At 39.1% G+C, this 58,059-nt stretch overlaps 3 protein-coding genes across 10 annotated transcripts; all 3 read left to right on the top strand.

Annotated features, from left to right (window-relative positions):
• The first annotated feature begins 1,735 nt into the window (after positions 1 to 1,735).
• ZNF367 (zinc finger protein 367) lies at positions 1,736 to 9,181 on the top strand. The gene is made up of 5 exons (XM_021534718.3): positions 1,736 to 2,617; positions 3,542 to 3,692; positions 5,190 to 5,309; positions 5,680 to 5,818; positions 6,406 to 9,181. The coding sequence occupies exons 1-5, from the start codon at positions 2,258 to 2,260 to the stop codon at positions 6,644 to 6,646; spliced, it is 1,011 nt and encodes a 336-aa protein (XP_021390393.1). The 5' UTR covers positions 1,736 to 2,257; the 3' UTR covers positions 6,647 to 9,181.
• Positions 9,182 to 9,744: 563 nt separating this feature from the next.
• SLC35D2 (solute carrier family 35 member D2) lies at positions 9,745 to 33,132 on the top strand. 8 transcript variants are annotated; one of them, XM_085567324.1, is made up of 13 exons: positions 9,745 to 9,911; positions 11,933 to 12,013; positions 13,038 to 13,071; positions 14,648 to 14,734; positions 17,622 to 17,689; positions 20,091 to 20,162; positions 22,114 to 22,182; positions 23,206 to 23,308; positions 25,267 to 25,359; positions 27,681 to 27,748; positions 28,485 to 28,563; positions 30,322 to 30,404; positions 30,987 to 33,132. In XM_085567324.1, exons 1-13 carry the CDS (start codon positions 9,766 to 9,768, stop codon positions 31,087 to 31,089), a joined length of 1,086 nt encoding a protein of 361 aa, XP_085423450.1. In that variant the 5' UTR covers positions 9,745 to 9,765; the 3' UTR covers positions 31,090 to 33,132. The 8 variants fall into 8 exon arrangements, 7 of the variants coding, with proteins under 7 accessions (XP_085423450.1, XP_021390385.2, XP_085423451.1 ...); XM_085567328.1 differs by having other exon boundaries at positions 9,878 to 9,911; positions 12,120 to 13,071; XM_021534710.4 differs by lacking the exon at positions 11,933 to 12,013.
• A 141-nt stretch (positions 33,133 to 33,273) lies between these two features.
• HSD17B3 (hydroxysteroid 17-beta dehydrogenase 3) lies at positions 33,274 to 57,673 on the top strand. The gene is given in 8 exon segments (XM_085568037.1): positions 33,274 to 35,164; positions 36,561 to 36,624; positions 48,425 to 48,551; positions 49,015 to 49,081; positions 49,834 to 49,868; positions 51,923 to 51,959; positions 52,956 to 53,094; positions 55,037 to 57,673. Coding segments are annotated over 8 exon segments (819 nt in total). The 5' UTR covers positions 33,274 to 34,970; the 3' UTR covers positions 55,193 to 57,673.
• Positions 57,674 to 58,059: the final 386 nt, after the last annotated feature.

Raw genomic sequence — 58,059 nt, 5'->3', positions numbered from 1 at the left:
GGCAGCATGGGTTAAATATAGACATATTCAGTTGCTCACAATGCACTGCACCATTTCCAATATCTACAGTCCTGTATACCAGTTTACAATGTTAACTCCATCCATCACTGGAGTTCTTTAGCAGCTAAATGTACTATCTGAAGCATCAGGCTTCAGATTTAGAGATAGTTTGGGAAAGCTATGAAAAGTATTTGCAGTTTGGTTTTGGGTGCAATTATTTTAACATAAATAATTTTCCCCCTTTTTTCACATTTAAAAGTAGATTTTAACATTTTTCTTTATTACTACTCCTCTACAACATCATTGTATTTATTACCAGAACTATTTATTGTGGGCTATTTTTAGGACCAAAGGTTTTTAAGGGGGTCAGATCCAAGCATGTGGAAACCTATTTGCTCATTTTGGAAATAAATGCTATAATCTGCAGTATTTTCTTTCTGGCCTGGTAAGCAAAGCCTGACCTTGCATAGTAATGGTAGGATTTTGACATGTAACACTGACTTTGAGAAACTGGGATAGCACAACAACGAACAAGAATTTGCCTAAGCAAACATTTGAGGATTTTTAGTTAGTTGAAAAGATAGTCGAAGCAAACTCAACTGTAATTCATAATGAAAGGGCAGCTGATCTCAGGATGGATAAGGAATGCTGCAGCCCCGTATTATAGCCTCTGCATTACAAGAACTGGTAGGCTTTTCCCATTATCCAAAAGGGCATTAAGTAGTAGCCATATGCTGCAAATCTGCTCTTCCCTGCACTTTCCTGTCAGTTGTGATGTTGGTTACTGTTACAGGGCAGCAGTCTGCAGCATAGGAATTGTGAACAAAATAGACCTGGGAAAAAAAACTTCACCATTCTTACATCTCCGTGCCTTCTCTGTGCTCCTGGTACGGGCATCAAAATTTAGCTACTAATGTAATACATGCAAGTTATGTTCTCAGACTGGAGTAGCCTCATTTTGCGGAGAAACTCCTTACGTTTTACTTCTCTACCACACTCAAATGAATGAAGCTGTTCCTCATGCGGAGGTGAAGCTTCTTACGTTTCAGCTTAGGGCTACTGGTCCTCATGCTATCGCTGGGTACCACTGAATAATCTGGCACCATCCTCTGAAAATACCCCATGCCTTAAGAACCTCCTGAAATTACCGTGCCGCCTCCTGCATACTTCTCACAGCCCCGTCCCGGGGCTGTGAGAAGTATGCAGGAGGCGACACGGTAATTTCATGTAGCCGTGCAGCTGCCACGGGCACTGCCGCTAAACCGGGCGTGTCCCGGGCGGCCCCGCCGCCGCCATAACGGCCGCGCTGGCCCGACCCCGCCCGCCCCACGATGCCCGCGGAGGCGGCGGCTCGCACTGAGGAACCCTCCTCGCCCGCAAGCTCGCTCGCAGCTCTGTCCGCCCAGCAGGCGAAAGGAAAGAGCTTCCCCCCGCCCCACGAAAGGGAAAGGCAGCCACGACTGTCCCACCGCCAGCCGACCCCTTTAAGCCGCCGGGCGCGCCAACTCCGCTGCGCCGCCACGGGATTGGCCCGCGCAGCCCGCCCACAGCCGCAGCGCGCCAAACCTGCCCGGGCGCGCCACCCCTGCCTCCCCCCACCCCCGCCGCGGCGCGGCCAATCAGCGCCTCCTCCGCGCTCGTGGGCCCGGCTCCTGCCCAATAGAATGGCAGCAGCTGCACGGCCTCGCCCTCAGGCCCCGCCCGCAGAGGCGCGGCCGCCGCCTTTCCCGCCCAGCGGTTGGCCGGCGGGAACAGACTCCCCGTGACACTCGCGCCGGCCGGGTGATTGGCTGCGCTCGGGCGCGAAACGTAACGCGGGAAAACCTGGGGCTCGGCCCGGGCTGCGAGCGCGGAGCTACCGCGGCGGCAGCGCCGGCTCCTCCTCGGGCATCGCCGCGACCAGGGCTGCCAGCGGGGCCGGCTTCGCTTCGGAAAGGTGCGGGGACGCTGTGACTGCTTCGCTCCGGCCGCTGCCATGGCCGGGGGTCGCCGCTGACTTGGGGGATCCGCTCGGGGGTGGCCGCGGAGGCGGAGGGGTGCGGCGGGCGAGCCACCGAGACGCAGGGAGCCGCCGTCCTCAGTGATGAGCGGCTGAGGCGAGCCCGGGCGGCGACAGGTGGCGACGGCGGCGGGACCTCCGTGCAGCTGCACAGCCCATTCCGGGACACGGGCGCGGAGAGCGGGGCCGTGCCGCGGCGGAGCGCTCTCCTTTCCCTCTCTACGCGCTCCCTCCGCCGCTGCCCGCGAGGGTTCGGCGATGGCGGAGCGGCTCCCGCCGGGCCCTCCCCCGGTGATTTTTTGCCAGGACTCCCCGAAGCGCGTCCTGGTCTCCGTTATCAAAACCACCCCGATTAAACCCTCCTCGCGGGGGAGTGGAGGAGAGGAGCCGATGCCCGTCCCGCCCGTCCCCACCAGCCCGGGCTTCAGCGACTTCATGGTCTACCCCTGGCGCTGGGGCGAGAACGCGCACAACGTGACCCTCAGTCCCGGCGGCGGCGACAGCACCGCCGGCCCGTCAGCCCTGCCGCCGCCCCGCGGGGGAGCGGGCAGAGTCCCCGGCGGGGACGAGGAGAAGGCGGGGAGCCCGGGGAGCGGCGCCCGGCACCGGCACCTGAAGGTGAGGGCGCGGCGGGCGGGGGCGGGCGGGCCGCGCGCGCACGGGGTGACTCCGCGGCGCGCGCCCCGCCCGCGCTTCCGCCCGGGCATTTAAAGTGAAGTCACTTCCGGCAGCGGCGCGCGCGCCGCGGGGGGCGGAGCGGCTCGCTGTCCTCCCGCCTTCAGAGAGTAAAAAAATAAACCTAAAAATACCACCCTTGCCATCGGAGAAAAAAAACCGTTTGTCCCGTTCTGGGTTCCTCAGTACAAGAGAGACATGGAGCTCCCGGAGTGAGTCCAGTGTAGGACAACAAAGATTATTCAGGGACCGGAGCATTTATTTTATGAGGAAAGGCTGCGGGAGCTGGACCTGTTCACACTCCAGTAGAGACGACTGAGATGACTTTATTAATGGGTATGAGTATCTTACAAGGGTGCCAAGAGAATGGAGCCAGGATCTGCTTGTGACAAGCTGTAGGAAAAAAGGCAGTAGGCAAAAACTGATACACAGGAAGTTCCACCTCAATATGAGGAGGAATTTCTTTATATGTTGGTGACCAAGCACTGGCAGAGGTTGCCCAGGGCGGTTTTGGACTCTGTGTCACTGCAGATACTCAAGAACTGTCTGGACACAGTCTTGTGCCATGTGCTCTCTAATGACGGAGCAGGCAGGTTGGAGCAGATGCCCCACTGTGGTCCCTTTCACCCTGACCCATTCTGTGATCCTGTTGTCACTTTCTCCCCACACCCCTGAGTGGTGGTGCCTGTCATCTCCCCTCCTGCACCGGGCCCTTAGGAATGGGCAGGGCACAGTCTGGTGTGGCTCTCTGCTGTCACAGCACCGTCCTGGGTCATGCCATTGCTCCAGGGGATGCTGTGCCAGTCGGCCAAACTGCGGCGGGGGGAGGAAGTGCCTGAGTTTAGTTGCCTCGTTATTTACACCCAGGATGGAATAAGACGTGGCCGTCCAAGAGCAGACACTGTCCGAGACCTGATCAGTGAAGGAGAGCACTCTTCCAGCAGGATACGTTGCAATATTTGCAACAGGGTCTTCCCACGAGAGAAGTCACTGCAAGCCCATAAACGAACTCACACTGGTGAGTAAAACGAGTGTGTGAATAGCTGGGGAGAGCCAACTAGGAAGCACAAACAAAAGAATTAAATCCCCCCCCAAACAAACATGAAGTTATGAAAGAACTTGACCTGTAATGATTTTATTGTGACTGCTAAATTAACCATACTTTGCTCCCAGTGCTTTTTAGCCAATCAAAGGCTTTGTAAACATATTTGTTTTGGGGAAGTGTAGCAGCAATTTGGACTATAATAGTATAGTCACACTGTGTAAACATTTTATCTGTCGATGTCACAGACTCACTTTGTAAGAAAAAGAACAAGTCTTGGGCTTGGTGCTCTGTACTTCAGCTTTGCAGCACTTTCTATCCTGATTGCGTCTTCTCTGTGATTTGTTTCCTCTTTGCTGATGTATTTTTCACATCACAATTGAAGTTTTGCTGTAGAGGTTATAGTAACCGAGAAAGTGGCAACAGTGGATTGTCACATCCTTGGAAGTGTGCTTAAATATTGAGAAGAATGAGAGAAGAGTCCACATACTTAAAATCACCACCCAGTTGATTTTTCCCACCACCTAAAATTAATTTTTTAGTGTGCATTTACTGAATTGTATTTAGAAGGTGATTTTCAGTTAAGTTAAAATTTATGATGAACTCACTCAATACTCAGCTGAGCTTAAACTGAAGATGCTGTTTAAGATTTTAAAACAAAGCAAATACATTCTATTTCTTCAACAGAACACTGTGTTTGCCATAAAATATGAACAAATGTAGCTCATAATACAGACACAACCACCAGCACTTCCCCCAAACCAACCAAACAAAATCCCACAAAAGCCTTGGCTCTCACCATCTGCTTTTGCCTCTGGTCACTATGACTAATCTAGATAATACTAAACAGCAGCAGTGCTCATTTTTTGGTCAAAATAATGTTATTTCACTCAGTCCTACAATGTGTTGAACTTGTAAGAACTACTTAACTGAGTAGAGCTTACCCTGTCATTCCTCTGAATTAGTGAGCCAGACTCACCCTCATTTTGTTGCCTTCCTAAGGGTGGTGGTATTGGCATACCTTTGTGTAGTGTGTGCAGTTCAGATGTACTTGAGGAAGGAGACACCTGCTACCTTTGTTCTTCTGGTTGCAGTTTGCATGGAGAACTCTTCATTGATGATTGATTTAAGAAAACTTAAATCTGGAATAAGTTTCTCATGTAGTCTCCATCATTATAACTTTTCTACAACATGAGATATGAGACATTTGTATAATCTTGTAGTAATGTTGACCTCAGGTATTTCATCCCAGTTCAGGCTATGGTAAGGATAAAATTTTTCTTGTTACAACCTGAATTACATTACTTATCCAATTACTTGTCCATATTTCTTGGTCTATATCTGCAGTTTCACACAACTTAGGTAATGCTATCTAAGAGTCTTAAACCATAAAATACGATAAAGAAAAGTCACCACTGGATACTATGACACTCCTAGTCATCTTTCATAAATCTCTTCTGTTACTACTTTTAGGTGAAAGGCCTTATTTATGTGACTACCCAGATTGTGGGAAAGCCTTTGTACAGAGTGGGCAGCTCAAAACTCACCAGCGTCTCCATACAGGAGAGAAGCCTTTTGTCTGCTCAGAGAATGGTAAGTCATCAGAGAACGATTTGCAGCTTTCTGGGGTCAGACTGATATTGGGAATGTATGTGTGTTCACAAGGCAAAAGCTTTGGAGTTTAAATTTGGTGGAAATTTTAGGGAAGGGAAGAGCCATGCAGAATCTGCTTAATTCTGCAGGTATGTATGTAAGGATTGCATGCTTACATTCTCCGTGGATACTAATGTATAAAATTAATGCAGCATGTTACGAACTGAGAGCATTTGGTTTTCAACCAAACCTAGATTTTTGTGAATGGTAAAGGATGGATTCAGTGGCATTTCCATCCCACAGATGTTACACTTTCTTTGGTTGGGTGCTTTCTGCAACATGTTCTTCATTGTCACTCTGTTTTTTTAAGGCTGTTTAAGCAGATTCACACATGCAAACCGTCATTGTCCCAAACATCCCTACGCCAGACTGAAGAGGGAAGAGCTCACAGACAGGCTGAGTAAGAAGGAAACGGCCGACAATAAAGCTGTGGCCGAGTGGCTAGCGAAGTAAGTTCCCTCATGGTGTCATCTTTCTCAAAATACTTAAAAGAGTGGTCTGACACACCATTTATTTTTTGGAATAGTTAAACCCCAAGAAAGCAAAACTAGATGTTCTTCCAGTACACATCAGTACAGCCTTGCTTCTCCTTGAAGAATCATGAACTCCTGGTCAAGACAAAGTTACTTATGATACTTTTTTCTTACAGTTTTGTTTTGTTTTGTGTTTGGTCTCTGATTAAATACTTTTTTTAGCTTGATCAACACCTGCTAATACTTGATTAGATGGTGCTACAGTTTTACTGAATTTGCATTTGTATGAGGGTTACCATATGCCTAGGAAGAAATGCCTGCTGAGAACAGCATGGAGACAAGAAATCTGTCACAGATGTTCACTTGGGCACTTTACACTTAAAATACTGAATAAAGGTTTCTGACAGCTTAAATACTACCATATAAGGGCTGAAAGGTAAAGCCAAGTGCAGTGCCCAGTTGATTGTAAGCTAATACTTGGGAAGTTTTTGCCCGTTTTGAATTGTTGGTGTGCAAGTCAATTGTATGTATTTTACAAGTATTCCTCATGTTTGACGTTACAGGTACTGGGAGACTAGAGAGCAGCGTGCTCCTGCTTTGAAGACCAAAGCAATTCAGAAAACAGATCAGGAACAGCAGGACCCAATGGAGTATCTTCAGTCTGATGAAGAGGATGATGAAGAGAAAAACAGCGCTCATTCAGCTGCCCGTCACCATCGTCTCCAGGAGCAGCGTGAACGCATGCATGGCGCGCTGGCACTCATTGAGCTGGCAAACTTAGCTGTGGCACCCCTGCGACAGTAGATAGGAGCAGTCTCTGCCCATAAAAAATGTACTTTCTGGTGTTACTTAACCAGTTAGATCCCAAGCATAAGCTAAGCACCTTACTTGCTTATAATAGGCTGCTATTCTGTAGAATTTATGAAGAATGTTGTTGCCCCGTAACATGGGGTGAGAGAATTGCACTTTTGATAGAGTAGAAGACGGATGTAAAATTTCTAAGTATTTTGTAAATATGGGACTGCATAAGGCAGGGTTGACAAATTTATGTGTCATGGGAGGCTAGATTTTGCAAGGTTAACTCATTTATCTGAAGCAGATTTCACAGGAAACATTTTTCTGAACAAAGTGTTCGCGATTAGCAGGATGGTACATGTGGCCAAAGAAGGCTGACAAAAAAGTAGTTATCTGACTATCTAGCAAAGTGATGAGTCTGGGGATATTGTTAAACAGCAATGAAATCCTGTTTTTCTAATGTCTGTATGTCTTTACCTAGCATCTCCAAGGCAAAGGGCAGAGGTTAGTTATCTCAAGTTGTACAGGGAAAGAAAATGCTTCATGCAGGGAATATCTTCACTGTGACTGCCCAAGGTATGAGGCTTGACTTTGCTGCTTCACATTTTTTAAATTTGATTTCAGCAGAATCTCTTGGTAGCACTTGTTATTCCTAACATGTGTAGTTGGGAAGTTTTGCACATTGTTTTATCTGAAAATGATTAGTCTTGCAAAGTCTTCTAAAAGGTAAAGAACTGGTAATATTTTTTCAGGTGTTTTGGGCCCTGTAGTGATTTGGCACTTGATTTTGTTAGTAAAGGGGTTATTTACAGGGTGGTATGAGTTTGTAGTAAACTATTCTAGGTCTTCTATTAGCAAACACTAAGTTTTAAAGTATTGCTTTTATAATGATTAGCAAATAGAAGCCTCCATACTTACTGTGCATAAAGCCACCTTACTGCTTTACTCCAGCATAACATGCCAATTTTTTGTTTACTAACCATAGCACAGCTATAAAGTAAACACTGCTGAAAAGTATTCACTATACAATTAGAAAATAGGCTTCCAAAGGTAGTTACAAGTGTGTTAACAGTGTGATTTCATACATTTCCCAAATAAATGAAGTTGCAGAATGCTGCCTAGTACTCAGATGCTATAAATGATGATACAAAATGTTTAACAGGGTATCTTGTCACTTTGTGAATGTTATGTACTTTCAGTAGCATTGTCTCATGGTGATCTTTTACTATATTTTGCTTTGAAGGCAGCCAGAGATTCCTCATATGCTAACAAAACTTTGTTTTCAGATAGGACTTTTGTGTGTGGTTTTGTTGTTGGTTGTTGTTAAGCTACTGCTTAAGGGGATATTAATAATGTGTATTTACTGACCTGCTCGCTTTAACTTCTTCCTCTCATTGGAAGTCAGGAAATTCAGATGAGAAGGGGAGCCTCTTTCCCTCTCACTTGAACTGAAAAGGAAGAAAACATTTCGTCAATCACTTGATGTAGGCTGACCAGATGCATACAGCTGTACCAGAAAAGTAGAGTGCTTTTACGTCAGAAACTGCAGCTGTTGAAGTATGTTCTCTGATAACCTTTTGTGGTTGAAAATCTCATTAACCCAGTTTATTTAAATCCTGTGTTGATGCACTTAACTAAAAAGTAATTGAATAATTTAAAAAAATAAAGTGTCTTTCATAGTTTGTAAATAGTTTTGCACCAGTGATACGGTTTAACTTCTGCTTCAGCTTCTGAAAAAAATAGGGAACACTAGTCATACAAGGCTTCTTTGCCTACATAAAACTGGTAATTCATTAATATATGTAGGTTTTCGATTTCTAAAAAATATTAAGTGCTTCTGGACTGTTCATCTGGCTTCATGTGAATAGTCTGATCCCAAAATGAGCCCTGAATATACATCTTGTAATTCTGAATCATAACTCACAATTGCTCCTGAGTATTTCATAGGACAGAAGACTGTAATTACCAGCCACCTGCAGACTGGAATACTACTTCATCAGGATTGATTGTGGGTTTTTTGGTCGGGTTTTGGGGTTTTTTGTTTGGTTTTTTGTGTGTGGTTTTTTTGTTGGTTTGTTTTTTGGTGGTTGGTTGATTTGTTTGTTTGTTTGTGGTTTTTTGTGTGGGTTTTTTTGTTGTGTTTTTTTTTTGGTTTTTTTGGGTTTTTTTTGTTGTTGTTTTGGGGTTTTTTTTTGGGGGGGGGGGTTGGTTTTTTTTAGGTTAGAGGTTTTCAAATTTCTTTTTTCAGTCAGCCAGAATATTTCCTCAGGTCTTTGAAGTATGACAAGTACACTGGATTGTACTTTGCCAGACAAAATTCAGACAGCTGAAGCAGTTTTGGATCATGACAAGTTTTGGGTAAAATACCAAGTTAAAAAAAGCAAAGATGAGATGTGCTTTTCATTTTTGTAAGTGATTACATACAAGAAATCGTTTGGTGCTTTGAAAGATTGAAGGTGTTGTGTGGCATGAGTTAAAAGCAGAAGAGTTGATGTGCTGTCATTCTAATAGATGCTTTGAATAAAAGTTTGATTTTAATTTCCAGGTTTAATGTGTGCTGTTTGGTAATTATTACATACTCAGCCTCTTCCTCTTTTCTGACTCGTTGCAGTATAATAATGTGCATATTTATAAATCTGACACAAGTTAAACCACCCGAGGCAAATTGTTTAGTTCCGGGAACTTGTGAGAGTCCGTCGCCCCGCGCCAAGCCCAGGCCGAGCCCTGCGGGTGCTGAGGGCGGCTGCGGCGGTGTCCTGCCGCGGGGGAGGCCCCGGGCTGCCCCGGGCTGCCCCGGCCCGGTTGAACAGCTCGGCCGGGCTCTCTGGGACCGGGCTGCCGCCCGGGCGCTGCCGAGGCGGAGCCCTGTACCCCGAAATTGAGTTTACACCGGGCGCTGCCGCCGAGCCCCGCGGGCCGCGCGGCTGAGGCGCCGCGGCGGCGGCAGCGCCCCCCGCAGGCGAGGGGCTGCGCGGCGCCGCTCCGGGGCCGCCCGCGGGGCCGCCGCGCCCGGACCCGCGGGGAGGCGGAGGAGGAGGAGGAGGAGGAGGAGGAGGAGGAGGAGGAGGAGCAGCGGTGTCCCCACGGCCAGCCCGGGGCAGGCCCGCGGTGCGGCCCTGCTCGCCGCCATGAGCGCCGGGCTGGCCGCGGAGGAGGAGGAGGCGGACGCCGCCGCCGCGTCCCCGGCACTCGCCAGGGTGCTCTCGGCGCTCTTCTACGGGACGTGCTCCTTCCTCACCCTGCTGGTCAACAAGGCGCTGCTCAGCGCCTACAGGTGAGCGCCGGGGCAGAGCGGGCAGTCCCACCCGCAGGGTGCCGGGCGATGCCGGCTGTCCTGCCCGGCGGAGAACCCTTCCCTTCCCTTCCCTTCCCTTCCCTTCCCTTCCCTTCCCTTCCCTTCCCTTCCCTTCCCTTCCCTTCCCTTCCCTTCCCTTCCCTTCCCTTCCCTTCCCTTCCCTTCCCTTCCCTTCCCTTCCCTTCCCTTCCCTTCCCTGAACTTCCCTGAACTTCCCTGAACTTCCCTTCCCTGAACTTCCCTTCCCTGAACTTCCCTTCCCTGAACTTCCCTTCCCTTCCCTGAACTTCCCTTCCCTGAACTTCCCTTCCCTTCCCTGAACTTCCCTTCCCTGAACTTCCCTTCCCTGAACTTCCCTTCCCTTCCCTGAACTTCCCTTCCCTTCCCTGAACTTCCCTGAACTTCCCTTCCCTTCCCTGAACTTCCCTTCCCTGAACTTCCTTGAACTTCCCTTCCCTTCCCTTCCCTTCCCTTCCCTTCCCTTCCCTTCCCTTCCCTTCCCTTCCCTTCCCTTCCCTTCCCTTCCCTTCCCTTCCCTTCCCTTCCCACGGCCGCCCGCGTCCCCAGCTGCTGGGTGATGTGCTGCAGCCGGGGCCGCTTTTTCCCCTTTGAGACCCGCTTGTGCCCGGTGTGTGCCAGTTCTGCAGCACCGCCCGATGGGCAGGCACAGCTTGGAAAACACCCGTCGTTTCCTCCGGGTCTTTCTGCTGTTCTCAGAGGATCGCACTACCTCAGACACCCGTGAGGGAAACTGTGGCTTCCTTCCAGCATCTTTCTTTTCTGAGGTAGCCAGAAACGAAAAGTGAACCTCGTAAAATGGCTTGGTCATAAAAACACTGAGAGAGCCCGCCCTTGACCTAATGGTGCAAATTCCCATATGGAATCCTGGTGATAACTAGCATCTTCTACCACTGCGTAAAACAACAGCATTAACAGCATACCTCTTACACTTTGCATTTTACTCTTAATCTTGCACCTGTGGGAAATAGGAATTTAGGCATTCATCTCCAAGTCATACTTTTCCCATCTAGATTTCTACTTGTTGAACTTCGATCATCCTTGTGGGTCCCTTCTGACTCACGATATTCTATGATTGTCCTGTGACTGCCATTTTTCTCAGCATTAACATGTGTTACTTAAAATCTTTGCTCTGTTTTTGCTGTGGTTTAGCTCATCTTGAATGAAAATAAGAAAAGGAAAAACCAAAATGAAAAGAAAGCTAAAAAGCCAAAGTTGCTGTCATTTTTTAACATTCAGTCTATTTGAACATACAGCAGCTGTATTTAATATGTCTCATAAATTGTACATGGTGCAAGTTGAGATTTTATTTTATAGTGGTTTTTATCCTACAGACTGCAGCTCCCTGAAAGTGCCTGGCATACATCTAGCACATCTGTGTGAGATAATCAAGTACAGTATGTCCATCAGTAAGCCTCAGTTTTGTATTAATTCCTTACAGCATTGCTGGAAATATTTACGCCTCTGCAAATCACAAATGTCTGGGATTGAAATCTGTGTGGTACAGATGGGCAAACTCTCCATCTTTATATGGGGGAGCTGTAAATATTAAACAAAAAGCAGTTTAAGTGTCACATGATTATAAATGGAAGTCCTGTTATTTCTTATGTTTTCCCTGCCCCCAGTACTTCTGTTTCCCTGACCTCTTTTGCTGTCAGTCGCTCCTAACTCTGTGTCAAGACTGTGATGCTCTTATGGCCTTTTTGCTGTGAGTCAGTGTGTTGGTTTCTTTTGTCAATGCTTTTTCCCATCCCAATTATGTTACTGTTAGACGTGCATTTGTCACCACACTAAGTAGGAGAACAGCAGCTTCTGCAAATGAAGTTCAACAAGGCCAGGTACAAGTTCCTGCACCTGGATTGAGGCAATCCTAGGCACAAATATAGTCTGCACAGGGAATGGGTCGAGACTAGTCCTGGGGAGAAGGACTTGGGGTGTTTGTGGTAAAATACTGAATATGAACCAGCACCGTGTGCTTGCAGCTCAGAAACCCTACTACCTGGGCTGCATCAGAAGAGGTGTGACCAGCAGGTCAAGGAAGGGGATCCTGTACCCCTGCTCAGGTGAGACCCCACCTGTAATAATGCATCCAGGTCTTGGGCCTTCTAACTCAAAGAAGGCTAGAACTGGTCCAGAGGAAGACACTAATCACAGTGTCTCTGATCACAGGATGGGAGCACCTTTCCTGTGAAGACAGGCTGAGAGAGACAGGGTTGTTCAGCCTGGAGAAGATTCCCGGAAGATCTTATTCCAGGAAGACCAGGCTTTCCAGTACCTAAAAGGAAGAGCTCAAGAAGGACTTTTCAGAAGATCATGTAGTGACAGACAGGAGAAAGGGAAATGGATTTAGGCTGAAAGAGGGATGGTCTAGATTGAGATTACGAAGAAATTCTTTACTGTGAGGCACTGGAGTAAGTTGTCCAGACAGGTTGTGGACTCCCCATCCCTGGAGGTGCTCAAGACCAGTCTGGATGGGGTTTTAAGCAGCCTGGAGTAGTGGAGGGTGTCCCTGCCCATGGCAGAAGGTTTGGAGCTAGATGATCTTTAAGGTCCCTTCCAGCCTAAACCATTCTAGGACTCTATCCATGCTTTCAGCTAAAGCCAACTGAAGGGTTATAGTAGGAATTTAGCTGGTTTAGTAGACAATAGGTGTTTCTACAACATTTGCCTAAGAACTTGATCTTGACAAAAACTTACTGCTAGTGTGTTGGATTATATTGATAAGCTTTGATGTTAGAGCAAGTGCAAGATGTTTCAGTTACTCTCCCATCTCAGGATTCAAAATGTATATGTGGAGCATTAATATCAATAATAGCGCATTAAGAGGCCTCTAAATGTGTTACCTTCACTTACGAATATTTGCCAAACAACTAGCAATTCAGAACTGATCAACTGTACATGGGCTGTATCACTTGGGCTGCAGAAATGCAATATTTCTACCACAAGTGTAGTCCTGAGCTCCTCTTAAACACAGACCAGTCATCCTCATGTTTAATTGTTGACTTTGGTTTTAACTTTTAACTTTTTTATTTTTCCTAATTATTTGTTTTCATTCCTCAGTACTAAATATCTGTTCATGCTTTTCAGCTTCCCATCTCCAATGTTTCTTGGAATTGGACAGGTATGTTCACAAGTAAAGCATACTTAAAGTATTCATTATTTTAAACTAATGATAATAGAGGTAGATTTTAGGGGGCAAAATCACAGTTACAGTGAACTGCTTGTTTTCTGAATTAGATACACTATAAGGGACTGTAATTTGTTTAATTGAAAACAGATAACTTTGAACTTGAGTCAAAATTATTGCCTGGAGAGAGTAATGTAAAAGACTGGAATGCTATTTATTTCTCCTTGTAAAGTTCAATAATAAGGAATCTGGCCTTAAAAACCGTCCAGCTTTGTTCTAGCAAATGCATACATTCTATGAGGGTCCTTGAGCCTTTGTGGACTACATGCAAAGATATTGCCCCTCTTTGTAGCCAAACCACGTGTTTCCTCATAAATTTCTCCCAATTTCCCAGCAGTTTTCCAGTAGGACCAGTGCAAAATTTTGATTCTTTCTTGATTTATTTGCCCATGCATTATGGCCACAGAAATGTTTTTTTTATTGTTTTTGTTGTTAGGAGGCATCATGGTAAAACCAAAGTTCAAATGCTTGTGGGCTGGGTCCATAAAGAAGAACATATCGCTGCAGAGGGATCACTGATAAAGATTGAGCCTTGAAGCCAATGTTGTTTAGGCAAATACATTTTATATGGAATTTGCTTTCTGCCATGACTGCACAGCAGGGTGTAGTGGCGAAGTATTGAAAACAGGGTACCACAAGTCTGACATCTTTGCTCTTAGGTGCTAGAGATAGTAAAATGTCTTGTGAAGACTTTGTGATATGATAGAAAGTTTTACATGCCCAGACTGGTCAGGGAACCATGGACCATGTTTCAGTGAAAGGCTAGAAAATGTGGCAATACTTCATGTCTTGATGCAGGTTTTTTCTTTGCAGAAAAAAGAAAAAGAGTTTTTGCAGAATTAAAGACTTAATGGCATTTCCATTTTTTTGCTGACAGATCCTTTCAAGATTTTCCTGAACACTGTATAAAGTATATATGATACTGTATAATGCTTTAGTCTGCAGAACATGACTCCACCTTATACTCTAGATAGTTGACTGCTGTATTTTTGTATTAGGGAATTTTGATGCTTTGTTTTGACTCCTTGGGGCAGCATTAACATCTGTGATGTATGATTGCTCAGATATTATTCTTCATTCTGCCTGCCTGTATCTTTACTATTTCTTCCTCATTGTCAACAGACTGATCAATACCAAACCTCCATTTTGCATTACCAAAAAAAGTTTTGGGAGTGGTTCTGCAGACTAATAAATTCTCTGAGTAAAAATTTCATGGTTTATGTGGGATTGTGTCCTCCTTCTCAGTATGCATTGTTTCACAGAATGCCACTAATTTTCTTCAGGATAGTAAAGTATGTGTGTATTTTACTTTTAAATAAATAGCCAGCAAAATTGATAAGAGCAAAATTATTTCATTTTGTTAATTTCATTTTGTGCTGTTCTTTTAGAGAAATACGTAAAACGTAGCATTTATCAAATTCATATAAAGACTTTGTCTTTGAAGCAGTTTTTTCATTCATACATTACAATTTTGTTCTTACATAACTTCTCATTCTTTATTTTTGTTTAGATGGCAGCCACTATACTTATCTTGTATGTGTCAAAACTAAATAAGATTGTTCACTTCCCTGATTTTGACAAAAGTATACCTGTGAAGGTAAGGATCACATATGTCCTGGTAATAATATGAAAGAGTTACTTCTTATAGTAGCATTCTTTTTACAGGGGCAAGAAAAACATTTGCATTTCTTTTTCAAATTGAATTCTTTGTACCGTTGTTTCATTTAAAAATTGATTTGAAAATTTTAATTTCTCTGCAATATTCTAGTTTGGGCTATATATATAAACTCTGTTTTCAGAGAAATCTGTTGCCATTTAGTTATGCAGCACATGGGAAGGGTGCTTTACCTTTATACAGCAGGATGAAATCTTCCACGTTCCTGAAAGGTTTTTCTGGGTATGGCTCTCTGGGTGCTTTATCTTTATACAGCAGGATGAAATCTTCCACATTCCTGAAAGGTTTTTCTGGGTATGGTTCTCTGTGGGATCAATAGGAGATAGGTGTTTGTGAAAGACTTTTGAGCACAGCATGAAGAGAGAAAGGCTGCTTGGAAATATGAATGGAGCATGGGATAAAATAGTAGAAAAATAATGTGATAGATGAGAATCCAGAACAGCAACTGACTCCCAGAATAAGATTTATGTTCCATAGGAGGGGCTAAAATAATGACCTCTGAAAATGCTGTAGGAGGTGAATAACTGCAGCATACAGACCTTAAATGTATATGGTCTAAAGAGGCAGGACAGGACAAATGTGAGAGGACCTACTCTTACCTCAGTTTGGGAACTAGGATGTGAAATGACTACAGCAGTGATCCTCAAAGATTTTTGCATCTGTGCAATGTTGCTGGAATGTTTCTTTAGCCTGTGTGTTTATGTCTTGCTGCAGGTTATCAGTTGGGTTTGCTCTGGGACACAGGGAGTGTTCCCAGCCCTGCTGCTGGGGTCAGATAGTATAGCTTTTCAGGCCCACATCTTTACTGCAGAATCTTGTCTTCCTGTCAGTTTGCAATGGATGTCTCACAGATATGTTCATTCTTAATGCATGTTGAAATCATTGGCATTTCTACATGTACAAGTCTTGGGAGGAAAATCTATAGTATCATTCATAAAATGGACAATCCTTCTTTATTATTAACAAGAAAGAAGGTTTTCCAGTGGATAGCTTTGAGTTGCATGTATAAACAACTTATTGAGATCCTGAAAAGTTTCTTCCCTCCATCCCCCACAAGTCCTGCTGTGCTCCCTTTCTGCTGTTGTCCTCACTTTAACTTACATACAGAGGCATTAAGGAAATACAGTATGTATTTTCTTTACCCTAATCATATCTTTGTTTGGAAGACTTTGCTGGATAGGCTGGAAGCAGTTAGCATTTTAGCTTCCAGGACTTGTATATTGTTTGAAATGTTGGATTTGACTAGTCATAGTGAATCAGCTGGATTGCTTATTGTTGATTTCTCTACTTTTTAAGGAACCTTAGGCCAACTCCTTATCTTTTTGTCAACTTTTGCTTTGACACTAAGACAGTCATTACTTTTCACTCCTCAACTGGTTTTTGTCTTTAGTGCATTCAGCTGGGGTTTTAAAGCAGTTAAATGCTTATTTTAATGATGAAGCTTTGAAGTTCCTGACCCCTTTTAAGTAAATGATTCACTGATCTCTGCTGTTGTGCTGAATGTTGTAATTTTGTCTTTACAATGGAATAAATTTCAGAGGAAAGATAATATAATGTCTGCTCTGTTTTCAGCCTATAAATTAAATGAAACAAGATGTTCTAAATGAAAGACTGCAGATGAGACAGTGCTTTACAAAATTTTTACAAACTTAAGTTGACAGGCTGAATATTTATTGTTACTCATACTCCTGCTTTCTTTTTTTTTTTTTTCCTGTTTACTTTTACTGTGACTTTCACTTAAAAATTAACTTCAGTTGACTATCAGTTAACTTTTACTTCACTTTTTTTCTCTCTTGCTGTGAAAGAACCACAGGACTTTTAACACAGATTAAATACACCCCTCTGGTCTGTATGCTTTTCCAGCAGACAAAGTTTAAAGATGTACAGCCTTTGACTTTAGTGTCTTCCAAAGTGTCCCTGTGTAGAAACAAGAGCAACTGTTACACTTTAGGTTAGAGGATCTGTTATGTCTTTCTGCTGTTTCAGCCCCTCTTGACTGACCATGAGTGGGACCAAATGTACACGCTTCCTTCGTCCCCATTGATTATTTTGGTTCATTTAAATCTATTGTAAATTTCAACCTTACCCATTCTGTGATACTGTAATTTTTTCTGAAGCAGGAAAATTAATGTCTTTGAATTGCAGCTGATTATTGTCGGGATCTTTGTATTCTTGTACATTTTCTTAAGGCTCATAAGTTCCATTATTGTTTCTCTGTATTGTGTTATGGACCATAGATTTCTGTGCAAATCAGTCTCTTTGCTAGAAGTAAAGTTTAATTTACTTATAATTACTTTCCTTTCTAGTATCTTACATAGCATAATTTTCTGGGTTAATCTAAAATGCTGCAACTTCCAGCTGTACTAATATATATGTGGAATATGTAGAGGAGCACAGCATACTTACAGTTTATTAACTTTTTTATTCCACCTCTTCACTTGCCTATTTAGATACTGTTGTTATTATTAACTTTATATCTAAATTTAAATGTTAAAATGGATATTAATCTGAGGTTTATAGTAATTATATAAGTGATTAACATTTACTCTAAATGGATTCTAAGTCTCATTAGTGGTAAATTGCAACTCTTTTAATGACATCAAGTAAAGCTGTAGTCATGACCAGTCACATAAATAGGAGCTGCAGATGAGCTTGCAGCATAGTTACTTTTTTTTTTTCCTGTTTAAAAAAACCCTCTTTCTTCATAAAAGTATGTCTGATATGACAGGTAACAAATTCTATCAAGTAAATTTTCTCAACTGTACTTTTAAACAAAATAATCTGAGTTGTGCTTTTAATTTTATGACAGTTATTTCCACTGCCTCTGATTTATGTTGGAAACCACTTAAGTGGATTATCAAGTATCAGCAAACTCAGGTACAGTAAGTAGAAGTTATAAGAAGACTGGATTTTGCCTTTTTCTCTTGTGGGGTAAAACAGAAACACTGAAGAAGGGCATTGTCTGGAGTCTTGAATCCATGTGGTGCCTGTCTGCCTGTCTGTCTAAACCCCTGGTACTGTTATGAAATTTTTACACAAACATTTGATCAGTTTATAAGTTGTCTGCTTTCTTTAAGGGGAGCTTAGCCAGTCCTGTACTGACATAAAATCACAATACTCCTATATGACCATGAAAATGCTTACACTTTTGCCTCACACCCAAGCATCCAGCTTTTCCTGGGTGTCTTAATCAGAGAATTGGCAAACTGTAAGGTGTTTCTAAAGGAAGAAACATAAGGAAAATATTTGTACCGTGATGTCATGGCAGATATTTCGGAATCACCAAAATTTAAAATACTGCTGTGTGTTGTGGTGGTGGTGGTGGCCTAGCCCTGCTGAGTTCAAAAAGCAGGTTGTCAGGGAGTACTGCTGAAGGGTGCTTTGACTCCCATGTGCCTCTAAGCATAGACCCATGAGAGTTGTGTCCATGCTAGTGCTAAAAAGGTGTAAGTAATGTGCACATATGCTGTAATAGAATGAATGACTGTGTTTTCTTGGAAGATGAGCACAGAAGCATGATGGCTGCACCAGGACTGGAGGACACAGCAGGATACACCACTACCATTGTGTTTTTTTTATGTCATTGCAGGCTCCTCAGGGTTTGGTACTAAACCAAAACAGAATTTTGCACGTTTGTGTGCATTTTGTAACTATGAGACAGATGCTTGGAAAGCAAATGGAGCCACAGAATCATAGAATCATCAGGGTTGGAAAAGACCTTTAAGATTATCCAGTCTTACTGTAAACACAACACTACCACTGTAACCCTGGACCAGTAATTTGGACCAGTGACAGATCCAAATACCCTCAGGGATGGTGACTCCACCACCTCCCTGGGCAACCCATTCTAATGCCTGATCACCCTAACAGTGACTTTTTTTTTTTTTTTTTTCCCTATTATCCATTCTGAATATCCCCTATCTCAGCTGAAGGCCATTTGTTCTGGTGCTCTCACTGCAGGCACAGTAGAAGAGACCTGCCCTCACCTCACTACACCCTCATTGCAGGGAGTTGTAGAGAATGATGAGGTCCCCCAGTGTATTTTTAATTTGTTTTCATTTATTTTTATTTATAGAATTTCTGTTCTCTAGCTATGAACACTAGATGCCTGATTCTGCAACAATCTCCTTGCTTGTGTTCACAAGCTGTTCCAGTGAAACAGGCATTAAGACTTTGGCAGTACTCTGCCTAGTAGCACTTCAGCCATTGTGGAAATGAAAGTAGTTTCAAAACTGTAAAAGTTGGCTTTTCCTTTCCCTTTTCTCTGACTGTAAGTTTAAATGCTTAGTAGGGTATGAAAATGCACCTTCTTCCTCTCCTGTGGCTCTTAGATTTACTAGTTTTAACTAATTTTTATAACAGAAACTTTAAAATGCCTGCAGTATTTCTATCATTAAGATTTTGTTACATTGCATTTTGGTACAATATATGATACTTGTTTACATCATTGAATTCTTCACCTTGATTAGGTTTTCTGGAAGGTGCAAATGAGCCTCTGCATAAATTCAAAATATCTGTTGTAAAGTTTTTAAACATTGTGTTAGGAATTATATCATTTACTAATGCAATTGTAAATAATTATCTTAAGCAGGAGATTATTTGGTCCATGCTGTCACATTTACAGTGTCAGATGCAAGTGTTTTCTCACCCAGAAAAGTTTCCAGCTGCATTACTTCATGAAAATAAAAAATATGTTGTTAAAAGTAGAAGTTTGTTCAGTAGTGGCAGCTGTGGCCCCACCTTTCATGTTTCTTGTATTTCCTCTAATTTTAAGGATTTTAAAAATCAAGGATTCATTTTGTTTTTCAAAATACATCTTGTTTATTAAGCATGTTTTCTTTGTATTTTATTTCTGTTACATGTTTTCAGAAAAAGGTTTATTGTCTCTCCTCTTAAGTTTCAGCAGAAATAGTTTTTATTTAACTATGCCAATGAATTTTGCAGAAAGAATTATTTCATAAGGGTTATGCTAAGTAGAAAGTATCTACTGTATTCCATTTCAGTAATGCAGAGTGACCTTCAAACAGCCAGTTGCACTGATTTACTAATTGGCAAAGCTTGCTATCTTTCAATGATTTGGTTGTCTAATGTACATGTCAGACTGATATATATATACTAAATTATTTGCTATTTGTTTTGGTTTCTTATTCTTGGATTAATTGTTCCATCCCCTGGGTTAGTAAATTAAGAGGTAGAATATAAGATTCATACTCTGTTAATCTGATATTATGCTTGGATTTTTATTTTGGTTCTTTTTTTTTTTTTTTTTTTTTGACAGTTTGCCGATGTTTACAGTACTCAGGAAGTTTACCATTCCACTTACTTTACTGCTGGAAATCATCATACTTGGGTGATCCTTTTTGTTTGTTTTTGGGGTTGTGTTTTTGTTTGTTTTTTTTTTATTTAAGATTCCTTTGTTTTAGATCATATCAAATGGATTACTTGTGTCATCAGAAAATTGAATGATTTTTATTTACAAATAGAGAAAAGCAAAGAAAGTGATTTATGTAGCTTTTCTTAAGGCATAGATACATACATTTTAGTGAAGCAAAGGAAAAAATCAGCTTGCCTTCATTGTCAGATCTCATTCTCTAGACTGGTACATAGGTTTCAGGTTATCAGATAAAACTCACACACTTTCAGTAGTTATGTTTGTGTCTGGTCTTGGAGGGTCCTAAACTGTGAACTGCTTCAAACACTCAGATCCTTATGTCTCCAAAGAGTGCTGATAGCATGGCGAAAACATATCAGTTTAATGAAACCAAATGGTATCCAGCCATTGTTAGATCAGAGAATTCCTTACTTACAGACACCTATGTTATTTTTAATGAGAAATTAAGAAGGATATGCTAGCTGCTCAGGATCTCTAATTTCAGTAGTAGTGAGCTGGAGCAACTGGAATATAATACATCATACTTTGTCCAGAACTTCACAGTTCTGTCCACCTGGCTGATGTGGGACTCACAAGATGAATTCACAAGGAGAAAACCTTGCTGAAGCTGAACCCAGGCAGCATGACAGTGATGGGCAGGGAAAAGCTAAAAAAGCAAAAAGCCCTTAAGTAAACTATCATCTCCTTTCAGCTGAAGCAGCAGTTAACTGATCAATGTGATTCATATTTGGAGATGCTCTGGAATTATTTTGTAGTTTTAACTTCTCCCAGAGAAAACAAAACTTGCTGTCTTCTGTTGCCCTGAAGACTCCCACAGGCAAGTTAAAAAAAAAAGTGAGTCACTGAGATTTACAGAAGTGCTCAGCTGGAGAACAGCAATGCAGCCTATGAGTGCAGGCAACATCCTATGAGTGTAAGCAACCAACCAGTGGGAAGCTTGGGAGGAAAATGCTGTATTGGTGCAGACTGACACACTGTGTTTCCTCTGGGCTGAAAATGAAAGGACTCTAGAGAGTCTGTGCACTCCAGAGAGGCTTATGTCAGGATTTTTGAAACGATCAAGGTTTGGATTGTTACTCTTGAAAGTTATTATGATCACACCCTAATTTATCTAGATTCTGCTCAGTGCTTTATTCTTGTGACAGTGGTCCACAGATGTGCTCCTTTACACACAGGATTTCTCCAAGAGTATTTCTTCAACAGAATTGTACATTTTGTTTTGAGGATCTTCTCTCTCAGTCTACTTTGACAGAATAAGGACTAGGGGAATATCTGTAAGGCATATTGCAGTAGGATGCAAAAATGAGTGCTTAAGATATTTCCAAAGAAAGTAGTGTAGATATAAAAACTTTTTTATGGGTTTACAGAATGCTTTTCACTACTCTGTGTCAGCACTGATGTGGTAGTGAAGAATGTCATAAGCTTGATGTTTTCCCTTTCAGGTAAAAAGTTTCAGTTTGAGTTCAAAATAAGTATCTGTTTGAAAATAATCCAGACAGTGTGCTCCATAGCATCTTCTTCAGTGAAGGTGATATGAAAATATGCATGAGAGATGTACAGTAATTTTCCTTTATTGGACTGCTGGAAGACACTGTAATATGTCTATTATAAATATCGAGACACATTACATTTGTTTGGTTCACTGCTGTTACTTTGAACCTTTAATCTTTACTTTTATAATTGTCTAGTAAGAGAGTGCTCACAGTGCTTTTTAAATCTCTATTCTCAGGGCCAAGGTCTGACAGCGTGGCACATGGGCAATCACGTTGTTTCTGTAAGGTTGTCAAGACTTTGCCCTCCCGTTAAATGATCTGTGATTATTAATTGCTTTGAAACTTTCCAGGCAGACAGCCATTTAATCTCCACTTCAAATAATGAAAATGTGAACTGTTTCAATTTTTGCCTACAGGAAACGGTACCCACTGAATATTATAGTCAGCATATTTGCCATCATTTTTGGGGCTTTCATAGCCGCTGGGTAAGGTTTTAATTTCTCATACAAAGTGATATTATGAGGGGAGGGACAGCAGGAGGACTTTTTCCTTGTTTAATTCCAAGTAAACCTAAGTGGAGATAAGTTATTCTGGATAAAGTTTTGATTTGGAAAATCTCTTTAGTGACATCACTTGGAGGTGCAGTTATACAAAGGAAAAATCAAATACCTGCTTTGGGTGTGTCTTTTTCCACCTGTAGGTTTTCCATGTTTGCAGTATCATAAATGAAGTAAGTTAAAACTATGTGAGGAATGTTGCCTTTATTTCATGGTATTAGTGTATTTTAATAATCTTGGAAAAGTATATTCTTGTTCTGGATAGAAAGAATGATATTTTGATTGTCAAATATGGAATTATACATTGTATATTTTTTTAATCATAAAAATCCCACTTTTTTTGTAAGTTCCATTGTGGGATAGTGGTCACAAAGCACCCATATGCTCTTGTCCTCTGTTTTCTGTTTGAACATTCCTTTACCTATCTGGAAAGTTAATGTTTTGTTTGTTTGTTTCCTGACTTTGCTATGAACAAGGATAAATAATTTCCATGTGATGTGACAGAGATAGAGCCATGTCCTATCAAATGAATTACCCTGTATTGATGAGGTAACTAATAAAAACAGAAAGGATGACAGTATATCTGAGAAATATACAAGTATTGTAAAAACCAGTTGGATTTTAGCCACTTTTTGTAGTAGAAGAAATAGGTAAGTAAATTCAGTTATAATTGGACTCGTTGTCAGGATTGAGATGGGTGAACTGAAGATTTCCTGCTGCTTTCACTGAGTATTAGGAACTCTCTGATGTCTCTCATTTGTGATGGTCCTATGACTGGAGAAATGTAAAGTACTTTGACTTACAAAGAAGGCTTGAATCAAAACCTGTGACTGGCTGGAGTTCATGGGATTTACATATCCTCATTCACAATATTTGTCTTGGTAAGCAAGGTAATGCAATGCATTACATATTTTTTGCTTATTTACAGTACAGTATTTCTTTCTTTCCCAGGTCTGATCTGTCTTTCAGTCTGGAGGGTTACATCTTTGTGTTGGTAAATGATATCTTCACAGCAGCAAATGGAGTTTATACAAAGCAGAAAATTGATCCAAAGGTAATTGTGTGATTGGATTAAATTTAGCTGTGGGATACTGTCCTGGTTTAGGGGAAATTTAGGGAGGGGTCCCTCTAGAAAGCAAATTCAAGTGGCCTTTCTCCCTACCTGTTTGGGAGATAAACGTCCTTTGAGAAAAGTGGAAAAATGTTTATTTAACAAGAAAAGTACTCACAAACATGAAAAAAAAAAAAGAATAATATTAAGCACTGGAACCTCTAAGTAGTCTGAAGAGAGGTTTCTTTCCAAAATTCAGAGAGAGAATTTTTTTGTGGGGTGTAGCTCAGCTCGCTCAGTCTATTCTCAGTCCCTCTGGCACTGGAAAAATCTGTTGTGTCCTGGGCCCTGGTGTGCCACAGGGATGAGCTCCCAATGTTTTTTTGGGTTTTCAGTCCAGAGCAGATTTGAATAGTTCCAAGAAAAAGAAAAACTACAGTCCAGGGAACTTCTCTGCCTCAGCTAGCTAAAAAAAACTAACTAAAAGCAAAGGAGAGCTCTCTCCCACTGTCCATGCTGCAAACAACACACACTGAGAGAGCTGAAACTCCTACCTCTGTTTCTGAATACAGCTGCCTAGACATTCCACTGCTTCTGCCTTTCTCCCTCTTTGCTCTCGGATATAGTTTTAAAGGCACAAAACTTATTTCTGGGCTAAACAGACAAATGGGATAAAATTCAGCATCATAAAGTCACCCCAGGACATTAGTCACCCTAGGACACCTACTTATTAGATGAATTTTATGTACTTACCATTATAAACTTATAAATAACTTCATTTACTTTCACATTCCAGTTGATATTTCACAGTTGATATATGCATTCTTAGAGAACAGCCTAGAAAAAGTTCTTATTTCTATCTCTGGCTTGGTTTTGGTAAGCAAACAGTGTATTTTCTTTTCTTCCAAGTCTTTTAAGCAGAGAGTAGTAGTTACTAAAAAAAAAAAGTAAACCATAAGCTAACAGTTTACCTCTAAATTTGATATATATTTATAGAGGGATGATGACTTTTTGACTAGAAACCCATGTTATGTGAGGTTTATGTAAAATAAACAGAGAACTGTTCAGCCTAAGTCATAACCACAGTAACTGAGTAACTGTAGTCTTTTTTGATTATCTAAAAGCAAAGGCAGGTGTGACAATGTATTAGGCGATATATTTATACACATCTTATGTAAATGTTGGGCAGGTTGCTCTTCAAATACAGTGCCATGAAACATACTAAGCCATAGCAAAGAGCAGGCTTGGATAGAGGTTTGGTTTCTGACTTCTGTGGTTCACTCCGTACAGCAGAAATATATGTCCTTTATAATCTTAGACATCTTAGTTGATTACAGACGGCATTTTTATTAATGAGCAGCATTTAACAGCCTCACAATTTTCTGCAAAATACAGGAGAAGAGATAGGCTGGAGAGTTTTTCTAAGCAGCATGGCTGAATCTGGAGGAAGGAAAGGCTGTTTTTTCATTCTCCTTATTTCCTGCCTTTGTGTCAAGCAAATTAACCCACAGGTTATATGCAACCCTTAAGCTGCATAAAGTTACATCAGTTACCAGTGATTACAAAGCTCTACGAGTCAAACTTCATTCATTTTCCTGTTATATGTTCTTGTGGTTGATTTATAGTAGAAGGACTAGGTTATTTCTTGGCCAGGCAGAGACTTATGTGAAATCAACACAAAGCACTTCTGGACCAGTCTTTTGAAAGTTCTAGTGTTGTATAGAAGGGTCCAAGGAATAACAGAGCAGTAATACTCTTCTGAGTGCACAGACAAAGAGAGTGAAGTGGAAATTCAGCTTACTAGGAAACATTGAACCCAAGTGCAAGTTTGTATTTTAAATTGAGATGTATTCTATCTGTTTACTCACTGACAATAATGTCAGAAGAATTACCAGAGTAATATGTAGTATTTTGCTCCCAAGTGGCTTTTAATGCCAAACACCATGTTTCACTTTTCACAGGAGCTGGGAAAGTATGGTGTTCTGTTCTATAATGCTTGTTTCATGGTGATTCCAACAGTTATTATTAGCTTTTCTACTGGAGACCTTCAGCAGGTAAGTAGCAATATTGCATATCTCAGACTGATAATATTTGTTCAGATTTCATTGGGGAGTGGGAGGGGCTTTTGGTTTGTTTCTGAAGAGGTAATCCTCCCTCTATGTTAGTGATGTTTGAAAAGTGTGAGTTGGATTTGTTCTTCACAGGTGAGAGCTTGTGATTATTCACTTAAGGAAAAGCTGAATTTGTGTGATAGTCCTTATTTGAGTCTTTGTCTAGGAACTTAGGTGTGTTCAGGGACTCCCAACTAGAACAAATGGTTGAGAATCCTGCTGTGATTTGCCACATGCTCTATAACAAGATCGCAATTGCACAGACAGTTTCCAGTCTTTCTCTCATTCTGATATCCAGGGCAGATTTCTGTTTACTCTTAGTCTTATTTGGTGACCTCCATTGTGCATTCTCATAGAATGAGAGCAAAACTCTCCCCAGGCAATCCTAATACAGTATCTGTAGGCAGTATGTCCTGATACATAAAATATCAGACCAGAAGGTTTTCCTGGCTCTCTCACAGTCTTGCTGAGTTGCCTTTTTCTTAATAGTTATTAATCTAGTCACTCATATTCATTTCTAGAAATGTTTTACATTTGCCACGAAAAATTCTTTGGAGGGTGTAATAAATAATTGCAATGTTCTTTGCTGTATGCTGTTGTGCCCTGCACTCACATGATTTTACCATTGTGTTCTTAGAATTATGCTTTAAGCAGAAAAATTATGATTCCCTAGAAGTGCTAGAATTAGGTCTGCTGTGAATGTGAAATTTCTTTATGTCATCAGTCCAGTATGACCTTGTGCCAGTTGAGGAAAATGCAGCTGCTATATATCTTGGAAAAGGAGCCCAAGTTTTTATAGCTGTAAGATTTCAACTGCTTTTCCAGCACACAGGGTTGCGATATGGGAGATTTTGGGAGACCTGGTCTCTGCCAAGTTTACCTTGTTTCTAGGTTTACCTCAGGGGAAAAAAAAAGGAGTGTGTTGTGTCCACTGGCTGATTTTCTGTAAATATCTTAATGCTCAATTATCCAAAGAGAATAAAAATCTATTAGAGAAATACATTGTACTTTCTGTGCCTCCCATTGGTTTGGTCACCTAAAAATAGAAGTCCTAGTAAATGATGCAGCTAACTAGGGTCAGTGTGACACACAGAAATCAAATCACAGAGAAAACAGAGAAAATGGAAAAATACTGATGGCAAGTCAGCAAATGATTGTAGATAACTTGTGTACTTACCAGATTTTCAGGCCAGTTTTTACCCTGGTAGATCTTCTTACCTTGACCTGTCACAGCATGTATCTTCTGCTGTGAAGTCAAAACAGTACCACATCTATATGATAGGGACATACTTCCACTCCTCTAGCTAGTTCTGTAATCTTGGAGAGACTGCAGTTTGTGAGTGAAAGTCTGAGTTACTAATTTGTCCTTCACCAGCTGGCTCACTGTGAGAAGGAGAGCACTGAGAGGACAGGAAAGCATGATGCAATATAAGAGGAAGGAAGCCCCAGAATGGCTCTCTGTTATACTCGGCAGCTTGTTGTTGGACACCAGCAAAATTCTAGCAGGGCAAGATCCTTTTTACCTGTTACCTCACATGGTGGAGGTTCAGCTGACTGTTAGCATGTACTAACAGCTTTTATTCTGTTTCTCAGGTAAGGCATTTTGCCTTAGCTGAATTCAGCGCCTATGTAGACTAACCAGATTAAAATGAGGCATATCCAGGAGTTAAAAGAGATAAAGAAGAATCTGTGATATGTTTGTTAGTGACTGTGTGGCACTGTGTGTTTGTTTGCTGCACTACACTAGGGAGGATATTTCAAAGCAATTAAGCCTTTTCAATGATCTTCATTACTGAGAGACCTTAGTAATGCTCAAAAATGCTGCAGGCATGGGACTTGAAAGCTGTTCATGAATGGATCTGTGTGGAAGAGATTTAGAGGAAATTATTTATGTATTTGCTGTTTCTGTCCATCTCACATGAACACTATTTATTATATGTTATTATTCACTGTGTTAGTATCTGTCAGTAAATACCAAAACACAATTTTCTGTACTGCATTTATGTTAATTGCTTACCGTAAGCACTTGTGTACCTGCACTGCTCTACATGTTACAAGTACGTCTCTAGGTATCAGGGATACTGTCATCCTGCTGTCTGTCAAGTTAGATACATTAAACTCTTTCCAGAAGAAATATAAATAGTTCATAATTTTGGTATGAATTAAATGTATTTTGTAAATTTACATATTTTCATATTATTACATTTTATATGTGTTTACAGTTGATTATATAGCACATAATTCTCTCTCTCTCTCTTTAATAGGCAACACATTTCCAGCACTGGACAAATTGTTTATTTGTCTTTCAATTTATTCTTTCCTGCTTGTTGGGGTAAGGACACAGGGGAATAAAGCAGGTTGTTTTCTTGTCAGTACTTCAAATTGCAAATCTCAAATGTAAGACTCACTGGTAAGTTACATGAAAGTTCGGAGAAAATGGGTTTTCCCCCAGGGTTATGTCTTGACTTTTAATTGTTTCTAATGGTGTAAATAACTGTTCAGTGCTATCTGAATTTTTGACTTCACAGTACAGTGCTGAACAACATGACATTTAGCTTTGTATTTTCTGTACTCTTTCTTCTGTCTGTCTCTTCCAGTCATCTAACTGGTTTGCAGTTAATAGTATGTAAGTCTGTGAGTATAGGAACTGTTTCAGTGTGTTTGTTCTTTAAAGCAGCTGGAAAAGTGTGGGAGACTTAAAAGTAATGAAATGCTTTGTTCCTGTTGAAACTGCAGAGTAAAAGGAAGGAGTTGCATCCTGTTCTTCTGTTCCATGTTTGATCAAGGGGCCAAACTAACTTCAAATACTGACATACAAGCAGCAGAGAGAAAATGGCTGACTCTTCTAGAGCTCAAATAGCATGTTTTAACATATAATTTGAATATTCTGTATGTGTACATAATTAACTTAAAATAGAGATGCACTGAAATTATTTTACAAGGGCTTGAAACAGGTGGAATTATAGTTTCCAGAAAAATACTGATCCAGCTAATGTTGAACATCTTTAAGTAATGTTAAACTTCCTAGCTCCCTGGGAGGAATTTATAAAATTTTCTCCTTTGTTTAGGTTTCTCTTGATGTATTCTACTGTCCTGTGTAGTCATTACAATTCTGCACTCACAACAACAGTAGTTGGTGCCATCAAGGTGAGTTATGGACCAGAAGACAGAAATAAAAATGTCAAATAGACAGAAAAGAGCATTGGCTTAGTAGTGATCTTGGTTCTACTTTGAGATGGAAACTCAAAATGAGGGCTAATACTGAGACACTGCTTGTGCCAAAAAAGGTTACACCACAAAGTGACCCTGTTCTCTTGCCCTCAAAGTCAGGTATGCTCCAGAAAACATTGTTAGTATTGATCTATTTTTATTTCTTCTACAAGAGAAACTGGAACAATTTTAATTAAGAGGTGCACATTTAGCCACATTTCATCAGGCAGTATCCTGTGCCTCTGTTGTTTATTAGGTTATTGTGTGTTAGTCAAGATGCCCTGATGCAAATCCACGTGAACTGATGGGATCTAATTTTACTTTGGGCTAAACTAATTTCCTTTGCGGCTAATAGGGTTTTTATAGACACAGAATAATGACTAAGCTGAAGTACCAAGTGTCCTTTATGGTTAAGTGCCTTAGCCTTTGTGTGAGAGCCTTCGTTCTAGGTGAACAGACTATTTAATTTTGGTTTGTACAAATCTGGTCAATTTGACCAATGCCAAAACATGCATGTCTTAAAAATTGAACCCCAGTGTCCTTACAGTCTGTTTCCTTCAACCCAGTTTAATTTAAAATTGTGCATCTTGCTTTGTATTGATGAGGACAGTATGTCTAGGAACATCCCTGACTGCCCATGCACTTTTTTGTAGGCCAGTTTGGAGAGCAACACAGAACTGTGAAGCTGCAAGAGATCTAGTAAAGACAAAACTTAGGCAGCTGTGTGCAAAACATTTTCAGAATTCAAACTAGCTTAACAGGAATAACAGTACTGAAAGTGCTCCCTTCTATGACTAAGAAAAACAATACATTCACTGTAACAAAATCTGCAAAATGAGGGCAGTACTTCTCTTTCTACATCCTTTTTCTTTTTTTGAAAGCTGCAAGATTAATCTAGTAGTTTTCATTCTGTAGCCCTGAAAGCGTTCTTTTAAATTTTATATGTCTGCATCAAAACATTATTTTCTTAGCTGTAATAGTCTTTGACACACTTTGAACAACTTTAAAGTTGAGAAGCAGGTTATGATGCAGCAGTCTCCATTAGGGACATGCACAGACAGATGTCATTATGCAGACTAACTACTAAAATAATTTAATGCAACAAAGTGTTGGTAAAATGATCACAAGACTTCTACATCTTTCCTTCTGTCTTTAGGGGACTATTTTTCTAAAACTTGATGCAGTTGGGTGAGAGGTATAATTTTTAACGTTAAGCTGTGCCTGTCTTGAACCTGTACCAAGTGATTTCAGAGCACATTTAGTTGGAAAAGTAAGCAGATAACCCTCTTAAGGTAATAATGAAGGACTTTTACTGTAAGTTTAAGGCATCCTTTTTATGCTGGAGAACCCAAAACCCACTTTTAAGAAATGAGATTTGAATTCCAAAGATAATAAAGAAATAAATTTCAAAAGGTGACCTTCTGTCAATTTTGCCTAATATCAAATAGCTTTTTTCTCCCCTAGAAAGTTACTGTGCATTGCATACATTTAGAAAACATACTGATTTTATTATTTTTTTTCATTGCTACATTATCCATAAGGCTGACATCCATGAAATTAGTTTAAAGGCTGATTTTAGAGTGGTCAGCAACACAGTATAGCTATTTCCTTAGAAAAGTGAATTAGTTGATACCATTTGTATTCATGGAGATGACATCTGACTTAAATAAATGCATGACTGTTGTTTCCTTTCAGAATATATCCATTGCTTACATTGGAATGTTGATTGGTGGAGATTACATATTCTCCATGTTAAACTTTATAGGGCTAAATATTTGGTAAGTGAAACTTGAATACCCTTTATTTATTAAAACTGAAAATTTCTCAGTGAGTTCTAGTTTTATATTTCATTTGATTGGACTCATTTGGGTGATGCAGTTTTGAAACTACTGGCCTGACAAAGCACTGCTTCAGGATGTAAAGGTCATTACAGTTAGTTATGACTTTTCCTGTCTATTTTCAGATATTAAATCTTGCTGCAATAAGGCATAATTGTGGAAATGTGCTTACAGTTTTACTGTGTGGAATTTTTTATAAGCAGCAGTTCTGAGCTGTGAGGCTTCCAAGTAAAAGGTGTGGTGTGTGAAGTGAGCTCACTGACTGAATTAGTTGTGCCTATTGAATTCTAACTTGTGAGTGGTTACTTTGTGTGTTTAGATGATCACCTGTGTGTGTGAATCTGGTAACTGATCTTTGTCTGCTTGGGGCTGCTTTCTCAGATGAGTTACATAGCTCTTAGGCACTCCTAGTTTATGATAGCTGGTGCTCATTAGCTCTTCAGAAGGAAAGGTACGTACCTATGAAATTACATCTGTAACTTCAGACATCTTTGACATCACTCTTCATTGTCTTTTGTTTAGTATTGCAGGGGGACTGAGATACTCATTTTTGACATTAAGAGGAAACAGCAAGCCTGCACAACCTGGGGATGAAGAGAATGCATTTCCAGTGTCAAAAAGTTAGACAAAATGTCTGCCTTGAAAGAGACTGAAGATACAAGTTTACTTAGCGTTGCCAAGACCTTAAATAAGTATATGCTGGAACATATTTGGAACAACAACAACAAAAAAAATCTACCTCAGTTGTCACAGATATGCACATAATTCACTGGCTGAGAAATATTCTTGCACGCCATTTTTTTTACATGCAAAAAAAGTTTGATTTAAGTTTGGTTTTAGCTTTTTCTTCTTAATCTGAAAGGTGTTTTATAGGAAAGAATGCTATGAGCAAATCTCAAGTTGTAAATTTCTGCATTTACCTTTACCTGGGTGCTATTTCAACAAGATCTTTGAGTTTTGTTTCAGTGACTGCCTGTAGTTTCTTGAGGCAAAATTCCCAGTAAGGATCATGAGGTTTGATTCACCGTTGCCTTACGCCATGTGCAAACCTGGATATCAGTGACAAGGTGAAAGATCCTAGTGGTTCAGATTGATTTCATGCATGCATGTGCTCTTGGGTAAGTGATATAGAACATACGGGGCAAAGAGGATATTTGCCCCCAGATTGTTCACTGTGTAAGTGTCAACTAAAAAATTCAGGCTATGTCCGTGTGTGTACATTGTGTAGGCATTCTCTCTCTGTTTCTTTCATCCTCAGTCACACTGTGGTATTCTGCACTCTTGTTATAAATGAACCCTCAAAACTTTGCAGCAGATCAAGGAAAGTAGGGAAATGACAGGGGATATTTTTTAATATTTGAAGATTTTTTATGTATGTGTGTCTGTGAGCCAACAAATCTATTTTTGTTAAGGTACATTTTGCTTTTTATATCACATTCCCCTCCTCTCATGTTTTATCAGTAGCCAACTTGATGCAGAAAAGTGGTGCTACTATGTACAAACCTAGTAGGGGAGGGAAACTGACTATGTGGAAGACAGACTTGTGTTTAAGTGAGGAGAAGTAGCTAAAGTGCTGTTGTGTATTGTATATACAGTAAAAGCTTATTTGGTACTGGTTTATGCTTTCAGTTCTAAGCAAGGAATCATAATGAGCCTGGGGATGACTACAGTAGGCTCAGCTGGTACAGTGGTTAAGAGGCCCAGATCGATGGTCTGAGTGATCATCTGGGACAATAAGACCCATGGATATATTTCAATAACACCTGTATCTGTATTTCCTTCTTTGAAAATATTTGATGATGTTTACCTGTTCCTTTGAGGATAAAGTGTTAACCTTTGAAAATGTGATAGGTGCATTGAAGTATTGGAAGACATCAGAGAAATTAATCTTGTTGAAGTTCTCAATTCCCTGCGAGCATGAGCCAAAATTTTTGAAAATAATAAAATCAAAAGAAGATTTTGAAAGACTTTGACATGGAACCAGGGTAGTCTAATGACTTTTTTGATCACTTCAGTTAAAATACAGCTAATCTGAATATACAGAAAATCAGAAAACATTACTCTGTGCATAGTACATCAATGACAAGTGTGAATTTGATCTATAAAACAGCTAGTTTGGGCAACTCACACTGGAAGCTTCAAGGAATGACTGCCTGCCTAGATTTGAATGGCAAGAGGAGCAGTGACTGCAGATACTAGAAGTGGCATTTAAAGACACAATCAAAGAGAGAAATCTGAACTATCAATTTTCTCACAGCTGGCAAAGAATGTGACTTTCATTTTCTATCTGCTGAAGACCTGTGGAGGAAAAGCATTTCTGCAAATATTTTTCAGTGATCTTCTGTTTTAAAAACTGTCCTTTATGCTTAAAAACATTCAATATTTTTGAGTGTATTCTTTTATAAGGCTCCTCTTTTTTCAGATCATCTTTACCTCCGCAATTTCAATTACTGAACCTTAACTCTCTGCTGTGAGACAAGGTATGGGAAAGTTTTCGTTTATTACGAAATTAGTATGAGTGCCATTTGGTTGCAGGACTGATGAACACACAAAGGCACCTGCTAAATAAGATGTAGTTCCCAGAAAGGAACACTTAACATTTGAATATAATTAATATTTTGCTGTACATTTTATAAATAAAAAGATACAGATTACAGTTTTAACAGGTGTTCTGTTTGGTTTACATTTTTTTTTTGTGGATGGACACATTCAATTGTCCCACATACATGAATAACACTAACATCTGCTTTTTATATTATTAACTCCTAACTTGTACTTCAAGTAGTTTCTTTAGCTCACTCTGTACCATAGTGAAGTGATTTTATTTAATTTCTTGCTCATAGAATGTTTTTGAGGTGCTTCAGACTTAGATTTCTCACCTGAAATACAGACCTGATAATCATAGTCTTTATGACAGTGTTATGCAGAATAATATAAAAAATAAATCTAGGAATAACAAGAAATAGGTACTATCTAGAAGTACTTGCAATTGCTTGCATACTTTCACAGAGAAACTCAGCTTCAGTCACTTTCTGTTTTCCTCTATATCTGAGATACTGTTGATTTCAGTAAATTTGCTGATTAAAATTCTGGCAATATGGGCTCGACCAGGCACAACTATCATGTGAGAATTTAGGAAATTGCATGTCTGTTTCATCCAGAACATCAATAATTGTGTCTTTCAGTTAATAAGATAGAAACTGAAAACTGATTTTTTAGCATACAGCTGCTTACTTTTCTAGAGATTTCATATTAATTAACTAAAGGATTTGAATATGACATTCACACCATTATAGGTATCAGGGTATATTTACAAGGAAACATACAAAGAAAAATAATTACTGGACCACAAAAAAATACTATCCTGTGCATTGATCTTTTCATGCTCTAAATTTTGTGGGGATTTTTTAGCAGTGACCTCACTGTAGTGAAGTCAGATTAAGTGAGAAAATGTGGTCACCCAAAGGAACTTCCTACCCATTCACTGCGTAAATTTCATGCAGTGATTCCTGTGGAGTCAGAGAGGCAAAAAAAAACTTACCTCAGAAAAAAAAAAAACAAACACTTAGACTGAAGAATCCTTCACATTCTTAAGTATTTATTTATCTTCTTCTCATTGGCATTATTTACTTATACTGGGCCATGACACTCTATAAATCTATCTGAGATGTGTTACCAACAACAGGAAAAGAAAATGGAAACAGAACATGGAAGTGAGAAGAGAAGACTGACAGCTGTAGAAGATTGTGTTTTGATTCCATCACCAAATAGAAGGGATTCTTTTAAATTCTGGGAGCATTAATTTAAAGGTGGTATTCAGCATTATTTTTTACATGTAGAAAGCAGTGAAACTTCTTCAAATTTAAAGTATTCTTTGAACAGTGAGTGATTTTTTGGGGTTATTCATGATTATTTGTAAATACTTTTGTAATTGTAATATTTAAACTTTCTTTATTTGGCCTGGCTTACTTTTGAGGTGAACCCTGAGGGGAAAATTAAGACAGCTTTAGTGTAAGGAAATTGGGTTGTTGTTAAGGTAAGACAGTAATGATTTTTTTTTATTGTCTAGTTACAGAAAAGTTAGTGTTAACTTCCATGTGATTCAGACACTGCCTTTACTTGTGAAGCATCTGCATGATTGTGGGTTTCTGTCTGAAAGTGTCAGTAATGTAACATGATAAATCTTTTTTCTGGTTTCAGTGTGAATTTGTCCTGGAAATGTCTGGGCCAAATTTAGCTCTTCACTGTAAGAAATAGTGTTGATCTCTTTTTGGAGTAGTCTTTTTTAAGAAAAGGAGTGAAACCTTTTCCCTGAGGCAAACATCAGAAATAAACGTTTAGTTTGGATTTTCTCAATAGTTTACAAATGTGGGTGTAATGTAGTGATGTTATTCTAATCTAAATCCCACACATTTCCTGGAAAATGAAATCATGTGATTTGATTCATCCTCTCACTTCTCTGCCAAGGCTCAGAGTCTAGCAGTGTGCTGTAAAGACGCATTTTCCATGCAGAGAATATCTGATTCATACAAGCTTTCTCCCACCATGGAAGTGTTCCAGCATCAGCTACTTAGACTTGTTGGGAGTCTGATTTGTTTCTGTACTCTGGTAAAATGTATCAGATATATGAAAGACCTTTTCCCATATATCTGAAGTTCTTTTGCCTTAGGTTTTCATTCAGTCATTGGGATAATGAGCAGGTAAAGGAAACTGCTTCACTTTGTGCTTGTAATTGTTTGGTGGATTGTTACATAACTAATCAGGAATGGTTTTCCTTGCATTTCTTTACCCTGTTCCTTCAGAGTGAAACAGTTTCTGATATGTGTGGTTTGCTTGGCTTCTTTTAGTTTTCTCCTACAGCTTTGGGTTTAGGAACCTGAAAGTTTTGTGTACTTGGGTGTCACTGCAGGCCCCCAGAGAGGTAATAATTAGCATTGACTATGATTGCAGAAGGTTGATCAATTACTTCATTATATCATCTTGTACTATGTTTTACTATACCTATTAAGAAACTCTATCACCTTTGCAACCAGTCTGATACAGCTTTGACCTAAGTGGTCAATCTATCTAAACACCATCTAGTGTCTAATTAAGAAATCACTCTTTGGTAAACAAATCTCCATGACACATTCCACATGTGCACAACAGCAGGTGCAAGTGGAGATAAGAATTGTTTCTCATTCTCTCCACTGATATTCTCACAGCCTTCCCCAGGAAAATGCGTGGGAAAGTCTGTGCCTGCTCTCTGTGGCCAGAGCTGCTGCCACACTTGGGGAGAATAGAGAACTGGTCAGGCTGGCGTGTAAGTTCACACCCTGGTGTGTAGATGTGAATTCTCTCCCCGTTGCTACTTCTGCTGTTCTCTCTCTGCTGCAAATGCTTTTATTTTAGTAGCATTGCCCAGATCCTCAGTTTTCTGGTATGTGAAGCTGCTAGTTTATGTCTAGCATATGTTCTCCAGTTTTCAAAACGACTTTTCCTGTTCCTGTTGATGTTGCTCCAGTGTGTTCTTTTCCAAATTGCTGACCTACCCTTAATGATACCATTAATGAACTAAATTTACTTTAGTCTGAAATCATCAAAGGCTGCAAGTTTGCAGTGGTTTTTAAGATAGGATGCATTATTGTAGAATAACACAGAGTTTAACAAGCATCTGCTTCTTCCTATTGATCGATCATGTTTTTTTAAGCTTGTTAGATGATCAGTATAAAGCAGGGATGAAGAGGTGCTGCTGTTTCTGAGTTCCTTGGCTGCTAGTGTTGCTGATGGCAGCTTGCTGTTAAGAAACTACCTGAACCTTAGACTTTTGTTTGATTTCTTTTCCTGCATTAGGCTTGATGGGACTAAATATATAAAACTATTACATAAATAAAATACATTAATTAAATATATAACTATTAAATATATGTTTAATTACCACATTTCCTAGTGGATTAATAAATTAAATCCATTCCTGTAAAAGACCTTCCTGAATACCACATGCTTCTAAGGCAGTGCATAGGTCTTACTTTAAGTGAGGCAGGGACCTCCCTTCTGTGTATGAGATGAGGAACAGCATGTGGAGCTTTCTGTGTAAAATCTTTCTTTCCTCTTAAGGTTGGAAGACATGTTTCTTTCAATGGGCTTTTTTGCTCTGTTTTTTCTGTCCCCAGGAAAATTCGTAAGGCTCAGATAATTTGTGTTGTCATGTGGCTCATGAGATTCTGAAAATCATGAAAGTTAAAGCTGACATGTGGAAGCTTGTTTCTGAATGGATTCTTCACTTCTCATCTACAGGTCTGTTAGGAAACTAGGTACCTGCTACTCCTTCTTTGGGATCTCACTTCCCTCTGAAATGAGAGAGTACTTGTTCTTCTGTTGGCAACACCTAACCATTCAAAACATATTTGCTTTCTGTGTCTCTGACAACACAGAATTCCTTAATCTACATTTTTTTTATATTGACTAGTTTTTAAATGTACCAGGTTTACCTTGGAACTGCTTTGGTGCTTTGCTGCATTATTCTGTATTTCTAAGGTGTTAAGAATTTTTCTTTTTACAGTTCCTCTTTGATATTTATATGCATAGTGTTTAAAGTTCAGGGTACTCTACAAATGCCAGGATTTGTTTATTTTCACAGTAAGACTAAACCCAAAAGTAAACTGTGTAGTACAGTTCTGCAGGAAGAGCATTTTATAGGTGTGGCAAGTTTGACGTGATCTTTCCTTACAGACAGAAATCTTGTGTGAGAAATAGTTATACCAGTTTTAGTTACCAGTTAGTCTCTATCTCCTACCATTCTGCCACCGGCATATAAATTTCAAAACTTGTGAAAATACATGTATAGAAGGAAATTCTGCCAGCTCTTTAGCAACTGACTTGTTGCTTGTGGACACCATTGAAAATGAGAGTAATGGCTGCCTCCTGTACCACACGGGCTGCGTTGGGGAGAGATTTGCTTTAAACACAGAAAGTGCTGAATGAATAAGAGACACATAGGTCATAAGATAAAAAATTTAGAAGACAGGTTCTATTCTTCAGTGGAGACATTTAGGTTGTATTATTGAAGAAATTGAGATGATGAAGATTAAACAATTCAAAGACAAGAAGCTAAACTAGAGCTCCAAATGTAATCCGTATCATTTTTGCTTTCTCCACTGGTCACAGGAGCAGGGGATGAGATTGGAAAAGCATATTCCTTCAGGAAAAATATATTACCTATCCTTCATTTTACCTTAACAAAATGAAAATTGCTATCCCTCCATCAGCATCTTCAGATTAGTAAAATTATTCAAATGACATGACCATATCATTATTTAAATTATTCTAATGACTTGACTGTTATTATAATTACATGACTATGTCGTAATCTTTTTCTCATATATAATCAGAATAGCTTTAATTGGATTCTGAAAGGAAACTGGTGGTACATTTCAGAGGAAAGTCATTCGGGCCTCAGTGGTGTCATCAAACCAGGGAACTAAAATGAGTGATTCAAAAGAGGTCCTATTGTCTGTCCAGAGAAGGAAGTCTCCTGAATTGTCCCTTTTCTCCCAGTTTCACAGCAAATCTGCAATGGGCTGGTCCAGTGTTAACACACAAAATGTATTTTTCTAGCCTTTACACTTGCAAACACATGTTGAAAATTTTATCTGAAATAACCAATAAGGGAGAAACTTGTATAAAGTAATATAAACTACAAGTTATGGAAAGTATAAGGAATCCTAATAGTTTAATTCAGAATCAGGAGCTCTAGGAGGCTGCAGGAAGAAGAGGATCTCTGTGCTGCCCTGTAGCTGCTGCTGTGCAGGGTCACCTTCCTATTAACCCGTGGTAGTCAGCGCTGAGGGCAGGATGGCCTTGTGTTGTGTTGAAGAGCCTTACCATTACTGATTGTGACTGAGCAGTACATTTTCTCCTTGGTGTCTTCTTTCTAAACTGCCTCCCTTTCTAGAAGCTGAACAGCAGTGAACCAAGAGTTGCTGTTTTCAGGGCTGAGGTTACTGTGTGGCAAGGAACATCCTGTAACATGCAAGAGTTTAGATGTGAAGCCTTCTGCTTATATATTATAAAAGAAAATAAAAGAAGTGGAATTGATTTACAAGATTTTTTTTCTCTAGTCTTTTCATTATGCATTGTTTAAACACCTAGATAGATGCCTTATGACTGCCATTGGTGGGAGTGGCAATGTAAGAACTACTTTTGAAAGAACATTGAATGTAGAACCAATACCAGGTATTAGAGTTTTACATTTGGCATAGTTGTGAAAAAAAAAAAAACATGTGAGAGAAGGGAAAATGCTGTCTCCTGCCTACTCAGTGAGTTAAAGTATTAATAAGTAAATGAAAAGGGTCTGAAGAATACACAGGTCAGGGAGAATGGGATGGGATCAATACAGGGAAAGAAGACATCAAAAATGCTTAAATATTTTTTTTCATGTCTCTGGGTGAAGTCCTCTGTTTATGCAGCTGAACTAATTTTCTTTGTGAGCACCTGGTGATATTTTATCCATGTGAAAGCTGTAAGAACCTGTGAATGTCTAGATTTGAGCCTCTGTCATTGTTCTGCTTTGTTTGTGCTGTATGAGTTATGCAAGAGTAAATCCCATTAAATGGCTAGCTATATGCTGTATTATACCATAAGAAAGAGTAAACCCACTGCTGCCCTTTTTTTGAACTTGCCTAGAGCTGGATAGATGTTGTGGAACATTTGTTCATTATTTTTGGCATTTGTGGGATGACTGAAAGTCATCTTTCTCCATGCTGAGATGTACCATCCTCTCCAGGTGGTCCCTTTGATTGAAGCTGTGCTCAGCTACTGCTCTGTGGGACAAATCCCAAGCCCACACCACATGAGCTCATAGTTTGGCACATCACCTCGCTGGCTGAAGTAGAAGCACACACCTGTGTGTGGCTTGTAGATAAATAAGCCTGATCCTGCTGTTTTAATATTTGTGTGCCTTCAGAGGTTCTAGGTCAGCACTGCTGTCTTGCTGCTCTGATGTCAGGATACAAAATTCTCTGATGTTCTGCTGCTGTACTGTACGGATGTGAAGGCAAGCCTTGTTTGATGGGCACAGTCTTCTATAGCATTAGTTCTGATGTCAAGTGATGAATTTCTTTCTGGTGTCCTGAGCTCAGGCATGGGCTGATAATGAGCCAAAACTAATTTAAGGACACCTTACTTGGTAGCATCTGCTACAAGATTCTAAGGAGAGCTGGTTTTGTCTTTTGGAAGGCTAATGGAATGTGGTTTCCTGTGTTTAGTTCTATGTAGAGATGCCAGGAGGTGGTTAATTGAATAAAACTCAACAGACTGAAGTCCAGAGAGAGATTACAGTAATCTACGGGTTCCATACTCTTGTTTCCAGGGTTTATGCCTAGTTACAGAACTCTACAAAGTTTGTGAGGCTCAAAAGGTGCCTGGGGCTGTATGAAGAACCTGGCAGCTGTGAGGTCTCAGATCTCTACTTTGTTGATACCAGGACACAGACCTTTTGTTTCACAAGCTTGTATTGAGAGGCAAGCAGATGTGGAACTTGAGTTTATCCTCTTCTGAATGACTATCCAGGCTTCCCCGAAGGCTCTAGATGTATTTTGAGTAGATGAGCTGTTTTGAATGACTGACTTTGAAGATGAAGGCCCTGACCTTTTAACTGACTGCTGTGATGTCAGAGTACTGAATTTTTGATCTAGTTTGCTGTATGTACCAGGCTTCTGTTACAATTGGTCCATGAGTTCTTGGGCTGATGGGGTTTAAACTCACCAGACTTCCAAAAAGAAACAAAAGTAACTCATCTGTGAGTCTGCTGCTTGTCTGTCACATCTCTACTCAAGGATTAGCATTTCAGGTACTGATGCTTTTGGGGTGTAGTAACTACAGATGTGCTTTATCATCTGTTACTGACGTAGCAACTCAGACATACTGGGTTTATGGACAAGGCCATGGTATATTCTGAGATTTATGGTTTGGCCTCTTCACTCTTCTCATGTGGTGTCAGGCCATAAGCAGGGTGTGCTTTGGCTCACATTGTCACCATTCTTGTTTCTGTTCATAGTTCATCAGTCTTTTATAAAGTCAGGCCAGTGCTTGTGTTCAGTCAGTGTCTCAGCAAACCATTTTGAGATAGACCTCATTCATTTAAGATTCATTCATTTCCTAATTTACCAGCTCCTTGAATCTTAAATATTTGTTTCTTGTCCTGAAATTCTGTATAGTATTACCAGCAGTATTCCTGCTCTGGTTACAAAATATTCTATTTTCTCCACTTGATCTTGGATTTATTCCTGTTAATACTACTATTCTCCTTGCATTGCACAGAGCATGCAGAGCTAGCAGAAAAATTGCTAGATCATCCTGCTCTGTCTTCTCAATTCTGGTCTGCTGATTCAAAACCAGGGTTGACATATTTGAATCATACTTAGAATGAATGAGATTTTGATTCATAGGGACCCTACAGTTCTGAATCCCAGTTAAAGAAAGACAAAAAGTGAAACATGGATCATGTCAGTACAGTCCTAGAGAAGATTGTCTTCTCTAGAAAGTTGATGATTGTAGGCAACTACATATTCCACAAAGTATTAATAAGGATTTTAAATTATTACATCTTATGACCCATGTAGAATATAGTGAATTTGTCAAGGCAAATATAGCAGTCACATGCTTTAGGAATCATAGTTTGAATTTAAAACTTACCTTGCCTTTCATGAAGCTTTATTGTTTAAAAAATCAATTCAGACTGAGCTGTAAAAACATGCTAGAAAATGCAGAGGGACTTACTTACTCATTTAATTTGAACTTTTTAATCATGCATTTTTGAGATCCCAGAGTGCTGATTCTGAATTTTCTTTATCATAAGCCCTCTTTCTAAATGCTTAGTTGTCATGATTCTTTATGGCTGGAGTTGGCAATAATGATCTTACACTTAGGCAGACTGTGTCTCAGAAGCATTTTAGTCCTTTGCCACGGGGAGTCAGGATTTCCTAGCATATGCAGCTTCCCATTACATGCTGGCCTGGAGCCCGTGCTTATTTTTTACTATGAAGGGAAACACCATTCTTTAACATCAAAGCTTTTCTATATTAGGAAAATTCTTTATGCTAAAGACATCAGCATTAAAAGCTACCATAATTTGAAATCTTAAGCCAGATCTAACCTTTCCTGCAGGTGGACAGGGAATTATAAGCACAGTTATTTTTGTTTGCTTGAGGGTCTGTTTGTATCTCATGCTTATTACAGTGTCCTACAAAACCTGTTTCTGGAAACATACACATTTTATATGTGGGTGAGGAAGCAAAATAAACTATTCAGGTGTATGGCTTCCTTTGCCTTGACTTCTGGTTAGTCTAGTGCACAGCAGCAAGGGAGGTTCCTCTCACCTGATAGGTAGCTTTTATAAGGTTGCCCTAAATATATGCTTTTAGGTGAAATACCATGTAAGAATCCCTTTATAGTTAGGTTTTGGGAGGGGGTTCTATCAAACTACATACAGAAACAAATGTATGATACTGAGAAGCCCAGTGAAGCAGAACATTTTTTAAATTTGTGTATTACATGGCTGGTGATTGGTCTTGGGTCTGAAGATGCAAAAGTCTAAACAAACCCTATCCAAACACCTCCAAATGACAGGAGACATTCACATCTCTGACTGAAAATGCCTTGAGTCAAATTCCTTACAGACAATGGAAAGTCTACCAATATGTAGGCAATTGTAGCTCTCTATTTGAGAGTTTCAAGTGAAGAAAGCAGCCTCCTGAAACCCCAAAGCACCCAAGTCTGTGCAGGTGTCTTTGGAGCCCTGATCAATTATGTTAGAAAATATACACAACACAGAGCTGTGAGAAAATCTGAAAATACAAATGTTTATGGCTGATACCTTTAGCAGGGTGGTATCCCCTTGTACTCTTGATGGAGAAAATTTTTGAGCAAAGTTCCTTATTTCTTAACATTCTCTGCATTGCCTCATGAGAACTAAACAAGACAAATTGTTTCCTCAAATAGTTTTAAGAAGAAAGTGTTGCAGCAAGTCAGCTATAGAAATGAATGGATCTTCGGTGGATGGCCTTTTGGAGTTATTTCTTCTAAGCAAATCTGAAGGTTCTTTCAGATGATCTGAGCTTTATGGTTTGTGATGGCTAATTTAGCTCTTTCTCCTTTTTCTCACAGGCATTTTTCTAGTTTTAGTTTTATCTTTCTTTATATAATCAGCTCCGCTGACAATTGTTAATAACTTCATTTCAAAAACTGGGGCCATGATCCATCCTTTGCCTAAAAGTCTGATGGGAATGAAGGGCCTGAGAAAATGAGAAGATTTGCTATGTTTGTTCTGCACATAGTTACACCAAACCAACTATAAATGGATCATGTTAAACAGTGTTTGCAGCTATAGAATTACAGCTATTGCCAATGTCTTTGTGGATGTACGTTTTTGTGACTCTATTTGGAGTATTTATATGTATAATTCACCTTTTTTTCCTTTGTTTTTTTTTTTAATATTTATTTCTTTTAAATTTGCACTTAATTAAAAATAAGGAAAAAACCAGTTAAAATTTATCCAACAAACCTGCATCAGATCTTATTTATAGTCAATAAAAATTAATAAAGTCCAAATCTTTTCTAGCTATTGGGCCTTCAATTCATTTAATGTACTTCCTCAGGAAAAAAATATGATGATGGAAGGTAAAATGACTGGAAAGCCAGTAACATGACTAGGCTCCCAAACCCAAACAAATATAAAAATAAAATTTTGTTTCTGAGAAATTTCATGTGATTTTTACTCCCTGAAGACTTTCATTCATTTGAAGTTGGCTCAAATTATTTTTATTTTTTCATATTATGAGGATTTGGTGGTTGTCCAGTTTATTTTTCCTATAAGGGTCCAAAATTATGCAGTGAAGGAAATATTCTGGAAGTCTCTAGAAGACTGATTATTTTGGCCTGGTTTTATCATCTATTATTTGGATGGATATTGGGCAAGTGACAGGTGAGTTAAAACAATTTAAAAATTCATTATTGCTGTTTTTGCAAAACTGTAAAAAAAATGAAAGATTCTTGTTGCCTTACTGTTTCCTAACAATTTTATATGTTCCTGTAAGAACATATAAACATGTTCTTGTAAAGAAGTGGGTTAACTATAATGATGATAAGGAGAACTTCTGGTAAACATTTGTCTCAAAATTATCCTCCCATTTACCTCCCTTTACAGGGATCTGCAAATCTTTTCCCTTGTTATCTAGCACAGCAGGCTGCTGGATATTGCTACAACTTACCTCCAAGTATTTCTCCAATACTAAAATCTTTTTTATATTACTGTGTCCCTTGAGCTCTTCTAGACATAGATCACTGTAAAAATATATGTTTACTTTCAAAGCATGTAATGGGCTAAAAAAAAGGTGAATGTGTGCTCTTTACTGCCTTTATCTGCCCTTAAAAATCTGTAAATACAGATCAATAAGTTACGTTTAAAGTAGTTGTTGGAACAGAGCAGAGGAAGACTAAAAACAAAATCAAAGTACCAGGTTTGTTTTTTGGTTGGTGGGTGGGTGGGTTGGTTGGTTTTTTAGGGCTTTCAAATTACATTTGGCTCTTGATTGAGCAGTTAAATAGAGTGTCTTTAGAATTAATGTTCTCTTTCTTTTCTTCAAAGGAAATTAACCATTAATCCTAGTGAATGTCTTGTATAAATACTTTAAGATTGACAGTTAGAATTTATTTAGGAGTCAAATGAGTTTTTATCCTCCATTAACTTTACAGATTGCTAGAATTAAAATCATTATTTCCACTGTCCCACTGTCTCTTTTCCTATACATGGCTTCTATCCAGCACATTCCTTGATTTACATGTTTAAAAGTATGTGTCAACCCAAAACTATGTATCTATACAAATTGGAAAGACTTGGCTTTAAGAAGGCTTAGCAGCTGAGTCCAGCAGAGTATCAGGTCCAGGGTGCTTAGTGCTTACCTGAGAAAGCAGCACATCTATCAGGGATGTGGCAGACTTGGATGAAAAAGTCTGCAAATTTTCAACCTGCAACTACCGAAATCAAGGAATGGACCCAGAAATTTTCTATCCAATATGCCTTTTTTTTTTTTCTTCTTTTTTTTTTTTTTTTTTTTTTTGGTAGGACTAAATAGATTTGTTTTCCCTTGGAAAGCAAGGGGTATCTGATGACTTGCCTGTCCTGCAAACACTCCTGCACCTTCTGCACCCACCCATGGATTTTCACTTGTTCACTGACAGCTCCAAGCTTCTCTGACAGCAGCAGTGTTGTCCATGTAATCCAAGGTGTGGGGAGGTGTCTTGTGTGACCCCAGAAGTCAAGCTACATGATAAGGTTTAGACACGGTTCCACCTGGTCATAGCCTTTCCCACAACTTGCTGAAATAGGTGGCAAATCCCGGTGAGGTATTTCAATTGTTTTCAGCAGGTTTTGGCTGAAGTCCAGAGTGTGTCATCTGTTATTTATTGTATCAGGCTGAAAACTAGTACCTTAACAACAAGTAGATGGCACAAACAAAAGGAAAGAGAGAAAAATACAGTAATGAAAAGCATAGAGTATCTGCTGTGGAGGCTCTTAAACCACCAGGAAGCTCTGGACATATTACTCTTGTTTGCCTTTTTTTTTTTTTTTTTTTAATATCTACATAATACTTTTTTGCAGTCCATTGTACATTATATTGAAAAGACTTGCTCCATTTTCAAACTAATTGTATTATTTGCCTAATTATATTGCCACATCTGTTTGGATACTGAGTGCTACAAATTAAAAGAGTCTAAGCTGTCGGTAATTACAGACATTCAGTGCTTGGCTTTCCAAGTTCTGTGGGCCACAGGTGTGCCTGAGAACAACACTCAGAAACCCACAGTAAGAAAAACATTTCTCCAAAAATACACTTGAATTGAAAACCAGATTTCCATCCATTCAGACTGAAAAGTTTTTTTTTAAATGAGATAAAAAACACCAAAGTAGGTGTTACAGAGGGCAGACAGAATCACTAGCACAGGTATACTGCTCATTTAACACATTTAGTATTGCAGCTGTGAATCATTGATCAAACCACAATACCAGGGGATTAGGAATGATGGAATGCTACTAACTGCAGTCCTGTTTCATTTCTTCTGCTTGTATTTCCTTAGCAAGCTGTGCAGGCTGAGCTAGCTCCTGTTTGCAAATCTGTACCATACTGTTGTTAAAGTCAAACAAACAAACAAACAAACAAAAAAAAGCCACTTCTGCAAGATACACTAAATCTCAATTTACTCTCCTATCTGTAAATTTCCACTGAATATGAACAAAATCTAAGATTTAGTGCTTCTCTCCTTATATTCAAGTGTTGCTGTAGTACTTCAAGATCAGTTCTTGTTCCATTTGGGCATTCATTTTGCTATGTTGATTTTCAGAACATCTTCATAACTCTCTAAACTAGGAAGAAGTGATTCTGGAATGCTGTGTATCCTAAACAACTTCATTATTTATTAATTCTCATTTATTATCTTTTTAGTAAATTTCAAAAAGCAGCACATTATCCTATCTGACAGCAGATTTCCAAGTGGTCTAAGGTTAGAAGGAGTTAGATGTAAAAGTTTTAGCAATACATCTTATAGCACATTAAATTAACCAACTGGATTTCACTTTTAATTTTTCTTAAATTGGACTTTACTCCATTATTTAAAATAAAATTGAAAAAAAATTAAAAAGACAAAAGACAATAACCTGTCCTGATGTTTGAAAAGCTAGGCTTTTTACCTCTATGACATTTAGGAGTTTTAAACAGAGATGTAATGGCTTGTATCTTCAAAGACTATCATAAATCTTTGTCACAGAGAGGGAGAGACATAAGAAACATTGAAAATTGTTTTTTGGCTCTCTCCTTTGCAGAATTGCTATAATTTTCTGAAGAGCTATCCCTGGGTAATTCATTTGTCAGCATGAGAGTTTTATTGGTTTTTAATATATTGGTTTATTTTTATAAGAGACAGAGGAAAGCCATCTGGAGTACTTGTTTGTTGGCTGACAGTGCTGGTTGCAGCCATACAGTCCTGTACAGACAAGGAGTTGCAGAGAAAGCCCAAATGGCTTGTTTGATCCTCATTTTTATGTTGCTCTAGTTTTGGCTGCCCTTCTGATTGCCCACGAGAAAGATGGCCACAACATCACTGTACATTTTAAGACCATCTCACTTTGTTTATAGAGCTCTTCAAACAGAAGGTCACTGTAGGTGTCTGCTCCAGCTGTTGCTCTGTTCTTTCCGCTCACTGCATTTACACTCACAATGTCCTTTTATTTATAGTTTCACCATTCACCCAGCCTGGGACCATGACAGGGTCATTTGCCACTAGAGTTGCTTTTATAGGTTGAAAGTTCAAAGGATGTTTTGTCTCTTTCATACACAGAACTGCAGCTTAGAAAGAGGGCAAGAAAAAGGGCAGTCCTTCCTCCTTTCTTCTGTCATGGAGACAGATGTCCTCTAAAACTGCATGCAAGATACAACCCTCATTTCAGATCTGCAGTCAGTGTGCTTGCTGTTTCCTCAAACTGTATTACTTGAGTACTGCAAGGTGGTCAAAACTAGCAGTTTGCAAAGAGCTTTGAGGGACAAACAGGAACACCTGGAAAGGAGCAATTTTATCTCATTCTCCACTCCAGCAGAGGTCACAATTTTGATTTTGATTTGTCACAAATTGGCCTGCTGGACCCAAAGCCAGCTTTCTGTGTCCTTGCTCTCCCACAGGACCTGTCACAAGGCCTGTTGAATGAGCACCAATGGATGAGACAAAATTTCTGGGTAATAGTTCAGCAAGTCTTATTCCTGTCCAAGGCAATGCTTTCTGTTTTCTGTATTATAAGATGAGAATACAAACCAACAAGAAACATCTTGCCAAAAGCCATGTGCACTTTTTGCCATGAGTGTGCACCTGAATTCCTGCCACTGCAATCTGATATTCTATTGACATTTCCAAGCTTTGCCTGTCACTTTTCCAGCAAACTTCATCTGGATTTCAGGTTGCCCATAAAGCTTGGGCAACTGGGTTTAGTAGCAAAAATTTATTTTACAATGTGAACATCTAGTTAGAGGAGACCTTATTTAGACGTTAGGAGATTAACCCTCTAGTTAGAAGGCCCTTTTAACAGAGTCTTGCCTTTAAAAATCAGTAAATAAGAGTTTCTACTTCCTTTCCTCATGAAACTGCATTGTAAATATGAACAGCAATAAATCAACTGCTGAAAAAAAGTCAATGTACAGCTGCGCTCCCCTCCTGCATAGAAATGACATTGGAAAAATCACACACATTTCCCTTTCCCTTCTAATTGACCTTGTAAAATTTACTCTATAGCCTCTCTAAAATGCCTTTTAGTGCTGCAAAATCCCAAGAAAGGTTCAGACCATGACAGTGCAAATGTTAAAACAGGCAAGGAATTTTTAAGAAATAATGCAGAAAATGCTACATCCCATCCATCCTTGTTTACCCCTCCTAAAAAAGATACGTTCCATTTGTTAAAATGCTTATTTTATCCATCAAAATTATTTTAAACTGTTCTGCAAAGTTGTGCTTGCATAGGGGATCTGGCATCCACATTCATTTGTCTAATGTATGCTGACAGTGTTCTGTTCATCTATAAATATTATGGTAACAAGGGGAATAAATCCTGTGTGTCTTATTTCTGAATTTGTTTTGTTTTACCTTTCTGAAGGACTAAATGTTGTTCAGATCTTGTAAGAAAAATTCCATTGACTTCAGGGCAAAAATTCATCCTATATATTCCAGGCCATTTTCCTGAAAACAGCTAGGTAGAGTGAGAGTGTTATGTGTGTGTTGTGTTATTTCTTAGAGTAAGAAGGTTGAAACAATTGCTTGATGTACAATGGACATTACTTAGCAAGACATCTGGTTGTTTCTCTTTTTACAGCTCTCCCTCTTTCTGAGTAGATGAAAACAGGTTTTCTTGGCTGGTTGGTCTTTGGTTTTGGGTATTTCTTTAGTTACAGAGCTGGCCACAGAAAAAGGTGAAGGGTATACAAGATGATTTCACTAAAAATTTGGTGTATTTTTGTAATTATGTAAAATTTGGTGAAAAAGATCTGAAGGATGTGGATATAGGTGTTCTTGGTCAGTCATTAAGGTCTGTTAATTGACAAGTACTTTATAGCTGTAGTGTATTAAACAGATCATTGTATAAATGATGTGTTGTAACAACTTGTTAGCCAATGCTTAGAACCAAGTATACATGAGTCTGTGGCTTATTATCTAGTATGACTCATGAAGCAACAGTGAAGACATGGGGTTTTGAAAGGTTTTTTATATTTTTAAAGACAGTCCTTTTAATAGTGAAAGAAATTAAACAACAGCAACAACACACAAACAACTTTAGCAAGTCTGTTTTCATGTTCCCCAAAGACAGCACTCATCATTATCAGCGATTTCAGTGAAAACAAGACTTGATGCTAAATAGTGTTTCTCTTCACATGCAGCTCACAATCTTCTGGGTCTTGAGGAGAAGGAATTTCTGTAACTAGATGAACTATGCACTTTGTCTAGATTTGATTCTTAACATTGTATTTTCCCTGACTAGTTAGCAATGTTTGAGTGCTTCATAATCCTCTTCCATGCTGTTTCCTTAATGGGTCAAACATAGAAGATGTAGGATTATTCTGTAGATTTCATCTTCTAATATAACAGTGAGTTCATTGAACAAGGCACAGATTTTGCCCACACTACAATCAAGTATTAAGTATTCAGTTGGGTTGGAAACAAACTGGGCCTGAAGAAGCATATTTTGACTTGGTTTTAATGCTTGGAAGAGCTTGAAAGAGAAAAGGAATAGTAGTTTTCAGCTAAACTACGGGAAGCATCCAGTGATAGAGGGGAGAGTACAGCTGACCTGGTTGTAGCAGGGATTAGCAGACTCCCTGACTCCCTGCTGGCTTGTGGTGCAATGGGGTCCAGTCCATCCACAGTCACAGCTGAAAATACTGGGTTCTTGTTAGCATTATTTAAACTTAGTTTCTTTGGGACACATTGCTTAAGCGTGTGGAAATGAACAAATTAAAACAAACCAAATTAAACCAAATTTAAAAAAAAAGAAAGAAAAAAAAAGAAAAAGAAACCTCATTTAAATATTGTTTATTTTGTGGGGGAATTAATTTACAGTTATTAAATTGAGTGACAGGATTAAGGATGTGATTAAGTTCTCCATTGCTTTATTGTTATTTACCTCTGTATCACTTGCAATGAAAAGGCCAGAATTTCTAAATGTGTATCTTGCTAGAACCTCTCTCAGGATTCATTCAGTTTTTATGTCATTATCTCTTCCAAATCAGAGAATCTCAGGCAGGCTGCTTCCCTCAAACTCTGACTTAAGGACAAATTTACTGTTTTGTTGCTTCCTGCTGGACCTTGTCAACTGCAATATTATTTTTGTTTTAGGTAGGTATGTGACAGATTCCCATCTGTTCTAGTGCTGTAATGTATTTCATCAGAAAAAAATCAGTCCCATATTAGAGTGACCAACTAGCTTTTCTGTGTATTATCACTTAATTCATCAGCAGACAGTGATTTTCAGCAGGAATGTCAGTGTTTAAGGAACCCACCTGTTTCTATTGCCAGTGAAATATTTTGATCAGAACTGACTGGAAAATTTTAAAGACAATTTCTCAGTTGAAACACATCTTTGCACTACAACTGAAACAGCTAAAACATTTCACAAATCGTTTTTGCTTTGATATGCAGGGAGATTTGCTTCAGAATTAAAGTTTTCAACACTGGTAAACCTACAGTTTGAATTTTAGCACTGTACTTGTGGTTTTTGTCACAATTCTCTTTTGCCAACATGTTTTTGGATCAATGCAGGACAGAAACCCCAGGAACTGTCTCCAAATTCTGTATTGTTACTCCTTCGTGCTAATTTTGGTTGGCTCCTTTGCCTCCAAGGACATTTAGTATTTCATGCTTTTCAACTCTGATTAAGATTTGTATTGCTCTGCTGTTTGCAAGCAGCATGTTAACATGAATATGAGCAGAAGATCTCAACCTTGGCTTTCATGCCTTTCATGTCTTTCTAAAAATGGCATGAAAACTAACAGCAGATGTTTGTCCTTCTCTGGCTCTCAAAATTTACATCCCAAATTTGTACTGCTGCTTAATGACTTAAGATAATAAATCATGTAATATCAGTCAATGGAAGCAAATTCTGTAAGTAGCTTTGTGACATTTCTGCTCCTAGGATATATTCTATGTCAAAAGAATAGAATTATCTGCAATATCTGAATGCTATATATATGCCATTCTGTACCCTCTCGGTCTGGATACTGAAGGTTTTTTTTTCATCATTTCCCACTTTACATATATCTCAGAATCAATCTCTTTTGTTTTTGCAGTGTCTGGGCATTGCTTTCCCCACTGCTGCCACCACATCCTTTTGAGTGTTTCACTAATATTCTCTTTCCTCCAAATTACAGAGAAGAAAGTACTCTCCTAACCAGCATTCCTCATGGTTAGGTCCAAATACTGGATTTTCCTTTCCCCTCTCTGTCTGGATTCCTGCTAAAATCCCATTTGCCATATCTCTCAGTGCAATGCCTGAGGTCCAGGTATCCTGGCTCCCAGAGATGTCAGTGGGATTTTCAGCACTGCAAAAGAAGGATCTTTTCTCATGTTTTGTGCTTTATTTGGAAATCCCTCTTCATCCATGCTGATGTGACTGCCCTGTGTTGTCAAACTTTATCAACCCACATTGCTCCTACTATCCTTTTGAGCACAACGACATAACTGAAAAAAAAATTAGGAAATAACAAGTATTCAATTAAGGTGTGCCATTAATTTGCACTACTTTTCACTACTGCCCTTTACAAATTAGGTCTCACTGCTGTCTTGACACAATTCATAGTGCAAGTATGACTTCTCAGTACTTAGGCTTACTGTCAATAATACCCTTCAAAAGCACAAAGAAAAGCTGATTTCTTACCTGAACAAATGCATCTGATTTCACTTTAAAAATCAGATGTATGATTAAGTCTATTGCTAAAATAAGAATGAAAAAAAATATAAAATAATTAGCACTAAAAAAGGTCCTACAGCTCTTTCTGGAAACAGAAAAAATTGATATATTTTCCTGATTTTCTACAATTTCTGATCCAGCTGCAGGCAGAAGTGAAAATGCAAAAGGAACATGGAATTGACATTTTCCTTGCAGTTATGATTCCATGTTGGAGAATTATGAAATTTGAAAAGCTTTGGATAAACATAAGACTCTCACTGCTTAGAGGCTAACCTTTGGAATTTTCTGACAACTGAGATGATTTTCAGGCCACAAGAATTTGTAAAATATTTTCCAAAATGTTGAATATGCCATATTTTAGCCATTTGAGCTGTATATATATGGCTTGATCAAGTGAAAAAAATTGTTATTTAAAATAAAATCAGTTCAAAAATGCTGTCAGGAAGATGGGGGATGGAAAGAATTCTTAAAATACTTGTCTTATAAATGACAAAAATAATTTTGAAACAGATGCAAGCGAGGTATTTTTTCTATAACTTTGAACTGTGTGAAGCTTCTACCTTCAATGCCTTTAGTGGTAGTTAACTTCTGGACTTCACAGTCTATCCATCAGTAAGATATCTTTTAGTTATGTTAGTGCTGTGTGATTATATGCATAGGAACTCCCACAAATTGTCAGTCAATTGTAGAACAGAGCAGAAAACAAAATATATATCTGTCCCCAGTTAAAAATGTGTGTCAGAAATATAAGAGAACATGATGGGCCTAATCAAGCAAGAAACAGCATTTGAATGTATTATCTGTTCTTCTAAGAGTGGTAGTTTGGCTTGGAATAATGCTTTTCAAGCTCTGGAAATACCCATATCACTAATCAGCGATATTAATTCATCTCTGTGATTAAGGATCCCTGTCTTCCTTTTAATACTACATGTATTTTAGACATGGGGTACTTAAACTAGAAGTTTGGGACTATGGATGGATTTTCTAGAAAATATTGTTATATACTGCATTTTAGAGGCCAGTACATGCTTTTAGTTTTGGCAGAAAAAACACTTCTTGCTGTTTAATTTTCATTTTGTTTTGTTTTTTTCCTCATTGTTGCTAAATGCATTGGGTTTTAGTGATGTGTACAGGGAACTGTGAATGGGGAAACTAAACCAACAGATCCATGGAACAGGCAAAAGAATGTGCTGGCTAGAGACCAAAGGGGATCAGCCAATTACTTAGGAGAATAAAAAATTTCCTCTCATGACAGACTTTTTTCTCTGCTAGATGTACAATTGCATGTACAATGTTCCCATGGTTCTGATTGTGGCAGGCATTTCATTTTCATTTATTACATTATTCCTGTCTGGTTTAGAGCAAACTAAATTCTAAAAAGGGGGTCCTTTGAGGGCACACCTGGCAGTATAGGAGAGTTACGCCTTCTGGAGAAAAAAGTGTTTTCTGCTCATGCAGCCTTTTACTATAATCCCATAAAGTGTAAACAGAATGTAACTTTTTAAATTCAATTTCAGTCAGAAAATTCTAATTCTGAATCTGTCCTCTGGTTCAAGTACTTTCCCTTTTCCATTATATACAATGTACTCAGCTACTAAGATAAATCTTTCACAGTGCTTTATGAAGAAATCCCCATTAAGTGTTTATCAAAGCATTGTATCAGGATAACAAATGATGAGTATATAAATAGCATTGCTCCATTGAAATAATGAAGTAACATAAATTAGCACTACCTGACCATCAGGAATCAGTGAAACTATGTAAATGAAATCAGCTCAGGGTATGTCTGATCCTTGGAATGATTTTGCCTTTGATTAAATAGTATTATACCAGTGCCCACAATTTGTCTTAGTTCTGGGAAGGGATGAATTTTACTAGGCTCACTTATCTAGCTTACTTAAAACTGTAGATGCACAAAAGTGCTAGGTTTTGCTTATAGAATAAAATTTCTGGTAGGTGACTGGTAAGTTGCCTAACTTCATAGATTTCACCTTAAATTTTTTCTCTAGATTTGAATCCATGAACTTGCAAAACTGAGGAATGAATGATTTTGAATAAAACTCCAAAAGTAATTTCATCAACTCAGGTTTCCTTCAAATTAAATTGTTGAATGTAACTAAAGTTTAGATTGGCAAAAAAAAAAAAGATATGTTTTTGGTAAGAAAGTATAATTTTCTATTTCCTTTTTCTCCTTTAATATAAATCCTTTATTGCTCAAAATTTGAACTTCATTCAAACCAGACAATTTTAGATCCTTAAAAATGTTTACTTAACATTATTTCCAAGTGATATGGTACATTAGTAAGATTATGTTGTATCCTTGTCTTTTTTCATTCTCAGGTATCTTTTAACTTTGGGGTTTCTTTTGTTTTGGCCCTTTTTTTTTTTTTTTTTTTTTTGTTGGTTTGTTTGTAACTTTTTTTTAATCCCCTGGAGGGAAATTATTTTGCTTGTCAACATTATATCATGCAATACCATGACAGTGTTGGTGTTGCAATTTTAAGACTATCAAATGATGGATTTGAAAAACAGTCTTTTTTTTTCCTTACTATGACTTTTATATTTTTCATTACAGAGGAGCAATTCAACATCATCAAGTTTTTGACTATTTCTCAAAAAGGTCCAACTCCTAAAATTTCTCCTGAAAGAAACTCAACATTTGCATAAAGTTAGTATATGCATACTCTTCATGATGTGGAGAAAAACTTAGATAAATCTAAAAGATTGAAGCTAAAACTTTCCTTCAAATTCAGAAATGCTTGACTTTGAAACATTTATCTGTAGATTATGCTACTAGGTGAATACTGAAGGCACAAGTTTCATTTTGCTCCACTTTTCATTGCAAAAACCAACAAGTGCAAGTGTCTGTCTGGCATGGAGGGATCACCCAGAGCAGAGAGCCACATGGAACAATATCTAGAATAAGTGGGACTTGGGGATGTATATCTCTACTTTAAAAAGTGTCTAAACTTCCAATGCAGGCGGCAGTACTACTTGTTGCATGTCCAGCTCAGGGCAATGCCAGGTTCCATCTTTTCTGGCACAGAGAAAGAGTCAGCCTTGCCCGGGTCTTGAAAGCTTCATTTTTATATTTTCCACCACTGCCCTGGGACCTAGCTTGTACAATGTTAGGCTGTTTGTGTTGAGGACATGTTCACACATTTCTGAACACAGTGAAAGCACTTACTTTCCTATGCTAATGATTTGTTTGGTTTGGTTGTATTCTACCTAGGCTTTTATAAGCACTTCTACAACCACTACAAGCAGAGTATAAAGCAAAGGTAATTATCATTCCGGTGTTGCTGTATCTTGTAATATTAGCCTTTGTTTTAGCAAATTCTCCAAGAATATTTGAGATGCCTAAATCCATATTGTGTAGCTGTCCTCAGTGAACTGCTGGGTGACTGCAAAAGTTCTGTCTCACCTCTATATGCAGCTTTTCCCTTATTTCACCATACTATCACTGATTCCATATAGTGCCCTGATCCATTGCAAATATCAGTTAAAATATGTCAGATGCTATGGGATTCTGCAGAGTGCCATATGTAAGCATTAGATAGCACTACACTGTTGTTGTTACTATTATTTTTTATTTTAGATAGTGCTTCCTTATGGTGTTTCTTCTCCAGTGACAATGTACCAAAACCCTGATGATATTACAAAAACAGCAGAAGAGCTTGTTTGTGAATCACTGTAGTATGTCACCTTTGGAGATGAGATTTTTGGATGTTTCACCCATGATATTCTGATTTAATTTGCTTGTGTGCAAATGTCTTCCAAAGACTTCAGCCAAGTCTGTCTGGGCTCAGCCTGTTCTTTTCACTTTTTCATAGACCTTGGACATCAAACAAGAAAGAGACAGTGGGTTGTTAAAACCATATGGCACCAGTATGTGAAGAGAGGAATATGAGAATATGAATATGAAGAGAGGAATACACAAGTAAAGTGTAGTGGTAAGAACATAGTATGATTTTCTCTGCTTATGAGCCTTGAGCTTAGCTCAGTTTCATGTCTGGTTATCCTTTATCCTCTCTCCAGCTGCCTGTTTTCATGACCTTGCTAAGGAATTTTCCAAAACCTCTACTCCTTCAGAAAAATTGGCCAGCAATTTCAAATGTTATTAGTGGGGGAGAGGAAGGACATAAAACCAGAATGTACTATCACAAAGACATAATTTCCTTGGATACCATGTTAACACAATAGAGTAAATATTTATACACAGCAGCTGTTAATGATGAGCATTAAATGCAAGTATAAGAAATTCCTCTGAAAGCAGAGGAATTAACATTTTACTCTAAGAGAAATGTAATTACTGAAAGCCTGAAGTAAAAGGTTTTGTGGGCCTTATATAGGGTCTAAGAAATTTATATTACCATTTAGCATAGTCTTGAAGGTCAGAAATAATTACGGGTATTTGATATTTATGAATAAAACAATAATTTGCTTTATTTCCATCTTGTTCACAGTGTGTTTTCATGGTTTCAGTGAGTGTTTTGTGTGTGTTTGGAAGGAAATTTTCAAGAAGATAAAAATAAATCTTTCAGAATGTAAAGTACACACTGGGCTTTGGGAAGACTGCAATGATAATTTTTTTTTTCTTTCCAGAGCCTGTGAATGGCTGAGCAATATCCAATATAGGATGTAAGAGGCAGCAACATAGGAAAAGGATACACAATAATTCTACGCTGCTGAATTGAGTCCAGAAGACAAGTATTTTGACTGGATGCCTGTCAAATCAAATTGGATGCTGTTAAAAGGTATTTCAAGGACAATGCAATCACCAGGCATAGTCATTGTGGGTTCATAAAGGGAAAGTCCCAGTTATTAATTTGATACCCATCTAGAATAAGGTTACTTGCCTAGTGGATGAATGGAAGGTGGTAGGTGAGGCTTTTCTTGATTTTAGTAATATTTAGTAAGATTTTGGTAAGATTTTTGGTGCTGTCCCTCAAAGTATTGTTCTGGACAAGCTGCTGTGATGATCAGGTTCACAGTGTGCTGGATGAAGAACCGGCTGAATGTCAGAACTTCAGGGGTTTTAGTGTATAGGGCTACATCTGCCTGGTGAGCAATCACCAGTGGTGTTCCTCAGGAATTCACTGGAGGACCAGTTCTGGTCAATAAGTTTATCAATGATCTGAATGCAGGACTTGAATGCACCATTAGCAAGTCTGCCGATGATACCAAACTGAGAGGTGTTGCTGACCCTCTCAAGGCACAAGAGCCTCACAGAGGGATCTGAAATAGAGTGGAGCAATGGGTAGTTATCAGTGGCATGAAATTTAACAAGAACAAATATAGATTCTTCCCCTGGGATGCAGTAAAGCTGGGCAAAGTATAAGCTGGGAGAGGAGTGTGTGTAGAACAGCCCTGCAAAAGGGACCTGTGGGTGCTGGTTGGCAGCAGCTCAGGCTGAGCCAGCAGCGTGTGCCCGGGCAGCCAGGAGGGCAAACCCCATCCTGGGGTGCATCAGACACAGCAGCACCAGCTGGGATTGGGATCATCCTGCTGGATTCAGCCCTGGTGCAGCCTCACCCTGAGTCCTGTGTGCAGTGCTGGGCCCCACACTCTGATCCTGTCCTGGAATGGTCCAGAGGAGGACAACAGAGCTGGTGGAAGGGCTGGAAGGCACATCCTGTGGGGAGAGGCTGAGGGCTCTGGGCTGTCTGGTTTGGAGAGAAGGAGGCTCAGGGGTGGCCTCATTGCTCTGTACAGCTCCCTGAGGAGGGGACCTGGAGAGGGAGGGTCTGATCTCTGTGCTCTGGACCTTAGGATGCACCTCCCTGCTGAGAGGATGGTGAAACACAGTCACAGGCTTCCTAGAAAGGTGGTTGATGTTCTGTGCCTGTCAGTGCATCTGGACAATGCTGTTCACCCTTGGACTTTAACTTCTAGTCAGCCCCGAAGTGGTCAGGCAGTTAAACTACATGATCTCTTTAAGTCCTTTCCAACTATTTTATTCTGGGCTAGGCTTGCTTCTGCTATTTAATCAGATGGATTTCTGTTCATTAAAAATCAGTAATTTTCATGTGTCTTTTAATCTTGCATGTTCATTTAACTTCTTCATTTCAGAAAGTATTTGTAAAACATTTGTATGAAGATAGCAAGGACTCTATTAATAAATAATTGAGATTTTTTTGCCAAATATGATTGACAGTCTCTGTAATCTTTGCCACATAGATGGAAAAGAAATCACAAAATGTATCCTGCTGGCTCCAGAAATTCCTGTCTGCTATAATGACATCTATAGACAACATATCATAGACATATATTATAGCACCATTTAGGTCCCAGCTTTCCACACATGTCTTGTATACTTGTTATTATAAATCTCAAAAGAGCAACTAAGGATTGAGCTGAGATCTCTGAACTGAAATAATGAAAATTACAATACATAAAATGATATGTATCTTTCCTGAAGTACAATCACATTAGACCCAGATCTGCAAATAGTTGTAAAAAATCACTTTACTCACATGGGCTCCTATGAGTTGGCTCTGCCATTGAATTCAATGAAACTGCTGATACACTTAAGTTCTTTCATGTCAGAATTGGAAATAAAACTATCACTTGAATATAATCACCCAGTGTAGAAAATATCTGGAAATAATGAGACATCTA

This window comes from Lonchura striata, chromosome Z (assembly GCF_050655825.1).
Source record: "Lonchura striata isolate lonStrDom1 chromosome Z, ASM5065582v1, whole genome shotgun sequence".
Taxonomy (NCBI): Eukaryota; Metazoa; Chordata; class Aves; order Passeriformes; family Estrildidae; genus Lonchura; species Lonchura striata.
This window is presented reverse-complemented; position numbering and strand designations above follow the sequence as displayed.

Coding starts and splice junctions, on each gene's coding strand:
- ZNF367 (XM_021534718.3), top strand. CDS start 2,258: ATGGCGGAGCGGCTCCCGCCGGGCCCTCCCCCGGTGATTTTTTGCCAG. Junction 2,618..3,541: donor CCCGGCACCGGCACCTGAAG/GTGAGGGCGCGG, acceptor ATTTACACCCAG/GATGGAATAAGACGTGGCCG. Junction 5,310..5,679: donor TTTTGTCTGCTCAGAGAATG/GTAAGTCATCAG, acceptor TGTTTTTTTAAG/GCTGTTTAAGCAGATTCACA.
- SLC35D2 (XM_085567324.1), top strand. CDS start 9,766: ATGAGCGCCGGGCTGGCCGCGGAGGAGGAGGAGGCGGACGCCGCCGCC. Junction 9,912..11,932: donor GCGCTGCTCAGCGCCTACAG/GTGAGCGCCGGG, acceptor GTGTGCTTGCAG/CTCAGAAACCCTACTACCTG. Junction 17,690..20,090: donor TCAAGTATCAGCAAACTCAG/GTACAGTAAGTA, acceptor TTTTTTTGACAG/TTTGCCGATGTTTACAGTAC.